The sequence below is a fragment of the Quercus robur genome, chromosome 6, assembly GCF_932294415.1.
Source record: "Quercus robur chromosome 6, dhQueRobu3.1, whole genome shotgun sequence".
Classification (NCBI taxonomy): Eukaryota; Viridiplantae; Streptophyta; class Magnoliopsida; order Fagales; family Fagaceae; genus Quercus; species Quercus robur.
The window spans coordinates 31,707,586-31,779,674 of NC_065539.1; the positions used below are offsets into that span (position 1 = coordinate 31,707,586).

Here is a 72,089-nt window from a genome sequence, read left to right on the forward strand (position 1 = left end):
TACTTTTCTTTTGACAAATAAAGGTATTCAGATCTTTTCGAATTTCTAACTATTTTTTCGGGTATATGCAGTCCCTTCGTCCCACACATACCAGGTTATTAGAGCACTAGCATTGGAGGCTGTTTACACCCCCCTCCCCCTCCCAAGTTGCTTTTTTACCACCTAGACTCTTAAAATCATGCAACATCTAGGTACATAAATCCAATTTTTTTTTCCATCCTCGCTACAATAAGTATGGGTATTTAGAACTTACTATAGCAAGTATGTATAATTAAAATAATATTATTTTCTTTCGCTCTCCTCTATTTCTTCTCACTCTTTGACTCTCTCTTCTCTCTTCTTCTTTTTTTCTTCTCTCACTCTCACTCTCCGTCTCTGACTCTTCTCTCTCTTTCTCCAACTCTTCTCTCTCTCTCTCTCTCTCTCTCTCTCTCTCTCGATTTTGTGGCAATGGATTGGTGGGGCTATGGGTCTCGCGATTTGGGTGGTAGTGGGTTGAGATTTTGGGTCGGTGGGTTGTGATTTAGGTTTCAGTGGTGTTGGCTGGTTGATTTCTTGTGGTAGTTGGGTTGGTGGTTTCATTTTGGTTCTAAGTGAGTTGTCTATTGCTTTATGTTGGATTTTTTTTTTTTTTTAAATTGATTTATAATTTGTAGGTAAATATTACCTTGGTGATGCTGGTTATGGAAATAGACCAGGAATCTTGTCTCCTTATCGAAGTGTTCGATACCATTTGAAAGAATTTTAGTGATCATCCACCTGAAAATGCAAAAGAATTATTCAACTTTCGTCATTCTTCCTTACGAACTACCACTGAGCAAGAGTTTGGAGTTATAACAAAACGTTTTCATGTCTTTGATGCAGAACCATTTTAGTCTTTTATTACACAAGTTGATGTAGTTTTAGCATGTGGTGTTATTCACAATCACGTCATGGGGGTTGATCCTATGACCCAATTATATGAGATGAAACATGTGAGACAGAGTCTAGTGCTCGAGTCCAACCAAGCCGACATGAAGCTATAGTGGAAAGTAGAGAATGGAATCATAAGAGGGATGAGATATGTCAAGCAATGTGGGCAAACTACATAAATAGGAGACGTGTAGATTTGTTCATTTATGTTGTTGGCTTTATTTGAATCCTGATGCATTGGCTATTTTAACAACTACAACCTTATTGGCTTTGTATATGGTACCTAACAAAGCATAAGTAGATATCCTTTACAGTTTTTAAAATGCAACAATTGATTATTTTTGTGGGCAAACAGTTAAAATTGTAATTTGGTTCCTCAAATTCTTTTGCCTGTATCATTTGAAGACTAGTTAACATGGCTTTGCATTGTTTTTGGATGATAAATTTTATGTTCCATAGCTTTTGTACTATTTTTGTAATAATGTTTTAGATTGTTAATATCATAATGGTTGTGATTCATTAGATTGTCTTTTTGGCTATGATTATAGCAATGTCCAAGAACAAGGGGAAAGAAGTGCTAATAAACAAGGTGAAAGAACCAATCAAGGAGAAAGAACCAGGAACTCAACTTAGATGGACACAACCAATGTGTGACATGCTATTTAAAATCTTGGTTGTTGAGGCTGCGAAAGGCAATAAGCCCTCAAACAAATTTAAGCCTAAATTAATATAGAGTGTCATTCATCACATGTGCATTACCGTCTTCGCACGGTTAGAAAAGAGTGGAAAATCATTCAAGATATTCGAGAAAAAAACAAAAAAGTGGATTTGGTTGGGATGATAATTTGAAGATGATCACATGTGACTAGCAAACTTATGATGATGAAGTGTTGGTATGAAATATATATTAATGAGTTTTTTTTTTGGGGGGGGGGGGGAACAATAATGATTTATAAATGTATTATATTAAATCATCCAATTTATTGATGTTGTCATATTCCTTTGAATAGGCTTATCCTAATCATGCGCAATATTTAAATAAAAAATTTGACTAGTATGATAAGATGGCTATTGTTGTTGGTAAGGACATGACAATTGGTGGCTTTTCAAAAGTAATGGAGTAAACGTTCTTAATCGGATGAAAATGAGACCCCACAGAATGACATCCAAAATTCTAACGTTAAAGGTGACTTTGATACATTGTCAAAAAATGCCCTTGTAAGTGCTTCCAATTGAACTTCATCTAAGGGAAGGAGCCATAGAAAGAGAACTTATGCAACTATGGATGAAGATAGTCCTTTTAGTGAGATATCTAAACAACTCAAACAAATTGCAGTAGTTGTTACAGCTATTAGTCATGGCCCAGTTAATACAAATGAGTTTCATAAAGTAGTGATGAATGTTGAAGTCTTTGAAGAAGACATGCTTGATGAAGCTTTTGATCATTTGGTTAATGATGAAAATGCAAGAAGGGTGTGGCTAAAAATGACAGGATGAGAAAGCATTGGTTGGAGAAATTTTTAAACAAAACCTTCTAACTTGAAGTTGCTAGATATGTTTTGTGAACCATGTTAGTGGTATTATGGAATTCTTTAGGTTATTAATAATTATGGAACAATTCCATATTTTGGAAGGTTATGTGTTAATGTTAGCTTTATTGTCGTAGTCTTTGGGTTTTGTTATTGTAAGTGTGCTTATGGATGGTTATGCAACCTTGATTGACATGGTTTGGAATGGTTATGGAATAATGTTATATTTTGGATGGAGGTAATATTATGATAATCTTAGTTATGAAAGTAATATATCTATGTTATGGTTGATTTGTTATATATGTTTACAGGTGCATTGAATATATATTCATCTAAGGATTATATCTATGTTATGAATGACGCTTTATCAGCCCTCTTGACATTCCTGGTTTTCTCGGGTTGCTGTATGATTGGATTCTGGAGGTAATTTTGTCACCATTTGATGATTATTTGTCTAATTTAATTATGTATCTATAGTGAATAATTGTCATATGTAGAATTTGTACGTTTGGTTTTTTTTTTCCCCCTCTTATGTCTGGTTAGGCTTTCATAATTCAGAATCATATGTAGAATTCAAGAGAGGCACAATTGAGTTTTTGTTGAAATTTTACATATACATATATGCAGTTATTGGGATAGTGAGTGATTGGGGGGTTTATGTTTCAATTTGCTTAAGATTTTGGGAATTTCTGATATATTTGTTTTGATTTTATTATATTTTATTTTATTTTCCTAGTGTAGAATTTGATTTTCAAGAATCAAGATAGTCCTATTTGTACTCCTTATAGTCCAAAAGTGTTTTGTCCTCAATCACATCGGTTTCAAGGTCATATTCTAACTTATTGGATCTTGCTTCTAGAGATTCTCCTTCTCTAACTTTTGGTTGTGAGAGGAGGAGGTTTTCTCGAATGGCAATTGTTGCTGGTGTACTGTCCGAGCTAGATGATGAGATCACTAGCTCTAATGCTCCCTCATCCGTCTCTATGTATTTTTTGGAAGTTAAAAAAAATGTTTTAATTCTTTTAATAGTTTTTTTTTTCTATTTTATATTGTGTCAAATACTAGAAAATATTTTGCATAGCATTTTTATGTATACGGCCAAATACTATAAAATGAAAATATTTTCTTGCAAATATTTTACATGTAAAATATTTTATCTCTACAAATATTTTACATCAAAATAAACAAAGCGTTAATCTATTATGAAACTGTAAAAGTGGAATTTTATTTTTCGGTCCTTTTTTTTTAAGTAAAAAGAGAAATTTATTGTATGGTCCATGATTTTCGGAAGGAATTGCAAATTTTAAATTTGAAAGGGTACAGAATTTATTTTTTGAATATGGAGAGAATGGCTGGTAGTAATGATGACGTAAAGGCCGACGGTTATTAAGGTTGACGAGTGAACGGCGTGGACCAAATCAGGGATTGGGGTACAGTGTGCCACCTCCAGGTGGAGGCTCCACTCCATGCACTCTATTGTTTGGTTGTTTTTTTGTTTTTGTTTTTTTCTTTTTGGGAAACCGTTTTGTTTTTCTAATCTTTCTTCAATTGCTATTTTTCTTTTATCCGACGTAATATCTTTGTCATAAGTTCAAAATTATTTATCATAGAAATTATAAAGTAGATTTTCTAGCATTTCTTATTACACTACACGGTTATGGATTTTCTTATTAGAAATAACAATATTAAATTATTAATCCCATCTTGTTATATTTGATAAGAATTGATTACTTTTTTTTTTTAGAATCCAGACTAATAATTTCATTAAAAGAAAAGTCAACCATAATCGGCTATGAGTACATTATTCAAATGTGAAGGAATCTCCTTCATCCATACTGTCAAACCACTAACATGTCTTGCATGTCTAGCTAGGTTGTAGGCTAAGGAATTTCCTTTCCTACATACATGGGTTACACTGCAACTAGGGAAGAGACCCGCTAGAGATTTAGTCTCGTCAATGAGTTGGCCATAGCAAGCAAAAGATGGACCCTCTTGTTGTAAAGCTCGGTAATAAGTTCAGAATCACCCTCTAGAATACTGGATTGAAGATTCAACTCTTTTGCTAATTTGACTGCTCGTCTAGCTGCTAGAGCCTCCACCTCTGTCACTGTCTGAGGCATTGAGACTTTTTCTACCAGAGAGGCAATGACTTGAGCAGCGTTATCTCATATGACCACTCTGATTCCTACTTCCTTGGTCTCCTTGAACATGGCACCATCATAGTTGATTTTCAGGAAAGGTGGTGAGGGGGGTGTCCAAGTAGCTGGTGAACCATTAGGAGGTGATTGGGAAACCACTTTTGTTGGTTGGGCTCGATGAAAATCCTGAAGCATCTGATGTGCTTGAGTTAGGACTTGGTTGAGGGGTAGGGCCGTTGCACTAGTTTTGGTTTGATTCTGGCGATACCATAATAGCCAAACAACCATCGAAAATAGCTCCAAATCCAGGCCAGCTTCAATGATGAACCAGACTAGCTTCTGAAAATCCGGGAATGATCTATCATATCGAAAACTCCATACCTAATATGTACTCCAAATCCCAGAAATGCAGTCGCATGCCCATAAAGCATGTATAACGCTCTCCTGTTGCTGCTTACAATGGTCACAAATGGCATCCGGTATCACTCTCCATTTAACCAAATTCTCCTTCACTGGTATAGCATTCTTAACAGCCCTCCACATGAAGTTTCGGACTTTGTTTGGAACTAAAAGACTCCAAATAAATTTCCAGAATTTCTGTGACATCTCTGGATTCCCATCTTCCACACTTCCTCCATTCCTCTCCATTGATAAGAAATAGTAGCTTGACTTCATCGAATAAATACTAGACTAAGTATGAGGCCAAATGATCTTATCCTTTGCCAACTTGTGACCAAGTGGGATGCTTTTGATCAGAGTCACCTGCTCAGGACTGAATAGACCTCTTAGTAACTCATCATTCCAGCTTTGGGTTGAAGGCTTGATCAGTGAGCTTACCCGTATTTCTAGGAAATTAATTCCCATCGGGTTGACTAACCTTGGTTCTTCTTTGGAAGGTAACCATGCATCGCCCCAAATGCTTATATCTTCCCCATTTCCTACACGCCATCGTGCCCCTTTCTTTAGAACCTCTTTTCCATGCAAGATGCTTCTCCAAGCATATGACCCCTTGGTAGAATCAGGAGCTTCAAGGATAGTGCAATCCAGGAAAAATCTTGCCTTGAAAACCCGGTAGAACAGGGAGCTTTTATCATTTAATAACCTCCAAGCTTGCTTAGCTAATAAAGCATCATTAAACATAGCTAATTCTTTGAATCCCATCCCTCCTTCACTTTTTGGTTTGCACATTATTTCCCATTTTACCTAATGAATCTTTCACCGTTCACCCCTTTGTCCCCACCAAAACTTTCGAACAAGAGCTTCTAGTTCCTCACACAAACCAATAGGTAGTTTAAAGCATCTCATCGAAAAAGTTGGTATGGCTTGGACCACAGCTTTGATCAAGATTTCCCTTCTCGCTTGTGAAAGTAATTTCTCCTCCCAACCCTGTAATTTTCTCCACACCCTCTCCTTTATATATTCAAAAGTTGCCTTCTTTCTTTTGCCAATCAAAGATGGTAGACCCAAGTACTTCTCATAATTCCGGATTTCAGGGACTCCGAAAGCTTCTTTAATAAATTGCCTCCTTGCCTTCGGTGTGGATTTGCTAAAAAAGATGGAGGTTTTACTTCTGTTTATGTGTTGCCCTGAGCAAAGGCTATAAGTCTCCAAAATGTCCAACACCTTCCTACATTTCTGAGGAGTAGACCTGCAAAATAACAAACTGTCGTCTGCAAAGAGAAGATGGGTTAGTTTGGGGCCCCTTCTACAAAGAGAGAAGCCATGTAGTTCTCCTTCAGTTGCTGCTTGGGAGATGAGACCGTGTAAGCCTTCTGTGCAAAGTAGAAAAAGGAAAAGAGATAGTGGGTCTCCTTGCCTAATCCCACGGATTGGCCTGATCAATCCCTGGGGTTCTCCATTCACTAAAAAGAATAGGTCACAGTTTTCACACAAAGCATCATTAAATTAATCCACTTCTCTATAAACCCCATTCTTCTCATTACTGCCTCCAAGTAGGGCCATTCTACTCTGTCATAGGTTTTACTCATATCTAGTTTCACAGCCATAAAGCCCTCTCTACCCAATTTGTGACTCTGCATGCTATGAAGGGTTTCAAAAGCAAGTAGAATGTTATCAGAAATAAGGCGACTCTTAGTGAAAGCACTTTGATGCTCAAATATGATATGGGGTAAAACTCGTTTCAACCTATTGGCTAAGACCTTTGAAATTTTTTTATAAAAAACATTACAAAGGCTTATAGGTCGAAAATCCGAAACTAATTCAGGGTTTTTAATTTTCAGGATCAAGGAGATGTATGTGTGATTTAATTGAGATGGGAAAGATGCTGTATTCAAAAAATGGAGAATTAATTGGGTTACCTCAGTGCCAATTAGTGGCCAGTAGTTTTGGAAAAAAATTGGAGGCATCCCATCCGGACCTGGCGCCTTAAGGGGGGCCATCTGTTTAATTGCCATTTGAACTTCCCAAGCTTTGAAATCCACTGAGAGCTTATCATTCAAATCTGCCGTGATCAAGCTACGTACTGCCCTCACTGCTGTATCGAGTTGGCTAGGTCCGGTTGAAGTAAATAGCCCCTGGTAGTACCGAACCACAAATTCCTTAACTTCTTCTTTGTTCGAGCTCCAAACCCCATCACTGTTTCTGATCTTCTCAATGAAGTTTTTACGGTACCTTTTAGTGGCTTTGCTGTGAAAGAAGCGTGAGTTTTTATCTCCTTGTGCCGCCCAAAGAACTTTGGATCTTTGTAACCACATCCTATTCTCTCTGTCAAGCAGTACGTCAATTTCCTTCTTTATGTCCCTAATCCGATAATTCAGGCCTGAGGTCATAGCTTCTTTTTCGGCTTCAGCTAGGAGTTTTCTATTTCGTTCCAGCTCCTTCCTTACACTCCCAAACTTCTCACGACTCCATCTGGTAAGTTCATACCCACATTTTTCTATTTTTTTTATCACACGGTCCTCAGATTGCTCAAACCCATTTGAAAGCCAAACTGCCTCAACTGTGTCTGTACACCCTTTGTCGAAGAGCCACATCTCTTCAAACCTAAAGGGTTTATTCTTCCTGTCAACAAACAGATCCAAAGGAACTATCTATAAAGGGCAGTGATCAGAGGAGTTTGAGTGAAGGTGATGAACTTTTGCCCCCACAAATCTACGAAGCCATTCATAGTTGGCAAGGCCTCGATCAAGCCTCTCCCAAACCAAATGTCCTACTGCATAGTGTTTGCTCCATGTAAATTGGGGACCTACAAAACCAAGATCAAGGAAACCACATTCATTAATGACTTCACAGAACATTTGCATTTGAGGCTGTGAACAATTGCTTCCTCCACACTTCTCTTCGCTTCGCACTATCTCATTAAAGTCTCTTGCACATAACCAAGGAAGATTAAATCTAGAATTTAATTGGCGGAGCTTTTTCCATGATTCATGTCTTAAATGGGTGGCGGGTTCCCTATAGAAACCTGTAAACCTCCAAGCGTCTTCCCTTCCTTTGTTGATGATAGAGTCAATGTGGTACTTTGATGAAGTTTCCACGTTTACATCAATTGAATTTCTCCAAAATAAAGCAAGTCCCCCTCCTCTATTAATCCGAGGAATAACAAACAAATGATCAAAATCCAGTTTTCTTTTTATGTCTTTTAGCCTTGCTTCATCTGCTCATGTTTCGGTTATAAACATGACAGAGGGATCTTTTGCCCAGACTAAAACACCAAGCTCTTTTTCTGTACGTAGGTTTCCAAGCCCACGACAGTTCCAAACTAAGCAACTCATTGGTCCTGGCAGGGCTGCCTTGCAGCCTCTACCATTAAGTATGAAGAGTTTAAGGCTTCCTAAGAAACCTGGATTTTCTTGCATGGAGCCCCAGTTTGTTGTACACCACATTCATCACCTGTTCTCTTCCTAGAACTAGAACTTTGCATGGATGAGTCATCAGTCTGAGCCAATCTAGCCAGTTGCTTCCACTTCCTCGTTGTAGGGTTTCCCGTATGCATGGTGGTTGAAGCTGATGTGGCAAGAGTCTCATTGGGATTTCCTGAAAAGTTGGGATTGGCTTCTTCCGTATTTTTTAGTGCCCCGTCCTTCAAGGGATCTGAGATCAGTTGGAGGGAGACTTTCGTGCCATCTATATCCATTCTGGAATCTGCCAACATATCATACTTATTTAATGCCAAATCAATTTCCTCAATTTGAATTTCGAAAGACTTCTATTCAGTATGGAAAGTTTGAGGTAATTGATATGGTTGACTCGCACTTTTCTAGGTGTGATTCAAGGAGATATTAATGTTTGAATCTTGAACCACTAAGCTAGGACTTTCTAAATTGGTTCCTCCACCCTCCGTGCTTCCTCCGTCGTTTGTCGTGTAGGAAGACGACGGCGGCGATGTTGATACTCCGTTTGGACCCTCGGGAGTTACCTCCTTGCGAGAGTGGTGCTGCTCGAAAACTTCCTCACCCGGTACAGAGCAAAAAGTTTTCCGTCCTGCATTGAATTCCTGAGAGTTGAGAGGTAGAGACCCTTTACTAGACAACCACCTATCACAATCCTTATCATCGTGATAGACCATCCCGCACCAATAACAAAAGTTAGGCAGTTTTCATACTTAAAGGAAACCCAAACCTCTTCCTCATCCTCAAGTAACACCATACGGCCACGGCAAAGGGGTTTGGAGACGTTCACCTCTACCCTAACCCTCATGAAATCACCACCAAACATGTCTGACTCCTTTTCTTGATCTGAGACTGCACCTATGGTCTTCCCAATCTGAATGGCTGTGGGAACGTCCAATCTGTCTACTGGGAGACCATGTAGTTGCACCCAAAATTTCGTGGATGTAAAGTTTAGGTTCCGAACGTTTCGCACGCCATTGAGATGATGAAACAAGACCAGATGTTTATCGAAGCTCCATGGTTCGTTATGCAACACCCTTTCAGCATCATTTGCTGTCTCAAACAAAAAGAGGAATAGATGATCTCCCACCTCTTGGATATCAAAACTTTTGCGAGTTTTCCATAGCGATCTGAATGTGCGACCAATGGCATCAACATTGAGGGCCCTTCTGTTAAGGAACTTAGCCGCCAAGATGACTTTATTGGTGATAGAAGGCTGTGTACGTTTTTCCAACCTGACCCGATCTCCCTCTTTCTCAGATAAAGAAAATCTGTTCCAAGCCTCAAGAATGCTATCCATGACAGTAAAGAGAAAAGATAGTAGAAAAGAAGAGAAAAAGAGTATCTGTTTCCCGACCCCTAAAAGAGACCCCACTAGCCCTACCAGTAATAGTGTTACAGGAGGGGACCAAATATCATTCCAGAGGAAGATAAGAGCATTCTACTACCGAGGGCAGAGAAAAGATCATTAAGAATTGATTACTTGATGATAAGAGTAGAAGACAAATATTTTTATTGTTGAGCTTTCATTGTCATGGACCATATCATGTGATCGTGAATTTTTTTTTTTTCTTTTGCTTTTTTTAAACTATATTAGCCCAACTCAAAAGGTCAATTCTTTATTAATACAAAGGAACAAAAAAAGAAAAAAGAAGAAGAAAGATATCAACCCTAAAAGTCTTGATTACAATGCTGTAATTATTGAATTATCAATTAAATAAAAATAAATAAAGGGATTTATATATTGTTAAGATTAATATAGTTATGAATATGGACATATTTCTTAACTGACTTGACAAATATTTAATTATTTTCATTAATTTAAGTACACAAATTTTTAAAATTAATGATTTCATATGTTTTTCAATTTTTTTTATTCTTTTGATTTAATTTATTTTAGAGAGTTTCAATTTTCAACTTATGGCGTTTGCTCCTGACGATAACTATTTTATTATTAGACCAAGGCACCAGTCAGTTTTTGGTATCGACGATGATTAAATTCCAAATCTCTTATTTAACCATAAGAGGTTTTACCAATTGAACTAACTGGAACCCACTAATTTTGATTTCTAATCAATTGTTTCTCAAATAAATTTTAGAAAAAGTATAAAATTCATTTTAAATACTCCACTAAGAAGTAGAAATGTTGCAACCAATTACAAGATGCTATGTGCTACTTAGTAGGTCCCATTGTCATTATTTAGAGACCAATGGAAATATTTCAGGTATTTCTAAATAAAAATTATAAAATACTTAAGGACTAATCACATGTTGAAATATGTTGATATTTAATTTTAAATGTCGTAAGTAGTTTATTTAAAAGCTTTTATGTGTTATTTTAAATTAAAATACTTTAACTAATCAAATAATGTCATTTGTCCATTGGAGAATAAGACAAGGCTGGGGGAGATTCAGAAACATTTAGAAATCTCGAACCTCCGAAATCAAGCTCCAAAGTCTCACAAATACAACAAAATAAACTAGACCGTCTTGGTATACCGTTAGATCAATTTTACACTTTTTAACTTTTAGTTGAATGAAAATTTTATGAAGGGCTGAAAACAAAAGGGGAAGGGTTGACAAGTTGCATACGACAAGAAAACAAAGGAACCACTTGCAACCTGCAAGGACATAAAAATTGACACGTATCTTGGAATATTTCAATTTAAGAGATGAGAGAGATTTGACACGTATGTCGCACTTGATCACCAAATCGAAATTGTAATCGAGAATTCATTGGTGTATACAAGAAATTTCAAACATGCAAGTACAACGAGATTAGCATCACTATTGCGATTTTGATCAAATGATTGATGATATATTCATCCTTATTGATACTAACATGAAAAACATGGTGATTGTTGACTGTAAGCTCGGCTGTGATCTGCTTCTCACAAAAAAATAAAAATAAAATAAATGCTCGGCCGGTGACCTGGGTCACATGCTCACAGTGATCTAGTTAAAGAGAAAGATTTTTATTGATTTTTATCTAAATCTATTATTAACATTATTTTTTTAATTACTACTACAATTTGTCCCATTTTTAAATTTTTTTGTCAAATTTAGTTAAACCAATCTAGATTCTAAAAATAAAAAATAAAAATTTGTGAATAATAATAATTATTACTAGCCTCATTACACACATTTTGCGCATGTAAAGAGGTTTTTTTATTTTTTTTATTTTTTTTTAGTGTCATAATTATTCATTTATTCTAATTTGAGATTTACACATTTTCTTATTAAAATTATGCATTTACTTGTGTTTTTACTTTATATATATAATTTTTATTTTGAGAATCTAATTTATAAGTAGATAAAGTAATTTGGAAATCAACAGGAGAGTGATCCCTATTTTTTAGGCAATATTTTAGTAAGAGTTAGAGTTTTTTTTTTTTAGGAAAAGTTAGAATTGTATTTTTACCAGATTGTATTTTAGTTTTATTTCTAGTTTAACATAGAGATGTAAATATATTTTTGAAAAAAAAAATGAAGATTCTAAACGGAGAAGTCTCATAAATAGTAAAATAGTAGTATAGATAATAATAAATAATAATAAAAAGTTAAACCAATCTGTGAAGTCCACCGGAGTGGGAAATGTACTTAACTTGTTTTCCGTCTTTGTTCATGAATTTATTTATGTCACCTCCCAAAAGGACCTAAGAGTAAAATACGAAACCCTCCAACTCTACGATTTAGGTAACCGACCTCTGAGGTTTTTAAAATAACATTGTAGTCTCATATTTACCTTCCAAGTTCTAACGTTTTCATCTTCTTCTTTTTTATTTTTTCCCTCTCTATCACAAACACCGGAATTTATGGCTCACCAGAATTGTCACACCAAAATTTGCACACCATTTCACATAATTTTTTTTTTTTTTTTAATTCAGGAAAATTGAGTGAAATTTTTGGTGGTTTTTTCGGTGTTTCTAACCTTGCTCGTTTTTCATATTCTACGAGGTCAACAACTTGTAAATTAACAAGATACGATGGTTTTCCTCTTTTAACTATTTTTTTTCTTCTAAATATGAAAATTTATTGTTATGGTAATTACCAACGATTATATTTGAATATGATATGAAAACATTCTAATGTTAAATTTAAATATGAAATACAATTTAATGTCAATTACAAAATATATATTAGAACCTTCTCAAAAAAAAAATATATATTAGAACAAAAAATATAAAATTGTGAGGCTTAAAAAGTTGACGTGGCATTAAAAGGTCAATCAAAAGTTAATATGTTTCGGTTTTTATAAAGATTGAAGATTAAAGATTTTAGATGAGACAAAGGTGGCAAGAACTGAGGTGGTAATTATAGCTTAAAAAGGCTTGGTCATAGCAGACATATATACCAGCATTAAGGACAAGAGAAAGTCTGTTACAAACTTTAGAGGAAATGATTCTCCAAAAAAAAAAAAAAAAACTTTAGAGGAAATGACTACAACTATAGTTTGTGACTTTGTGTGTTGTCGTTTGCCAAAGATATGGATGTAGTTAGGGGTGGTAATTCGTGTTCACATGTCGAATTTGTGTTGTGTCGATTTATGAGTATTCGACTATATAAGTCAACCCTAACCTGACATGTCTATTAGATGAGTTAGGATTCCTTAACCCTAATACAACCCATTTATTAAGCGGGTCAGTCGTGTTGACCTGTTTATCAAATTTTCTCAAAAAAAAAAAAAAAAAAAAACTAATTTTAGTATAGCCAAATTGATATGAACTATGAAAAACCAAACAAATAAATATTTTAATATAAAATTCAAAACTAACAAGTAATTGCATCACAAATTATCATTCAAAACTAAAGCATATCTCAATAATACAAATAATCAATTATAATATGTCAAAGAAAATAAATCACAATAACTAATAAGTTTATATACCTAGGGTTTGAAGGGTATATTGGTAAAATGTCATATAATCAAGTTAAACGAGTTTCATGTGATGGACACTAACCCAACCCGTTTATTAAACAGGTCAGTCGTGTTAACCCAAATATGATACAAACCCATTAAGCCTCAACCCATAACCTACTAATTTCATGTCGTGTCATATCGAGTTTGTGGGTCGTGTCCAATTTTGCCACCCCTAGATGTAGTCACATAGACGCTCTATTTTACAACCTCTGTTAAACCTCACAACAATGGCAAAACAATCATTTTTTGACATAAAGGCAAAATTATAATTTTGACCATTCAATCTTCAAATGCAAAATAAATATAAGAGATCTAAAGATTAAAATGATATATCATATGCTCAAATCAAATTATCGGATCAAAAGTTATAGCTACATATAGTTTTCATGGTTAGCATGCATCTGTACAATTAAGGTGATTCACATGTGATTACCACTAATTAATTACAATTGGTCTATAAAAGATTAAAAATAAGGCGAAAATACACTTTTAGTCCCTACATTTTTTGCCTATTTTCATTTTGGTCTTGTGGACACTCGATTTTGCACCCATAATTTAATCAAGGAAGATGACTAAAATGACCAATCATATACCCAAAATTCATGATTGTATTACATCAGAGGCGGAGCCAGGGGGGGTCGAGGGGGGGCCACTGCCCCCCCTAGCCCACCCAAAATTTTTTTTTTTTTTTTTTTGATACTATCATTTTTATTTTCAGTTTTGAAGGTGAGAACAGTTGTTGGTTTTTTTTTTTTTTTTTTTTTTTTTTTAATTGACTCGTTTTGGTTGCTGATGAAGTTGTGAAAAATGAAATATATGTATATATATTTTATACTTGTTTTCCTAATCATTAATGGAACAAAATCACCTTAGCTACTTAACATATTTGTTGTTTCTATTTTTTTTCTTTTTAAATACATAAGATATATGTGCATAAAATGCATATATCTTATACAAGTTTTGCCCCCCTCAACTTAAATTCTAGCTCCGCCACTGTATTACATGCATTAATTCATTCATTGCATATCATAAAAATGATCTTGAGATTCTAACAGTCGCAATAGTATGCCTGATTTCCAAATCAGACTGTCAGATTGAAAGATATCGCATGGTCAAGTTTGCACGGCCTACATGCATTTTTGTTTGGGTGGAATTAACCACACATGATTAATTTAAATTCATTTTGATTGGCTAGACAATTTAAATTAATTAAATAATTTTGTGATTGGTTGTTAGTGAGTGTTAAAAATAGGCTTGTTTGCATAGGAATAAAAGAGGATAATCAGATAACTACAAAATGGTGGATAATCAAGACTTTTTGGAGTATTTATCTACAGGATAATCATTGCTGAAAATACCTGAATTATCAGAAAAATAGTTTAATATTTAGAATATGGATTAAAAATGTGTCTATGTGCAAGTCTCAGCTTAAAAAATCTCAAAAAAGGAGTCTAAAACGGACCAAAACTCAAATGAGGGACTGGCACCCAAAAGGGACATTTGGCACTTTTGGAGTGCTGATTGGCACTTTTCAAGTGTTGATTGGCACAAATTCGGGCCTCGGCCTGAAGGCACTTAGATCGAGATAAAACACATCTTTTTCAATTTTTTAGAGATAAGGACGCATCTCAGTTTGTGTTATGATCATTTAGCTATTTTTTCAAACCTTCCAGCCTTTATAAATCGAGGAGGTCTCTTAAAATTCAGGGGACTTTTCACACTCTCTGATTTCCCCTCTTTCTGACTCCCCTTTTCTATTATTTTATCTCTTACGTTAAAGACGTTCTGGAGGCTCTAGCCTTAAGAATTTCTTTTTTGTAAGCAAGGTATTTTAGGTTTCAAAGATAATTGAATAAATTTCTTTGAACCCTAAAATATTCCCTCAATAAGAAGAGTACGTCCATGCAAGAGGTGGTTTTTCTTTACCCTTTTTTCTTTTTTCTTTTATTTTGATGATGCATGATGTAGATATTCTTTTAGTTTCAATTTCTAATGTTCATGTCATAGGTTATTAGTATTTTTGTTGAAATATGTTCTTAATACTTTTGTTGTCATGATTTACCTTTTGAGTTTCAAAAATCTACACAATATCACATTTTTTTAATGCAAAAATTGATTTATATATTCCTTAGATGCAGATCCGAATTTTTTCTAATACAAAAATAGATCTGTATCTTCCTTAGATGCAGATCTAAATTTTTTATACAAAAACAGATCTATATCTTCCTTAGATGCAGATCTGAATTTTTTTCTAATACAAAAACAGATATATATCTTCCTTAGATGCAGATTTGAATTTTTTCTAATACAAAAACAAATCTGTATCTTCCTTAGATGCAAATTTGAATTTTTTTTCTAATACAAAAATAGATCTGTATCTTCCTTAGATGCAGATCTGAATTTTTTAAACACAAAAACTGATCTGTATCCTCCTTAGATGCAGATCTAAATTTTTTTAAACATAGCAGATTTTGAAATAAAAAAGGAAGTCATAAGTAGTGATGTTTTGTTTGTTTTGTTTGATGCAAGTAGCATAGGTTTATTTCATGAGTGTAGTCCTCTTCTAAAAAATCTTTTTCTTATTTTGCATAAAAAATAGATATGATTTTTCTAGTTCTCTACAAATCTAGATTTTCTTATTTATAAAACAGATTTGATTTGATTTTTTTTTTTTTTTTTTTTTTTTTACATACAAACCAAAAACCAATTTTTTTACTTTGTCCCAAAATAGATCTAATATTTTTTTAAAAGCAAAAAGCCTTGTTTTATCTGATAAAACATATCTGATTTTTCTTCACCAAAACTAATTTTTTACCTATACCAAAACAGATCTGTTTTTTCTTTTTTCTTTTTTTTTAATGAATCAAATCATTTTTTTTAATTATTTACAAAAACATATCTAAATTTTTTTTTGAAAGAAAATGACACATTCATAAATAGATTTATATGACTTAGTTTAGAGTTAAGTCTATCATGTATGCAACATATTATACATATCATGCATTATTGGTTATTAGAGTCTAGAAGACCAGACTCTGTTTGGGCAGAATGGGTGCCTAACACCTTCTCATTCCGTAACTCAACCTCCGAATCTAGTTTCTTTTGGATAGGTAGACCTAGGCTTTATCTTTCTTGTTATTTTTTGGGTTGTAACTAGGACAAAAAGCTATGTAATTTTTTGGGTAGTTTGTAACTAGAACCCAAAGCCTTGTAATACTCAATTTATCAGGTTTGTACTTCTTTTATTCAATTAATGATAATGGAACATTTTATTCATGTAAAGTTGTATTTAATTTTTTCTTACTTTTTTGTATTAAAAAAAATAAGTAGTGATTCCACACCACTTACCCAAAAAGAGAGGTGTCTTGAAAAAGCGCCCAAATCTCTTTTTTGAGAGCACCTGAATTTCCCTGGTCTCTCACAGGTCCCAAATGTGATTTCGCACCTATCTCAATCCCTCAAAACAAAAAAAAAAGCATGTCCATTTTGGTCCCTGCCGTCAACCCACTAACAAAAAATTCATGCGTGGCAGACAGAATGCACTATTTGCACAGTAAATACTGACGTGGCTAATAAAAAAAGCCAAGTCAGAAAATTCAAAAAAAAAAAAAAACATTAATCTTATTCGATTATAATTTGTTTAAATTAATCTAATTAAATTCTAAATTTTTAAACAGAATTATTTTTATTTTATTTTTGTTTAAAACATAAATCTGAAGCGAAAAAGAAAATAAAAGAAAGAGAAAAAGAAATTGTCTTTAAAACTTTTCTTATGAAACAAAAAAACCCTTCAAAAACAATGTTAAAAACTCAACATTGTATACATATATACATAGATATGGCCAAAATGGGAAATTAACCCAGATTTTCAAACATTATAATTAGTAGGCCACGTTTTCAAACTATATTTTTTACTAGCATCTCGAGTTTAAGAGACTCGATTTTGGCCTATAAATTGAGTCTCAAAGACTCGATTTCCATGGTCTAATCACGTCTGATGTGACATTTTTTTTCCACGTGATGACCACCTGAAACTCGAGTCTCTAAATCTCGATTTATAAACCAAAAAAATTTAAAAATTTTTTAAGTCTCATGTACAAGCCGAAATACCCAAAAACAAATTTAATAAATCCCAAACACAACAATCCCAATCCTAGAGACTCAGATCAAAGGGAGAGAAAGAGCTCACCTCACCAATGCGGCCTGGGGCTCGCACTGCCTGGGTCGCGCATGGCTTGAGGCTCGCGTGGCTTGAGTCGCGCGCGGCCTAGGTCTCGTGCGGCCTGGGTCGCGCACGGTGGTCTGAAGTTGATTTGAAGCCACCCACTCCAATCTCGATCTTTTATCTCTTTCTGTTTCTGGTTTATTTTTTTATTTTTTTTTCTCTCTGGGTTCTTCTCTGATGTTCTGGTGGTTCTTCTCTGATGTGTTTTTAGTTTATAAGGGTTATAAATTGAATCTTAGAGACTCGATTTCCATGTGGTCATCACGTGGAAAAAATGGCCACATCAGACGTGATGAGACCATGAAAACTGAGTCTTAAAGACTCGATTTATAGGCCATAAATCAAGTCTTTAAGACTCGAGATGCTAGTAAAAAATATAGTTTGAAAACATGGCCTACTAATTATAATGTTTGAAAATCAGGGTTAATTTCCCTGAAATGCCCATAGATATAGAGAAGCCCAATCTAAAAATGTTGTCCTCAACCATTGAGAAATTCGTCGGAGGCACCAATACCACGTCCCTCTCTTCCTCTTCTACTATCAATCCCATATCATTGTCATCTTATTCAACCGATATGACCAAGTCCAAAGATCCAAACTTTCCAAGCCTAAATATTGATTGTTGTGGTGGTAGTTTTTGACTGATTTTCCAAACCCTTTAACAAAATCTTGGTTCCCACATCCAAAGATTCAAATAGTTTGACCCAGATCATTGTGGTGGTTGTTGTGAAACATAGATCGATAGTGGTGGTGAGAGGCTAAGATAAAAAAACCATGGCCGAAATCGATGGTGGTGGTGGTGGGTTTGATCGGTGGTGGTATGTTCTTTTTCTCTTAATCTCTGACTTTCTCTCTCTCTAAACCCATCTCTCTCTTGATTGTTTAATCGATGGTGGTGGTGGGTTTGATTGTTTGATTGGTGGTGGTGGTGGGTTTGATTATTTGATTTGTGGTGGTGGTGGCTGTGTTTGAGATTTTTTGTTTGGGTTGGCGTGTTGTATTTTTGGATTGATTTGGTACTTTATGGCTTTGGGATGATGATTTTGTTGGGGTTTGAGAAAATGGGGCTTTGAGATTTATGATTTTGTTTTTGAGTTTTGTGTGTTTGTTTCTCAAGAAAATTTCAGGTTTGCTAGTTTGTTTTCTAGGGAAGAACATGTAGTTCATGTGTTTGGGTGTTCTTATGAAAAAAAGTGAAAAGTTAAAAAAAAAATTAATTAGATTAATGTTTATTTTTATTTGAATTTTTTGACCTGGCTTTTTTTTTTTATTAATTTAAATGCTGACGTGGCATTTAAAAAAATGCTAAATAAAATTTATTATTATTATTTTGTTAGTCACGTTAGCATTTATTATGCAAACAGTGCATTCCGTCTGCTACATATGAATTTTTTGTTAGTGTTTGTTTCCCAAGAAAATTTCAAGTTTGCTAGTTAGTTTGCTAGGGAAGAACATGAAGTTCATGTGTCTGGGTGTTCTTATGAAAAAAAGTGAAAAGTAAAAAAAAAAATAATAATAATAATTAGATTAATGTTTATTTTTATTTTTATTTGAATTTTTTGACCTGGCTTTTTTTTTTATTAATTTAAATGCTGACGTGGAATTTAAAAAATGCTAAATAAAATTTATTATTATTTTATTAGTCACGTTAGCATTTATTATGTAAACACTGCATTCCGTCTGCCACATATGAATTTTCTGTTAGTGGATTGATGATAGGGACCAAAATGGACATGATTTTTCGTTTTAAGGGACTGAGGTAGGCGCGAAATCAAATTATGAACCAAAACGAAAATAGGCCCAAAATGTAGGGACCAAAAGTATATTTTCGTCTAAAAATAATTGATTAGATGGCATAATTTTATTGGATTTTCATGATAATAATGGTAAGAATGCATACATATCATTGACAATCAAATTACAAACAAAAATAGATGGCATAATTAATATGAAAACAAAATCAGACATGAAGAACCAAAATAAAAGCAATCACAAAATTTAAGGACCAAAAGTGTACTTTATTCATTTATTTTTTAAACTTTAATGGAAGATTCAACATAATAACAAATCTTTCATAGGAATGCATTCAAGTAGTAGAGTTACACTATCTTAGTTATTAGGTTCAATGAAGTTATTCTTATCCCACTTTTTCTAGATCAAAAAATTTACAATATGACTACACTTTCATAATAGTTCATTGACGTCAATTTTGCATTTTATAGAGAGCATTCACATCTACTCATGCAAAATTTTTTTTTTTTTTTTGGTCTAAGTTAACATAAGAATTTTTTACTTTTTCTATTTTATATAATTACTTTTTAAAACATCCAATATCAAATTATCTATTTTACACTACATCTCATTAAAATATCAAATTTTAATTTTTTTTTTAACGTTTCTCTTTTTATATACACAACCACAATCATTCATTCTCTTTCTTCATCCTCGAGATAAATAAAGAAAAAAAGAAAGAAAAAATAATACCAATATTGTGACCATAGCAAACTTGTAAATTTACACAATTATACACTTATTGATATGGATAATTTTTAGAAAAAAATGCATAAATTGACACAACTCAGTGATGTGAGTGCTCTCAACCAAAGAAAATTATTGAAAAATTATTTTTTGTGGGCAACTAAAAAATACCCAACAAAACAAAAAATATTTATAGCTTTTTAAGAGTGAAAAACATTGTTCAAAATTCCACATATTTAACAAATCACCGCAGAATCTCTTATCAAGATTCAAGAGTGATTGGCTCTCTCGTCTCTGTAGGAGCTTTCCCTCTTGTTTCCTAACGAACTTTCCTTCCCCTGGGGCAGCCTTAAGGGTATTGATTTTTTTTTTTTCTAGCTATTTTTATCTAGCTATTTCTTTCTTGTTCCTTTTCTGTACTCATGGTGGACGGTGTAATCAACGATTTGGAGAAAATGAAGTTAACGGCGGATGAAAAGGAAGTAATTGAGATATCAGAAGAAGGTAGAATGGCCAAAATAGAGAGTTGCAATCTGAGCCTCATTGGCAAATTCCTAACATGTAAAGTTTTCAACGAAATGATAGCAAAGAATACCATTTGTAGAGCATGGGGTTTGGATAAAAAGCTGCAAATTCTGGATGTCAGCTCAAATCTACTTCAGTTTAAATTTACCTTTGAATTTGACATAACTTGTATCCCGAGAGGGGGCCATGTACTTTTGATAACCAACTCCTCATGATTAAAAGGTGGCATAAAGGGATGACTGTGGAGAACATAAAGTGGGAACATGCGTCACTTTGGGTTCAAATTTGGGGTGGCCATTTTGACATGGTATCCCTTATCGTAGCGTCAGAGGTTGGAAGTAGACTAGGGGTTATGGAGGAGGTTGAGAAAAGACGACGATAGGAAGAACATAACTTGTTTATGCGGGTTCGTGTTGCCCTTCCCATCACAAAACCACTTTGTCGTGGAGGTTACATTGTAGGAACAGATGGTGAACGCACATGGGTTAAGTTCAAATACGAGAGATTGCCTATGTTTTGCCATTGTTGCGGTCTTCTGGGGCATGATTTGCGTCACTGTGCAAGTCACTTTGCAGAGGAAAAAAAGGGTGGAGATGTCGAATATCAGTATGAAGATTGGCTAAAGGCATTGGGTAGTCACCCAAGAGCACTACAGAAGCATGACAAGGATCGAACTTATGGCTCTCATGGTGATACAGTGGATGAGCAACAACCAGAGATGGTTGACTCAGCGGCAATAATTGTGCTTACTGCTGAAAACCAAAGGGAGAGCATTACAGATGAAATTGGAAACGATGAGATTCATGGGAGCATCCTGATGGTTCAGGAGATTGCTTTCGAGAATCTAAAAAAAAAAATGGCACAGTCATGGGAAGTGTTACTCCTATTTCTGAGGACAATGTGGATAACATTAATTCAAAAATAAGTGCAGATGTGTGCCCTAACCTAACGGATGCTACAGTTGTACAGGAACTTGGGCTTGATGGGCTGGTCACTACTAAGCCCAAATCCATGTGGGTGAGACTCACTAGAATGGACTGTGGGCTAGGTGGGACTGCTAGGGCTCCTAGTTTGCCAACCCTACGAAAAAGAGAGTCCATGCATAGCCTGTATGAAGAGAATGATGAGTAGAATGTGAAAAGAGGAAGGGTGGTGTTAGGACATATGTGGAAAGTGTTAGAAACATATGTGATGTAAATTGGCTAATCCTTTGACAAAACGCACTTTACTTGTGATTGGGTAGATATAGGATGAGTTTAGTACTTCAAGAAACAAGTGTTCAAGTTTGGTATTGAAGTCATGTAAGTTTGACCAAAAAACAAGGGAAGAAGTGTTGTTTATTAAAACTCGACAAATGTCTCGACAGAATCATATCTATCAAGGTTTAATGATGTAGCTCGATAACAGCTCGACAGAAGCTGTATCTGTCAAGAATTACGAAATTAGCATTTCCATATTTGATTTCATGCATATCCATGTTTATTTGTGTAGGATTTCTTTTCTCACAACCCTAGACATATATAATGATTATTTTAAGTGTCATCATAAGGGATGCAACTTGATGCAAAGTGATTATACATGTATATTGTGACCAGAGACAATTTGCCCTAGTTCATCATATTCTCTTTAGAAGCTACTGCGTCTTTGCGCCAAGGGTTTTGTAATCAAGGAGCTTCTTGATCTTCATTGTTGGATGAACTGAAGAACTTTGCAGCCAACATCTTCCTTAAGTTGGTGTGTTAATCATGTACTGGGACTCGTGCATCATTGGTTAGTCACGTATTGAGAGCCGTGCATTAAAAGGAAAGATTGTCACTACATTACAAGTCTAATTGGATATTGGGATAATGGTTCAACTGTAGGTTGGTAATAAGTACTGAAATTTCTTTTACTTGTAACTGCCTGTTTTGATAATAGTAGATTCTTGGAAGTGGTGACTTTAAATTCACCCGATGGGGTTTTGCCTCGGTAGTTTTCCACATTTGTAAACAAATCACTTATGTCAAATTTATTTTCCATTGCATTTAACTTAGTTGGTGATTTATTTGTGCTACCACGCTTATTGCATGAAATTGAATCTAATTAACTTCACTTGGCTAATTAATTGATTAATTTACCAAAATGGTCAATACATTTTTGGCCTATCAGGTGGAAGTCATAGGAGCAAACTCTAATGAGATATTGGCGGGGGTGGAGAGCCACCCTTGCCGGAAGCAATGAGGCTCCTAAGTTGGAATTACCAAGGGCTTGGGAACCTTTGAATAGGTAGAATCCTTTGCAAAATTGTGAGGGAACAAGATCCCATGGTGTGTTTTTTAATGGAGACTAGATTGGATAGAGAAGGTTTTGAAAAGCTATATGAGGATTTACATTTCCAGAATTGAATTATTGTGAAACAACCAGATTCGGGGGGAGGCTTGGCTTTATTGTGGAAATCAAATGTAAGTATAGAGTTAGTAAATTTTTCTGCAAATCATATTCTTGTTACAATGAAGGAGGGAGGCGGGTTTGTGTGGCATTTGACAGGCTTCTATGGCTATCCAGAAGCAACTCAATGTTCTAAGTCTTGGGCCTTGCTTAACCATCTTAGGACAATGGTGGATGGACCTTGGCTATGTATTGACGATTTCAATGCTATCCTTTATGCTTTTGAGAAACTAAGTAAGCGACCATGCCAAATGAGTCGGGTTGATTCTTTTCAGGAGCACTTGATACTTATCAGCTTGATGACTTGGGCTATCAAGGCTACGCGTATACCTAGAACAACAAAAGGCTGGGTGATGCGAACACGAAGGAGCGCCTCAACCGAACTATGGCCATAAAAGATTGGACAAATAAGTTTCAAATGAGTAAGTTAATCCATCTCTCCTCACATGCATTAGATTACCTTCCCATTCTCCTTCAAACACAAAGTTATAGGAAGCAAAGAACATTTGGGAGTAAAGGTTTTAAATTTGAGGAGGCTTGGTTGCTGTGGGAAGACTGTGAGATAGTGGTTGAGGGTGCATGGAATATGAATGAGAATGAGGTGCTCGGGTTGTCCCAAATAAAACATAAAATTGAGGCATGTGGAGCGGAGTTGAGGGCTTGGGGTGGTGCAAAATTAAACCCAGATACTGAGGCAATTAAACGGCTTCAAAAACGGATAGATAATATGATTTTAGAGGAGGTTACAGAGGATTCTAGAGTAGAGTACTTGGCTATCTCAAAAAATTGGATAATTTACTCCTCAAGTAGGAAGTTTTTTAGGCTCAAAGATCTAGAATTTCATGGCTTAAGCATGGAGACAAGAACACAAAATTTTGCCACGCCAAAGCTTCACAACAGAGAAGAAGGAATCATATTCAGAGAATAAAAAACTTTGAAGATAGCAGGGTTGAAGATGTAGAGGACATAGCAAAGATGGCGCATGATTATTTTGATAGTTTGTTCAATGCAGGTACATGTGACCAGATTGATGAGTGCCTAAGCACGGTGGCTAACAAAGTCACTCCTAACATGCAAAAGATCTTGTACAGTGATTTTAATGTTGATGAAATTAAGGCGGAGTTGTTCTAGATGGGACCAATAAAGGCTCTTGGACTTGATGGTATAAATGCTCTTTTCTACCAAAAATTTTGACATGTTATGGGTGATAATGTTGTTACTGCGGTTCTGGACTTCCTAAATTCTGGTTGCATGACCCCTGACATTAATCATACTAATATTATGTTAATTCCAAAAGTGAAGAATCCTGAGAAAATGCCTGATTTTAGATCAATCAGCTTATGCAATGTTATCTACAAAATTATTTCCAAGGTATTGGCTAACCGGTTGAAGTAGATTCTCCTTCATGTTATTTCCCCCACCTAGAGTGCATTTGTACAAGGGAGGCTTGATAATGCCTTAAAATTTATACTTGTTATATATTTATGTGGGCGTTATCTTCTTATTACTATGCTTAATTTGTATAATTAATTCATGATTTGCATTAGTCCCTATTATTTATCTTTACATAATTTCTTGAATAAGATGTCTTTCATTACATGTAATTTTCTACTTTCAGGAAATCATGTGAAAAAGATGAGTTTACAGGAGTTTGTGAGAGAATGGAGGCCAAACTAGAATTAAAGAGGAGCTAAAGGACCATACTTAAATGTCTAAGGAGGTGAAGCTAGAGTGCTTGGGTTGTCTACCATGTTTGGAAGCTTCAAATAAAGAAAGAAATCAAAGAGATAGAATCTGAAAAGAAAAAATCAGATTTGAGCACTGATCAATATCTTGGGCGTATCTCTCTCCTCAAAAATCCAATGGACATAAGACTAGATGGGTTGGAACCGTGACTTAAATATCTACAACTTTCCAGATTTGAGTTTTTCAAAATTCACAATTTTTGAAGGCCGAAAATAACTCACAAGTTACTGTTGTAAATTTGGACGAAAATTAAAATAGAAAAAGTTTTATTTTCTTTGGACACTTTGATGTTAGGGTTTTGAATGGAGGCTGAGCAGAATGAATTTTGGAGAAAAAACCTTGTATTTTCCTCTCTCTAATGGCAGCCTAAACTCTTTGCTAGGGCTAGGGGTTATATTTCTTCTATACGGTATGAATATTCAATGTGATTCTTTCTAGGATTTTATTAACGACATATTTGATTGTTCAATTAGATTTCTTTTGATGTATTAGTTCTTCCATGCTTTCAATAAGTTCAATCATGTTTTTTTTATTGTTTAGATGAATTTCTAATAGTTTTAAAGTGAATGAGTTTTTCTGAAAACTTTTCTAACCGCATTATTAATCTAGGTTATCATGCGTTCTTGAATTGTCTTAGTTCAACCGAATCATAAATTGTAAGAACCGGATTTGGGTCCCTAGCCCAAAAAGTATATGGACTTAGGCCCAAAAAGCCCGATACAATGAATTTGTAGAGAGTGGGTTGGAAAACTAGGTTTTAACGAGTTGGACAACAAATATAACAGGTTCAGGAGATAAGAAAAGGAAGATAAACTTATTCAAGTTAAAGAAAATTGTTCTCGGCACAGTCCGAAAAGATTTGTTCTTATATATTTCTTTCAAGTGTGATTACAAAGTTAGTTCTTAATGGCTATAGTGTTTCTCCCTTTCTTTCTCGACCCCCCATTTCTCAGGGGTCTTTTACATTATATATATCCCTTCGAATGATCTTGGCCCCCCTCTTGTTGATCTCCTAAGCCATCACTTGAGTGCTTGTCCCATCGGACACCCCTATAGGCTCTCTGTGAGTTGGGGTGACCAAGACGGCACTGTTCAGGGGTCTTCTCCACATAAATGCAGCTAGAGAGTTAGCTGCAGAGCATTCAATGCGGTGGTAGCAGCTTTCTCTTAGATATTTCTAGGCTCCCACCTCTCCTGTACGTTCGTATTGCACGTGCCTGTCAGTGGCATTTCCTAATCGGTGTTTTGTTTATTCGAGGAGATACTCCTTCTCTGACAACTTCTTCAACTTTTCCATTTGTAGCCTACCCACGAGACTCTGAACTTAACACCGTTACTAATTTTTATTTGTCCTCGGACCAACCAACCTCCTCGGCCAAGGTCCAAGGCCCAATATATAATTTTGGGCCCTTATCCCTACAATAGCCCCTCAGAACTCCGGTTTTTTTCCCTCCTATCCGAGGAGGAAAAGTGGAGTTTTGATTTTTAAGAGTTAAGACCATTTATTAATTTGATTTGCACACGTGAGAACAACGTCTCGCGTGCCTTATAGCTATTCCTATTGCTTTGGAGCCCACGACGCGTCATTAATTGCTCTAGGCGGCGTTTTGTTCCTTGCATCCTACAGTGAGATGTAGATCTAACGGTAGGCGTTCTTTCTTGAATTTTGAGTGGGATAACTCCCACTCAATTCCACCTTCTATATAACGTGCTTGGAGGGTTTGCTTTCTCCTTACTTTACAAATCTTCGAGCTCTCAAGAAATTCATAACTCCCAAACTTTCAAAGCTTCCCAAATTTCCAAAGTATCCAAGTCTTTTTCTCTGAAAAATTCAATCCTTTAAGAAGTACCAGAAGCAACTAACGTACTCATTCTTGTAAGTTTCCTCTCTTTTGGGTCATTTTCTTCTCAGCCGGTCTCCTCGGCCTTCTATTCTTTGTTTCTTTCCTTTGAAAATTTCTTTCACATCCCTTTAGTTTGCCTAGATGGGTAGGTTCAAGAACCTTGTAGATTCTCCAGTCGGTGTGGAGGGCTTCAAGGCTCCATTTTGTAGGGATTAGCCCTGCGTTATTGTCCCCTAGATCGGATAGACTTTGATAGGAGAGAAGGGGAGGTTGTCATTCTTATGATCGCTTTTATAGAAGGAGGAATGACACTTCCCATGGGTAGGGTGACCCGAGACTTCCTAATCAACCACAAATTGTGTCCCCACCAGTGTACTCCCAAACTGTTTAGAATTTTAGGTTGTGTTGATGCTCTTAATGAGCATATGAGTTTGGGACTCACCTGGCACAATGTTGTCCACATGTACGAGTGCCACTCGCTGGCTGACTCGAGAATTACCTAAAGTCCAGATCGCCCGTCGTTAGGCTCATCTCGTGCCTCCCTAAATCCAATAAAGGCATGAAGGACGACTTCCTGATAGCCTCAGGGGCATGGAATGATGGTCTTCACTGCCCAGTCCGAGAGGAAGAGCCAAGTGGGATATCCTAGAGTTAGGTCCTTTAGTGTGAAATTTAGATCTTTTAGTTTTACAAATTTTTTTATATATTTTGTTCTCCTTCGATGATGGGTTTTAGTAGTCTGACCATTACCTGCTCCTCGGCTGTTTTTGCAGATAAAAGGCACGTAGCGCCCTGCCTCAGCTTGGTCAACGTCAACGACCTCAATAGAGTCCTCAGATCCGAGGTGTTCGTAAGTAAGGATAGGCAGTTGAGGGCAGTGCACCTTATCCTGGACTTTCAGCCTATCTTGGACATTTTCCAGGACGTGGGTTAAGCGATCAGAGCAGGTGACCCTAGACTCCGAAGAATAGACGTTTCTATTCCTGGATTTCTTGCCTGTGAAGATATCGTGTCGGCTGGGATTCCTCTTGTCCCCATTCTCCCTGCAGAAGCGGCTTTGAGAGAAGAAACTGCCTCCTCGCGGCTATCCCTTGAGGAGGAGATAGACAAGTTTCATCTTGAGAAAGAGGAGGAATAGGGAGAACAAATAATTCCCATATTGAACGCCGAGGATGAACCTGACAGGTTCTCAGGTGTTCACGCCCCAATCCGAGTCGTAGCCCATTCAGACAGCTCATCTGAGGAAGAGGAGGACGAAATGGTTTAAAACTAGAGGAAGGGTCTGAGGGACCTTATGGCTGGGAGAAACAAGGGGTCCACATCAAAGGAAGTTCCTAAGTCCCAGATTCCTTCTAGTCTCCCCTTCCTCCCACCACTGACCTCAGCTTGCTCCCCATTCCTAATTTCAAGAAGAAGAGAAAGGAATAGGAGCTAGAGGAAGGAGAGGTGGTGCTTCAGAAGAGGGCTAAATAGCAGAAAACTGCTAAGGACCCCAAGGACAGAAGGGCCATCTTTGCAGATAGTAGGGAGGAGCTCAGTGGGGCCGAGGTGCGCATTCCGCAGTGCACATGGTCTCCTCGGCTGGAGGTGGACGGCACTACCATTCCCTGGAACTCCTCTATCAGGGAGTTCCAGAGAGGGCACTCTGCCCACATTGCTAAGGCGTTGGAGTAGCCTCTTCTCCTACCCAAGGACATGGATGCTTTGAGGCGTGTGAGGTAGCTGGACCTCTTCTTGTCCCTAAAAAGGGACCTTGCTATGGTAAGTTTATAATCGCATCTTTTATTTAAGTATTAATATGCCTTCTCTCTTTATTTTTTATTTTTTTGACATGGTTTTTTTTATCATCTTTGTGCAGATTACCCAGGAGGTCTTTGTGACTGAGGAATGGGTCAAGGAGGCCCGAAATGATGCCAGGAACGAGGCCCACCTCCGCCCCGAGGCTAAAAAGTCCTTGTGGGCCGTGAAGTAAGAGAGCAAGGAGCTGGCCTCTGAATTGATTGCTGAGGAGTGCTGAGGCCGGGCTAAAGAATGCCTAGGACCAAGCTGAAGACCAACGCAAGTTGCTCTATTAGACTGAGGTAGAGTTGGCCACCCAAAAGCAGCTGGTCCTGGAGCTGAAGACAGACTTGCAAAAGGCCAAGGAAGTAGCTCAAGCAGAGAAGGAAGCTGCAGAGGCATCAAAGCAGGCGTCCTACCTCCTCGGCGTGGAGGAAACTTAGGTCAGGCTAGCCGAGAAGTTGGCCGAGGTATGCAAGGATCACTGCAAGTAACATGGGAGAAAGCCCTCAACCTTGCAGGAGTCCTTGCAGACTCGAAGTGGAGGAAGCCTGGGAGCGTATTTTACCACCCAGATATTCGTGAAGTCCCAGTTGCCATCCCATCTCCCTCTGCCCTTGCTTTAGAGTCTTCAGGGTAGCCTTTGACTGCTCAGGCTACTCTCCCCCTCCCTAAGGCTTTGAAAGGATCCAGCCAAGTTGGTGATCAAGGCCAAGGGGCTAAGGTGGCCAAAGACAAAGGCAAGGGTAAGGAGACCAAGCCCCCCTCGGAGGCTAAGGATGCTGCTAAGGCCAAGGAAGCTGCAAATAAGGCAAAGGAGACCGAGGCCAAGACCAAAGAGATTGATTCTAAGGCAAAGACACCTTTGCCTCTTAGCCGAGCCAGAAAGAAGACCCTCCTCCTCCGAAGACCAAGACTTAGTAATTAGGATTTTCTTTTGTAGTTTTCTCTGTATATTTTCTTTTTTGTAGTGGCATTCTGCCATTGAACACAATGTACTTCCTCTTTTATTTAATGAAAAGACTTTTTCTTTTTACTCTATGTGCCTTGACTTTATGTGTCTTTACTTTAAGTGCCTTTGACTTTAACTCTTTTGCTATCCTTTTAATAAAAGCTAACAGTAACACATTATTGATAATTTAGATAAATTAGACAAAGTACCAACAATAAAGAGAATTATCACATACTTGTACTGAGAATTGAACCTTCTGCAGGGAAGGCAGAATCTTATAGAGATGAATAGTATACATTGTAAGAAATAAACAAGGTAGGTAACTCTTATACTACTTAACACTTACATAAAAATCCAAGAACCTTGACTTACTTAAAGCCAGTGATCCGAGGAGTTGGGTATAACCTGGGATTTGGTTGACACTTAGGAAAATAAGTGGATGTCACAGAGTGTTAATTTACTCAAAGCATGTGGTCCGAGGAGCCAGGCATGACTAAGGTTCTGTTTAACACTTACAAAGATGTCATAGAGTGTTAATTTACCCAAAGCATATGGTCCGAGAAGCTAGCCATGACTAAGGTTCTATTTAATACATAGAAATGTGTTATTAAGTATTAATTTACCCAAAGCATGTGGTCTAAGGAGCTAGGCATGAGTAAGGTTCTATTTAATACTTAGAAAAATGTCATAGAGTGTTAATTTACCCGGACCATGTAGTCCGAGAAGCCAGACATAACTAAGGTTCTGTTTAACACTTAGAAATGTGTCATTAAGTATTAATTTACCCAAAACATGTGATCTGGGGAGTTAGGCATGACCAAGGTTCTGTTTAATACTTAGAAATGTGTCATAGAGTTTTAATTTACTCAAAGCATGTGGTCCGAGAAGCCAGACATGACTAAGGTTCTGTTTAACACTTAGAAAGGTGTTATTAAGTATTAATTTACCCAAAACATGTGGTCTGGGGAGTCAGGCATGACTAAGATTCTGTTTAATACTTAGAAAGGTACCATAGAGTGTTAATTTACCCAAAGCATGTGGTCCGAGGAGCCAGACATGATTAAGGTTCTGTTTAACACTTAGAAATGTGTCATTAAGTATTAATTTACTCAAAGCATGTGGTTTGGGGAGCCAGCATGACTAAAGTTCTGTTTAATACTTAAAAAAGGTGTCATAGAGTGTTAATTTACCCAGAGCATGTGGTCCGAGGAGCCAGGCATGACTAAGGTTCTATTTAACACTTAGAAATGTGTCATTAAATATTAATTTACCCAAAGTATGTGGTCTGGGAAGCCAGGCATGAGTAAGGTTCTGTTTAATACTTAGAAAGGTGCCATAGAGCGTTAATTTACCCAAAGCATGTGGTCCGAGGAGCCAGACATGACTAAAGTTCTGTTTAACACTTAAATAAATGTCGTTAAAATATCAATTTACTCAAGGCATGTGGTCTAAGAAGCCAGACATGACCAAGGTTCTGTTTGATACTTGGAAAAATAATAATATGAAGTTCTACAAATAATGTAATGAACGAGAATATGACAAGGAAGACTTTCATTAATAGTAATACATTTTCAGGTTATTTACATTCCAGGGGCATGGCACAACATTCTCATCTAGGTCTTCAAGATGATATGCACCTATTCTAGCCACTAAGGTGATGCGGTATGACCCTTCCCAATTGAGCCTTAACTTTCCCCATGCTGGGTTCTTTGCCGTACCCAGAACCTTTCTTAACACCAAGTCTCTGGGTGCCAGTGGCCTTAGCTTCACATTGGCATTGTACCCTTGTTTGAGCTTGTGCTGATAATAGGCTAACTAGACCATGGCATTTTCTCTACGCTCTTCGATTAGGTCTAGGCTCTTTCCTAACAGCTCATCATTGTTGCTCAAAGTGAAATAACTAGTGCTTAGTGTTGGGAATCTAGTCTCTAGAGGAATAATAGCCTCGGTTTCATAAGTCATTGAGAAGGGGGTCTCTCCAGTGGACCTACGAGGTGTAGTCTGGTATGTCCAAAGGATGTGTGGCAATTCTTCTACCCATTTTCCCTTTGCGTCGTTTAGCCTCTTCTTAAGCCCACTCACTATGACCTTATTGATAGCTTTAGCCTATCCATTCCCCTGGGGGTATGCCGGGGTGGAATACCTATTCATTATGCCTAGGTCACAGCAATATCTCCTGAAAGCTTTGCTGTTAAACTGAAGTTTGTTGTTCGAGATAAGGGTGCAAGGGATTCCAAACCGAGTGACTATATTTTTCCAAACGAATTTCTTGGCATTCACGTCCCTGATATTCGCCAATGGTTCAGTTTCAACCCATTTGGTGAAGTAGTCTGTGCTGACCAACAAATATCTCTTATTCCCTATTGCCCTAGGGAAAGGACCTACGATGTCGAAACCCTATAGGGCAAATGGTCAAGGGCTGGATAAAGGATTAAGGACACCTCCTGGTTGGTGGATGTTTGGTGCAAATCTTTGGCATTGGTCGTACTTCTTCACATACTCTTGTGCTTCCCTCTGCATACTTGGCCACCAATAGCCTTGAATGTGGGCCCTGTGAGACAAAGATCTGCCCTTGTGTGGCTTCCACAAATCCCTTCATGTAATTCTTCCAAGAGTAACTCAATTGCTTCAGGGTGTATGCATAGCAAATATGGGTTTGAAAAATATCTCCTATACAATTTCTAGTCCTCAGACAGCCAAAACCGAAGAGCCTTTCTTCGCACCTTGTTAGCCTCTGACTTCTCCTCGAGTAGGACATCCTCCTTAAGGAACGATAATATGGAGTCCATCCAGTTAGGTCCCACCATAATCTGATGAATGTGAGTCACATTTCTCCATACTTCAGTAGGCTTACACAAGTCCTCCACAAGAATCACCTGAGGTAAATTTTGTGCCGAAGAGGTTTCCAATGTGGCAAGAGAGTTAACATGTGTATTTCTAGTTCTAGGAATTTGTGAAAAATTAAAAGACTCAAATGCAGGCTACAAGTGTCTAACCTGGTTCAAATACTCCTGCATTCTGAGATCTCTAGCCTCCAGCTCTCCCCGGACTTGGCCCACAACCAGTCTTGAATCAGAGAAGATTTCCACTGCCTTTCCACCTATTTTTTGAACCATGGTCATCCCTACCAGCAGAGCTTCATATTCAGCTTCATTGTTGGTGGCCGAAAAGTCCAATCTCAAGGATTTCTCAATTACGATCTTCTCAGGAGATATCAGTACTAGCCTCACTCCAGATTCTCTGTGGTTTGCAACGCTATCAACGTATACCTTCTAGGACAAAGGTTCCTGTAAAGAGATTGCGCCAACTGATTTTTCATCTATGTTTTGTTTTTCTACTCCCTCTTCTAGTGGGATTTCGACAAACTCGATTACTAGATTAGCGAGGACTTGGCCCTTGATGGAGGTGCAAGGCATGTACTTGATATCAAAAGCCCCTAAGATCGTACCCTACTTGGCAATTATTTCTGTGTAATCAGTGCTCAGGAGTAGAGATCTAAGTGGAAGCTAGGTCAGGACAATGACCGTGTGTGATTGGAAGTAATGGGGGAGCTTATGCGTGGCATGCATAATTGCTAAAATGGCCTTCTCCAGGGGTAGGTAACTGACCTCGGCTTCGTGTAGCAACTTACTCACATAGTAAACTGGTCTCTGCACACCGCTATCAACCCGTACCAACACTAGGCTTACTGCATGGGAAGCCACTGTGATGTAGGTGAACAAAACCTCGTCCACCTCGGGCTTGGACATAATGGGGGGACGAGATAGATATTTCTTCAACTGTTAGAAGGCTAAGACACACTCCTCAGTCCATTCAAATCCCTTCCACTTGTTCAGCAGCTGGAAGAAAGGTCTACACTTGTTTGCTGACCAAGAAATAAATCAGTTTAGAGTAGTAGTCATCCCTGTTAACTTCTGGACTTCTTTGGGGTTCCGAGGTGGTTGTAAATTGTTGATTGCTTTAATTTGGTCAGGTTGACTTCAATTCCACGATGTGTAACCATGTAGCCTAGGAACTTGCCTGATCCCACGCCAAAAGAGTACTTGGAAGCATTAAGGCGCAGCTTGTATTTCCTTAGTATCCCAAAAATATCCCCGAGGTCTCCCACATGCTCGGAAACCATCCTACTCTTCACCACCATGTCGTCTATATAGACTTCAATATCCTTGCCCAATTGTGGCTCAAACATCTTAGTCATCATCCTTTGGTAGGTTGACCCTGGATTTTTCAAGCCAAAAGGCATCACCTTGTAATGGTAGTTTCCAATAGGAGTGACAAAAGTTGTTTTTTCCTGGTCATCTAAGGCTAATTGTATTTGATGGTACCCTTGAAAGGCATCTAAAAAGTTCATCCGAGGGTGGCCTACAGTCGCATCCACTAGTTGGTCTATTCAAGGCATAGGGAAAGGGTCTTTTGGACAAGCCTTATTTTAAATCCGTAAAATCTACACACACTTGCCACTTCCCACTTTTTTTCTTCACCACCACGGTATTGGCCAATCACTTAGGGTAAAAAACCTCCTTAATAGCCATGGCCTGCTTGAGCTTTATCACCTCGTCTTTGACAGCATTAGAATGATCCTTGGATGAGCACTGAGGAGGTTGCTTTTTGGGGGTAGCAAATGGATTGACATTCAAATAATGGCAGATGAAGCTCGGATCCACATCTGGAGCTTCGTAAGCACTCCACACGAACACATCGATGTTCCTCATGAGAAATTCTATCAGCTCTTCCTTCTCTTGAGGAGGTAGTTGAGCTCCAACCTGAAAAAACTTCTCTGGATTATCCCCCACAACAATTTTTTCTAAATCCTCACACTTCGCCTCCTCGGCTGACCCATTGACAGATAACACCGGGGTCTTTGATTGCTATGAGCCCCCATCTGCAGAGGTTGAGGACTCAGCCTCAAGTTGATGCAAAATCGCGGCCACCAAGCACTGCCTAGCCAGAGATTGACTCCCAACAAGCTCTTCGATCTGGTCCCTAGAAGGATACTTCACCTTTAAATGCAAAGTGAAGGAAACGACCCCTAGGACATGAAACTAGGGTTTCCCCACGATGGCCGTGTAGGGACAATAGGCATCCACCACAATAAAGTTCACTTCCACCACCTCTGAACCTACTTGTATGAGTAGTCTAATCTGACCCTTTGGAATGACAACCTTCCCATCAAAACTTACCAAAGGTGAATCGTATACTGTCAAGTCCTTAGACTTCAGGTTCAGCCCCTTGTATAAATCAGGGTACATAATTTTTGCACCACTGCCTTTGTCTACCATCACTCTCTTCACGTCATACCCTCCAATCCTAAGTGTGATCACTAAAGCATCATCATGTGGTTGTATGGTTCTAACATTGTCCTCGTCCGAAAAGCTCAACGCCGGTCGAACCTCCACTCTAACCCTCTTCGGCACAGGATTAACGTCCTCGGCGATTGATCAATCCACAGACATCACCCTAGAGGGTTACGGACCGGTTTTCTTAGGGGCAGCAAAGATGACGTTAATGGTGCCCAAAGGGGGCTTCGAAGAAACGTTCCCTTAAGCCCCTGATGTTGATTGGTCTCCCTGCCCATTGGGCCAATACAAAAATTGTTGTAACCTTCCATCTTGGACCAATTGCTTTAGATGGTTCCACAAAGTTCTACAGTCTTCGGTGGTATGTCATCGTTCTTGGTGGTACTGGTAATGAAGGCTTTGATTGCGCTTCTGGGGTCTTTTCTCATCTTGTTTGGCCATTTGAAGTATGGCTCATTCTTGATCTTTTCCAAGATTTGATGCACTGGCTCTTGGAACACTGTATTAACCACCTGAGGAGCCGTAGGCCCTGATTGCCCAGCAAAATCCCTCCTGGGTCTATTATTATTGTAGTGGTCCGACCTAAAATCCCTCCTCTCTTGAGGGATAACTTTACTCTTCCCCTTGCCTTGTTGTTAGTCCTCTTTGACCCGTTTACACTTATCTATCCTATCCATGAGTTGGCATACACTGGTAGCAGGTTTCCCAATTAAAGACTTCCTCAAGCCATACTCGGCAGGTAGGCCGACCTTGAAAGTCCTGATGGCTACGTCATCAAAGTTGCCATTTATTTCATTGAACATCTCTCAGTATCTGTCCGAATATATTTTCAGAGTTTCCCCCTCTCTCGTGGACAGAGACAAAAAGGAATCTAAGGGCTAAGGAACCTTGCTGCACGTAATAAAGCGAGACCCAAACGCCTGAGTGAGCTCCTTAAAGGACTCAATGGAGCCTGCTCCCAAGCCATCGAACCACCTCATGGCCACAGGCCTAAACTAGAGGGGAACACCTTGCACATTAAGGCCTCATTCTTGGAGTGCACAGCCATTCTCTGGTTAAAATGGCTTACATGCTCCACAGGGTCCATTTGACCATTGTACATGGTGAACGTTGATTAAGTGAACCGTCGAGGAAGTCTCCCTCTCTCAATTCTACATGTGAAGGGTGATTTGGAGATTTGGTTGAGTGCTCTACTCATTGCATCATTTCCCAGGCCTTTAGAAGATGAACTTCTGTTTCTACGCTCGTGATGGACGTCTTCATCATACGAGAAAGACTCACTAGGAGGAGTCCTTGACCTGTGTCTGTAATTGTGATCCTCTTCACCATCAATAGAAGAGTCAGAAATGGATGGAGTTCTTTTTCGCTGTTGGCGGCGTAGCTTTCTCTTCAGATGGTTAATTTCTAGTTGCATGGCTCTAGTATCCTCCTCGTGGGAAAGGTGGCTCTCATTTCGAGACTGGCTCCTGCTAGTGTGGGTGGTATGCATACTAACATCACGGTCCCTTCTTCGTTCAAGATTGACAAAGTGATTTCATGTTGGGAGCTTATAGATTCTGCCTGGTATGGACTTGACCTTACCATAGTTGCATGTCAGACTCACTGCAACACTAGAATTCCCCACAGATGGCGCCAATTGTAAGGACTGGATTTGAGTCCCTAGCCCAAAAGGTATATGGACTTAGGCCTAAAAAATCCGATACAATGAATTTGTAGAGAGTGGGTTGGAAAATTGAGCTTTAACGAGTTGGACAACAAATATAAAAGGTTCAAGAGACAAGAAAAGGAAGATAAATTGATTCAAGTTAAAGAAAATTGTCCTCAGCACAGTCCGAGGAGATTTGTTCTTATATATTTCTTTCAAGTGTGATTATAAAGTTAGTTCTTGATGGCTACAGTGTTTCTCCCTTTCTTTCTCGACCCCCCATTTCTCAGGGGTCTTTTACATTATATATATCCCATTGAATGATCTTGGCCCTCCACTTGTTGATCTCCCAAGCCATCACTTGAGTGCTTGTCCCATCGGACACCCTTACAGGCCCTATGTGAGTTGGGGTGACCAAGACGGCACTGTTCAGGGGTCTTCTCCACATAAATGCAGCCAGAGAGTTAGTTAGAGGGCATTCAATACGGTGGTAGCAGCTTTCTCTTAGATATTTCTGAGCTCCCACCTCTCCTGTATGTTCGTACTACATGTCTCTATCAGTGGCATTTCCTGAAAGGTCACCTTGAACGATATGATATACATTTGATCGGTGTTTTGTTTATCCGAGGAGATACTCCTTATTGGACAACTTCTTCAACCTTTCCATTTGCAGCCTACCCATGGGACTTTGAGCTTAACACCCTCACTAATGTTTATTCGTCCTCGGACCAACCAACCTTCTCGGCCAAGGCCCAACGCCCAATATATAATTTTGGGCCCTTATCCCTACATAAGTAATTAATTGTATAAGAACAATCAATTATGAAATATATAATTTCTTAGATTACAAAGAATTTTATATCGATATAGGGAAACACCCCGATGCCCTAGTATTTACATTATTGACTTAAATCAGTTATCATTGTTATTCTTGTTTACACTTACCAGGCAAAAATTATTCTTCATCTTCACCAAAAGTTTTTTTTTTATTTTTTATAATTACATTGTCTTTGAATTTACCCAGCTCCTTGTGGTTCGACCTCGGTATTCCGAAAATTATATTGTTACGATCTCCTGCAATTAGGAGTGAGCAAGCAAGGCTCATCACTGATAATGTGTTGTTGGCTTGTGAAATTCTTCATGCTATACATACTGAGAAAAAAGCAAAGAAGAGCTCATTGGTTTTGAAGCTAGATATCAACAAAGCGTATGATAGGGTGGATTGTCCTTTTCTTCACGGCATTATGGTGAAGCTGGGTTTTTAGAAAGTTGGATTAGTTGGGTGATGGGATGTGTGACTACACTATCCTATTCCATCCTCATTAATGGGAAACCGTATGGTAACTTACAACCTTTAAGAAGGCTCCACCAAGGCGACCCTCTTTCACCATATTTGTTTCTTTTGTGTGCAGAGGGCTTTACTTCTCTTTTGGAGGAAGTAGAAATGGAGAGACGAATCAGTGGGGTTTCTATATGCAAAAGTGCACCAAAAATCACCAACTTATTATTTGCAGATGATTCTTTGCTATTTTGCCAATCCATTCAGTTTGAAGTTACAGTGATCATTGAGATTCTCCAAGTTTATGTAGGTGCATCAGGCCAATCAATTAATTTGGAGAAATCCTTGGTGTATTTTAGCAGTAATACCCCTAGTGGATAAAAAGAAGCAATTGTCTCGGCCTTGGGAGTGAAGGAGGTGGCGAGATGTGATTCTTAGTTGGGTTTGCCTACCTTGATTGGATGTGTAAACTACCAAACTTTCTCCTTTATCAAGGATAGATTTTGGAAAAAATTGCTAGGTTGGAAGGGAATGATGTTTTCTAGGGCAGGAAAGGAAGTACTTATCAAGGTGGTAGCTCAATCCATACCCATTTACACTATGGGAGTATTTCAATTGCCATTGAAGTTATGCGATGAGCTCAATGCTTTGTGTGCAAAATTTTGGTGGGGATAAGTTGGAAACGAGAGGAAGATTCCTTGGAAGAGTTGGAGTTTTTTATCTATGCCTAAAAAGGATGGTGGTATGGGATTTCGAGATTTGACAAGCTTTAATCTTGCTATGCTCGCTAAGTAGGGTTGGAGATTATTACAAGATCAAGACTCAATTTTGTTCCAATGCCTCAAGGCTAGATATTTCCCTCGATGCCATTTTCTTGATGCTGTTGAGTCACCAAATTGCTCATACACATGGAAAAGTATCATGGCAACAAAGTTTGTCCTAAAAAGTGGATGTTGCTGGAGAGTTGGTGATGGCTTATCCTTTAGAGTTGCTGAGGACAAATGGATACCAAACCATCCAACCAACAGAATCCTAAATCCAACAGAGGTGGAGGATGTGGAATGGTGGGTTGCTAACCTTGTTAATCAAGACCTTAACTGGTGGAACCGTGAGTTCATCATGTCAAGATTCCATAACGAAGATGCAGAAGCTATTTGCAGAATCCCCTTGAGTCGTAGGCAAGTGTCGGACTCAATTATTTGGCTCCATAGTAAGGAAGGTGTGTACTCTTGCAAGTCCGAGTATCAAGTGGCAAAACAGCTTACAAGAGAGGCTAGCTAGGCTGAATGCTCCGCGGGTCCAGTTGGACAGCATGTTTGGTTGATGTTAGGGAAGCTAAGAGTGCCTAATAAAATTAAGGTTTCGATTGGTGAGCATGTTAGGAAATTCTACCTACTTATGTGAACCTAGCTAAAAGAAAAGTTATACCAGATAATTTCTGCCAGTGCTGTGGGAGTGTGGTGCTGCCCAAGATGTGTGGGCAGGGTGCCCTACTCGGCTCTAGAAATTTCCAAATAGCCATATTGATACCTTGTAGCTATTCGTGATTCTCTTGAACAGGCTTACCAAATCAGAATTTGAGCTCTTCCTCGTTCAAGCTTGGTTTATATGGAACCAACGAAACACAGTATTACATGGGGGAAGTTTCGAAGATCCGGGTTGGCTAAACAAAAGAGCTTTTGATTTTCTAAAGGAGTTTCAACAAACGCAGATGCAGCTATCCATTCCTGCTACAATGCCTATTAGGAATGTTTAGCAACCCCTACCACAATCAGTGTACAAACTAAACTTTGATGCCACCATTTTTACTGATTTGAATTGCTCTGGCTTTGGTGCAATTATCCAGAATGACAGAGGAGAGGTGATCGTCGCTATGTCAGTTAAAGGGCCACCCATCACCAACAGTGAGGAGGTTGAAGCTTTAGCTTGCAGAAAGGCACTAGAATTCTCCATTGATGCTGACTTCTTGGAGTTGATCATTAAAGGTGACAATGCCAATGTTATGAGGGCTATTTCTTCATTGCTTCCAAACCATTCTTTGTTGGGCCATATTATCGAAGATGTAAAGTGTCTTATGTGCGGTCTGCAATATGTATCTGTCAACAGTACTAGGAGGGAGGGAAATAAGATAGCACATGTCCTGGCTAGACATGTTTTTTTTTTTTTTTTGAAAGTGGACTAATCTATTATTCATTTAAATGTAAGGAATCATAATACAATGCCTTAATAGCTGGTGGGGGTGTATCCTCCAACCAGACTATATCCTCAGTTACATCTTTCGCATATCTAACTAAAGCATGTGCCACGGAATTTGCACCTCACTTAACTTGACTAAAACATAACCATCTAATCCCATTAGCCAGCCATTGGATATCCTGTATTATGTGCCCAAGCCATGACTAATCAGCCCCAGATGATGAAAGTGAAGACATGACAACTACATTATCCCCTTCAACGACCAAGTCTGTAAAACCTGCGTCAATGGCAAACTCCAACGCTCTTCGACATGCTAAGATTTTTGCCTCTTCACTGCCTCCAACCGGTGGACCTTTTGCAGTCATTGCTGCCATTACCTCCCCCTTACAATTCCGAATTATTACTCCCACCCCAAACATGTTCAAGTCCGAGAATATGGCAGCGTCAAAGTTTAACTTGAAAATAGGGTCTGGCGGCGGTTTCCATGTGCATACACCTGCATCCGTTTGAGTTGGAATGTCTAACTGATCCTGGGACTGTTGGAATTCATTCAAGTAGTCGCATGCCCTCTTGTTCAGCCACCTCGAGTCCACAACCTTTTTCCCGTGAGCAACTGCATTTCTTTGGTTCCATATTAACCAAGCTTGCATGATGAAAAGTTCAAACTCCGGTATGGTCAGACGGTTGATCATTTCAAGAAATAATTGGAGCACATCTTGTTGACCGATATGGCTTTTTTGTAGCCTCGCCCAACTCCCTGCCCAAACATCTTTTGCCACGGCACAATCCCACAAGGCATGCACCCTTGTTTCGGACTCCCAAGAGCAGAGCAAGCAAACGTCCTCTTCAATTATTTTTCTTCTCACCAGGTTAGCTCGAGTTGGGAGGGTGTTTAGGCATGCCCTCCATCCAAAAACCTTAATCTTGTTGGGCACTCTGAGCTTCCATAGTTTTGACCAAAGCTGAACTCCAAAAGGACCCGTGGATGTCTCAACCCCCTCTTCACTCTTCTTCAAAGTTCTCGCAGCATTGTAACCCGATCTAACTGAGTATGCTCATTTTTTTTGTGTGTAGCCATGTTATTGCATCTGAGGCTTGTTTGTGGCTCAGTGGTATCCTCAAAATAGCATCGGCATCTTCTTTGTGGAATTTCGTAGCAATTAAGTCACTCTTCCACTCTTTCAGGTCTTAATTAATTAGATCAGACACGTACCATTCCTGCACCTCTTCCTCCGATGGATGAATCACCCCATTTGTTGGATGATTCGGAATCCACTTATCTGTACCTTCACTTCTGATCCATCCCTAATCCTCCAACAACAGCCAGATTTCAGAATTGGTATTGCTGCCATTATGCTCTTCCATACATATGAATAGTTTGGTACTTCCTTTGCTTCCAAAACATGACACCGAGGGAAATATTTAGGTTTGAAGCACTGGTACAGTAAGGAATCTTATTTCTGTATTAGCCTCCACCCCTGTTTTGCCAGCATGGATAAATTGAAGGTTCTTAAATCCCTAAACCCCAAACCTCCCTTCTTCTTGGCCTCGGTTAGTTTACTCCAGCTTGTCCAATGAATCTTCCTCTCCTCTCCTTCCTGCCCCCACCAAAACCTTGCACACATTGCGACGAGTTCGTCACAAAGCTTTTTGGGCAATTGAAATACCCCCATGGTGTATATGGGAATAGATTGAGCAACTGCCTTAATTAACAACTCTTTCCCAGCTTTCAATAACAGCTTACCCTTCCATCCTTGGAGCTTCTTCCACACCCTATCTTTGAGATAGGCGAATGAGTGGTATTTTGCTCGACCTACCAATGTGGGTAGCCCTAAATAAGTCTCAAACTGATCCACCTCCTTCACTCCCAAAGAGTTTATGATCCGGTTTTTCTGCTCTACAGTTGTATTCCTACTGAAGTACACTGAAGATTTCTCCAAATTTATGCATTGTCCTGAGGCTCCCGCATACACTTGCAAGATTTCAGTAATCACCTGCACCTCACGCTGCCTTGCTTGACAAAAGATCAAAGAATCATCTGCAAACAAAAGGTTGGTGATTCTTGGGGCCCTCCAACAAATAGAGACACCATGTATAAGCCCCTCAGCCTCTGAATTCTGCAACAAATCATCAAGAGTATTCTTAACATGTCTAGTTATATGGTGTTATGGCTAGACATGTTAAGAATACTCTTGATGATATGTATTGGCTGGAAAACTCTCCACCTCCAGCTGTGGATGCTTTGGACCAGGACTTTATTAATACTTATAAATAAAAGTGTGTTGGTTTGGCCTTCAAAGAAAAAAAAAATCACCGCAAAAAGTTTTTCCGATAGTATCTTCTCCCTGTTGGCATCTTTTTCTCCACAAACCAAATGTTGACTGGCGTGAGCCTTTTCCAAATGACATATTCTACTCATAAACTGTTCATGAGAATTATAACTTTCATACTGTAAAATGCCTGTACATATCTCATATCTCATAATAACTGAACATAAACTGTGAAATTCATGAATTATTTCACCAAAAAAAAAAAAAATTCATGAATTATTAGAAATCATATTGTAAAACTATTTGGAAAGCTTTTTGGAACTTAGTCAAACATATTCTACTCAAACCATTTGCTTGTTCACGTAGGTTTTCTTTTTACATAGAATTAGGATTTGGGTTATGATTTTTCATTTGACTACCAAATCCCGGAGATCCATGCATTTAGCCCAACTCACAATCCGTCACTTTCACCACTAGGGATGTAACCCTTGATTTTAAGGTGTGCTTGGGAGCCCAAGTCAGTGTCTGATGCTCTCGTCTTGTGCAATTTAATATGATATTTTGTAAAAGAAGTGATTAAAGGAGAAAAGCAAAAGGATGAAAAGGGACATCGGAATCAATCTTCTTCTTCTCCATGGACTTGGGAGTTGGGCTTTTATTTATTTATTTTATGTTTGTTTTTTCTTTAATTTTCATTATTTATTATATTATTAGAGCAACCGGACGGGCTCATGCAAAATCTTGTAAAATATAAAAAGTAGTCCATTTTACACATTTTGAGCAAAAAAAAACTCACATCAGTGGGTGTAAAATTATGCATAAATACACAAGTGTTACAATAATCATGCATATATTCACAGTTACTGTAACTCGTGCATTTAATATTTTAATATTTTTTAGTAGTGTTGGGTCTATGAGAGAGAGGAGTAGTTAGTGAGAAAAATAATTAAAAATTGTAAAAGAATGAATATTTTATTGAATAAATGTATAGAATAGATAAACTGATATGAGTGTTTTGTAAAAATGAGTATGTAAAATAAAATAAAAATAGCTTTTTTTGTACGTAAAATAGATGAAAAGTTTGCTTGGGCTAATGCAGTTGCTATTATCCTTCCACTTTGAGGGTGAGTTTGGTTCGGCTTTTTGAAGTTGGGCTTTTTGAAAAAGTTGAGTTTTTAAAAAGTGCATAATGAAAAAGTATTTTTTCAAAAAACTGAGTGTTTGGTAAAATCTATTAAAAAGTGCTTTTTGAAAAAGCTGAGTGTTTGGCTAACATTTATAAAAGTTGCAGTTTGAGAGATAAATTACCAAAAAGGACAATGTATATATAAGGGAATTTATTTCATACTTAAATCAACTACTCCATATACTTACTAAATAATAATAATAATATATTATTGGTATTATTTTAATAATGTTTGGGCAATTTTTCTTTTTTAGTGTCATAATTATTTGTTATTACCATTAATGACTTATTTTTCAATATTAATTAAATCTTAATAATTTTCATCATCATGAAGCACAAAATGAAAATGTAAAAAGATGATAAAATATGCACCAATAATCCAAGTTTAAATTGTACTACATATAAATGTAAAAAAGATAATAAAATACATACCGATAACCCAAGTTTAAATTGTACTACATGATATTAAAAAAAAAAAAAAAAAAACAACTACTAATTATTATCCCTCCAAATGGAATTAGTAATGGAATCACGAAGAACCACCATTGCTAATACTACTTTAATATAAATCAACAAAATAATCAGAACATCAAGACAATTCAGAATATATCAAGACAATTCAGAATATACCAACCCTGTAATGAAAATTCCAAATGTGTTTACATTACACATATATTAGTCCAAAACTAATACTAAATATCACATAACTTAGTTTAAAGTTAATACAACATAGCTAATACTAAATATCACATAACTTAGTTTAAAGTTAATACAGAATAGCCAAACGGGTACTGATTACTTTTGGCATGACTTAAAAAATAATGAAATAAGAAAAAGAAAAAGTGGAGGACTAGCTCTAGCCGTAACCTGAAAATGAAATAAAGACAGGTAACGTCCACAATGATTTGGGGGTGTGACTTGTGAGGACCACTTTGAAAAGTAGTACATATAAATAATTAAGAGGTCCTCAAGGCCCAAAGCAAAACTAATGGTCTTGACTCGTGAGCCTTAAAACTCGGATAAGCTTTTGGGTCCGGAAATTTTTTCGTTTCATGATCCTTTTCAGAACTTAAATTGGGCTTAATGGCCCGAGACTTGTCCTTATTTTGTCTTTCAATGCGGAGGGCTGGTTGGAGTTGTATATTCACTCATTTGTCTTATCCAAAACTAAATAGCTTACCCAAACATATTTAGAATTATCTTGTTTAAACCCATAATAAGGCGATTGAAGTTTAGTTACATGAATTTTTTAATGAGTAACATGGCTTGTTTAAATAATGTATATGGATAGTTTTATAAATAGTACTGTAATAATTTTGGGAAAGATATCTTCAAACATGTTTAGAACTAAACTTTGTTCAATCCAAAATTGTGAATATCATATTAGATTCTATTTTTCATTTGGGCAAGAGAACATCATATTATGCTACCGCTATTTCTACAACACATATATTTAAGGACTCAAAAGTGAAAATAATTTCATCTAACTCATCCTACTAACACATATATATGTATGTATGTATATAAAAGACTAGTACCATACAAATTAATCAATATTCTTAGTATCAACATAAGATAAAACGCGATTCTCTTCAAAAAAAAAAAAAGATAAAACGCGATTCTCAAAAAAAAAAAAAAAAACATAAGATAAAACGCATAAGCATAAAACTTTAGTTTTTCATGGGCTATTTCAACCAAAGTCAAATTTGATCTTAATGATTGTTCCGGTTTGCTTATTGGAACATAATATTTTGATATCGATAATTATGGTGTACTAGTTTGGATATATTTCATATTTTATCTTTCTAAAAAGAAAAGCATCAAACTCATCAACTTTTTCAATCCAAATTCTCAAATCCATGACAATCCAAAAATGCGACAAAGTTATCCTTTTTTAAAAAAAAAAATAAAAAAAATAATAATTATTATTTTTATTTCTCTAATCAATCTAACCAGTCCCAATCCTTATTTTCATCTTTCTTCTCTCTCTTAACTTTTCTTCTTTTTCTTATTTATTTCCTAACAGTGCCATGGTTTTAAAAACCAAACTGTTGAAAGAACTAAAAAGAAGAGGGGGCTTGAAGGCCAGGCCAGAGTTTAATTGGTGATCAAATTTTGATTAAAGATTAGATCATATATTTCATAATTTATTATTGTAGGCACCCAATTGTGCAACTTACATTTAACCTCACTTCATCACAATGGTCATATCACATCCCAAGGGTAAAATTGCAATTTTAACTGTTTGATTTCCGATTGCATTCCATGAAATAATTTTTGAAGTCTTAATGATCAAAATGACAAGTCATGAGCCTTAATTAGAACATCGTATTAAAATATATCATAAAATCAAAATTTGATAATTACAATGCATCCACATAATTTGAATCTAAAAATATGGGATTATGAACAATTGATTTTGATTGGTTCAATGAGAATTCAATTTAAAACCAATAATGTGTTATGATCCTATTGGTCAAAACTAAAAGCAATGGTAGGATTGCATGGACTCAATTAATCTGGCTGTCAAAGCATTAATGATTCACTTTATTTTTGGAAAAATTACTATTTTAAATGGACAATTAATGATAATCGAGGCATGAAAATTCTTTATTTATTTATACAAGATATAAATTTTACTTTAGCTTATTTTAAGTGTATATGTGTGTGAAACTCCTTTTTAGAGACTTGAATCATGACCCTTGCCTCTGCCTCCTGTACTCTAAATGAACTTTGTACTTGAGAAGTGACCATCACACCAAGGGTGCATGGTGGTTTGATGCATGAAATTCTGAAATTGAGTTAATCAGGTTTTGTTGATAATAAAAGAGAGTTAAGTTGGGGGCTACTAATGATAATTGTGATGAAACTCTTTTTCAAGAAATGACCTATGCTCACTATTTCGTGAATATCTCTTAGACCACTTCAAATTTTTTAGTGAGGTTAATTTTTCTTAAAACTATACATTCGGGGCTTTAATTTGAGCATAAGAATATACCCATTTTGTTAAGAAACGATTGAGATGATTTTTTGAAGTTGACCTTACAGCCTACAGGCTGTTACAGGAAGCTATGGAAATAACCAAAATTTCAACTCTTTTGCTTGCTTTCCACTCCCACCAACCTTGAAATTAATACAACACACATGTTAACTCCCTCAGTTAATGCTCCCAATTCAGAATTTTCACAATCTCACATTAAAAACTCTCATTCTAAATCCCTCAGCATCCATTATAAATACTGCCCTCAAGCATCAGTTCAAAACCACCCCAAATCCCTAGAACTCTAGAGGTAGTAGTGAGCAAGGTTCTTTTGATATTTTGATCTTCTTCATCTCAACACACTAAAAGGGTTAGCTTTGTCCTCTTGGTTTTGAGTTATCAACTTCTTCTTATGAATCTCTCTCTAAGAGAATTCTCCATTCCCTTTTGCTTGGAGTGTTAGTGCATGTAGGTATGGTTTCTGACCATTCTTTTTAATTAGTTATACTTTAAAAAAAAATTTAAAATTAAAAATGCTTTCTTTTATGTTCTTCATATATTTTTATTTATTAGCTTAGGAACCCTTAATAACCCTCAGCTAATTAGGTAACAAATAGAAACCAATGGTTTGTGGTGACTCCTAAAAGATGAAAAAATAACAAATGGACTCACTAATGCACACACAATCACTCAAGTGTCTACACTAATCACACATTCCACGTGTGTCTCACCAAGGATCCTTCCTAAAGCCACATGGCATGGGAAGGGTTAGCCACCAAATCTGGCGTTGAAACTGATGAAGCTCTGAAAATTAGTAGGTTGAATGTTTCGGACTACGCCAATGATCTGATGACCTGAAGAGAAAGAAAAAGGACTGTCAGGGGTGATAAGGGTGAACCGGCCAAGGACCCTCCAACGGTTAAGTCAGATTTCTCTCTAGAACACAAGGATAATGAATATGTGAACAGTAAAACGTACCTTGGGCTAATGAAGTCAGATCCTTAGAGAGTTTTTAGTGGGTCTACTTGCTTGGATCCACTACCATCATGGGAGATGTGTGTAGTTAGAATGGAGGAAATGGTGCGATTTCTGGGAATCCTCCCCACGTTCTAGAATGAAAGAGCGTAGTTTGATTGCTTGGTGTTCATAGAAAAATCATTCTAAGTGTTATTTTGCCATCCATGCCCCTGTGTGACATGGACGACTAGGTTGCTTTAGACGATCATAATCATTTATGGACGGATCCTATTTATATCTGTAATACTTTTGTTGGGCTTCCTTCCTTGTGGATTGTTTTAGACGTGGTTTGGTTATGGACAACTAGCATGGACGAATTAGACTTAATTTTGCCCACCATTAGTTGTCCCCTTGTCCTTGTGTCGTCCATACAATTGTTGATATTATGGTTACTATTATTATTATTATTATTATTTTACACGCGGCGATTTTTCAATGGTTGATGAGTTTTCCACGTGGCAGTTTTGTGGTGGCTTGGGATCTAACGTCCTAGATGTCGACATGTGGCTTAATCTTAGAGGTCTACACGTCGCATCATTTCATTCTTCAAAAAAGTTGCCACATGCTGCTTCTTGGTTGGTTCATGTTGCTTCAGTACCCCACCCTGTTACCTATAAATAGCTTAATCCTTCTCTTACCCTCTTACTCTTCTCATATTTTCTTTTCTAACATTCTCTTCTTTGCTCATCCTTCACGCCTTGTCTAACAGTCCTCCTCCATCCTTAGTCCTCTTCTTCTAGCATCAAGCGCCCTCTTCCTCTTTGTCTGTAGGTTTTCTTTTAAGAATTCATTAGAAATGGTTGAAATAGTAGTGTCTTCGTCTAGCGATAGGGACGATAGGGAGATAGACGAGTATCATGATGAAAGTAATAGTAGTGAAGGTAGTAGTAGTAGCAAGAGCAGTTCTGAGAGTAGCTCTTTAGATGAGGTTTATTTGTCTGGCACACCTGGGATTCCTTTAGAGGCTTTCTAGGAAGAGATGAGGAAGAGGGTAGCATCAAGGTTGTCTGTTGGCCCGTCTACTGCTCCTCTAGCACCCATTCCTTCTGTTCAGCCAACATACGATGTTTTGGCTTGTTATGCTTTAAACATACCATCCTCCATAGATGCGGAAAAACTCCATAAACTTAGGGGTAAATATCAAATACCATACGACATCCATACTCATCTTCCAGCTACTGGGGGGTGGTGTTGCACTCCCAACTCCCCTGGGATAGGTATATATGACGCTTATATGTTAGGTGGTCTTAGTCTTCCTTTAAATGCCTTTGCTAGAGAAATTTTGACTAGGTTAGGCATTTCCCCCAACCAACTTAACCCTAATGATTGGCAAATTATTGTGGCAATGCAAGTATTGTGGAGAGAAGTTTTTGAAGGGAATCATCCTTTCACTGTGGACGAGTTCCTATATTGTTATAAACCTTCTGGGATCAGCCAGTCCCTTGGTTTTTATCAGTTCTCTGCCCAAGGTTCAAACTGTAGAATGATAAGATCTCTTCCCACTTCTGATAGAGAGTGGAAGAAAGAGTTCTTTTTCGTCTCTAGTCCTTGTGTTGGAGACCCTTTTGAGGTTGGTAGGGATACTTTCCCTCCATTAGTCAGTGATTGGGGTCATCTTCGCCCTAAGGGTACGTGATTCCTTTTCACTCGTCTACATGCATATGTATGTTTTAACTTTGCTTTTCTTTTTGCAGCTGTAACTCGTCCAAGATTGAACAACACGCTCCTAAATAGAGTTCGTCGAGCCTGTTACTTCCCAGATAGGAGCTTTCACTCTTTGACGACCCTACATTGTCTTGCTTGCTGGGGTCTAGGTCCTGAATCGTTTGAAGAAGCTTTGTTTTATGAGAGTACTACTTGTTGAAGTAAGATTCATTTTCCTTGCATTATTTTATTTTATTTTTTATCAATCCATTTTAAGCGTTAATGACCCTTTTCTTTTTTTTAAAAGGAACGGCTACGATGAAGGAAAATAAGGAGAAGGAACTTGCTAGTGGCAATGAAACATATGTATGTTTTAACTTTGCTTTTCTTTTTGCAGCTGTAACTTGTCCAAGATTGAACAACACGCTCCTAAATAGAGTTCGTCGAGCCTGTTACTTCCCAGATAGGAGCTTTCACTCTTTGACGACCCTACATTGTCTTGCTTGCTGGGGTCTAGGTCCTGAATCGTTTGAAGAAGCTTTGTTTTATGAGAGTACTACTCGTTGAAGTAAGGTTTATTTTCCTTGCATTATTTTATTTTATTTTTTATCAATCGATTTTAAGCGTTAATGACCCTTTTCTTTTTTTTAAAAGGAACGGCTACGATGAAGGAAAATAAGGAGAAGGAACTTGCTAGTGGCAATGAAATCGTCCAGATAAAGGATGCTACCCCTTTCCAGACTCGTCCAAACGTTCCTAAGACGTTAAAGCTTGTGCCCCCTAGCTCTTCTGAGAAACTCTTTTGAGAAGAGGAAGGTTGTGTCTAGGATGGTTGATGTGGGGAATCTTCCCAGCCATCGGGGTTTAAAAAGGGCTAAGGTTGATTCATCCAGTTGTGGCAAGGCTCCTCTCTTCGAGTCCAATCCTCCCCCAGCTGAGAACCCTGTTAAGGTCCCTCCCTTTCTTCTGAAGCTCCCCCTTGTCCTAATCCAGAGTCGTCCAAAGCCCTTCTTGTGTTTGCCTTTTACACTCTTATAAGGAGTGAGACCCTGGCCTAGAATAGGTTCAAGACAGTGTTAAAAGAAGACAATGTCATGGCTTGCTATGATATGTCTGTTAAGGAATTTGAGCATTCCACCGTCTATGATCTTTTCAAGGTACTTCTCTTCATCCATAGTGAGCTATAAAATTTCCTTTCATGAATCAGACTTTAACCTTTTGTCCCATGCAAGTCATGTCCAAGTTCATGGTGGCGTCTAAGAAGGCCACGGAGTTGGACAAGGAGAAAATTAGGTTGGACACCAAAGTTCGCGCAATGAAGAAGGAGCTTAGCAAGTGAGCTGGGGAAAAGATGGAGTTGGAAGGCAAGGTGAAGCGTCTAAAGTTTGAGGTGAAAGAGTTGAAAATTTTGGCTGAGGAGCTCAGGACGGACATCGTCAAGAAGGAAACTCGTCTTGACCACTTGCAAAAAAAGAGTGATGATCTTTCATCTTCCATGAGCAAGGCCAAGGACGAGGTAGTCAAACAGTTCAAATCCTCTAGTGCTTATACCAAGCTTCTGGACAAAACCTATGCTGCTGGTTTTGAGGATTTTCGTCTAGATGCTTGTGAAGCTTTTCCTGGAGTGGACTTTGACTCCATAAAGCTTCCTATGGCGGTTGGGAGCTCATTACTTCCAAGCACCTTTGAGGACGTTGATATAGATGACGATGCAACCACCTCTGATAAGCCAAAAGATGATGCTCAGCCTATGGAGGTTGCTCAAGCCAAGGATGATGCCCCCACCGATTTATCCCAGTAGTTTCTTTCTTTTATTATGAGCAATTTTTTTTTTGGGTCCATAGTTTTGGACCATTTTTAATTTGCTCAAGTACATTCACTTCGTCCATGGTTTTGGATGTAAGTTATATACATTTGCTCTTAACTTTCAAGGGTTTTTGGACGATGGTCGTCTACCCTTTTTATGAACAAGTTAATATATGTTTGCTCGTCCATGATTTGAACTTTATTTATTTATGGATTTTGAAATGCCTAAGTGTTTGCTCGTCCATGTTTTGGGCATTACTTAGGGACTTTGGACATTCGCCATCTTTAGATATTATTTATTCGTTGCATGCATGCTTTTCTTCGTCTATTATTTATCGATGAGTGTACGGGGAGGTGTTTGTTCCTTCCCTTTTATACTTTTGATTTTACCTTAAGGTTTTATTTCACCATGTGACAATTTTCCTTTTCCTCGTCTAAGGATGGCTTGAGACAATACGTCTCTACATCCAAAGGTTTTACATGTCTATAGCTTTTAAGCTTTTCATGGACTTTAGTTTTATAGAGAATTATCAACAGTTAAGTTAGAAAATTCAAACTGCTTTATATACAACGAAGAACTTTATATATAACATCGTCCATAGACATTGCTCTTGCTAGTAACTAGTTCTTTTTAGGGAATTCAAACTACTTTATACACACACGAACTTTGTTCATGACATCGTCCATAACATGCCAGTAGCCAGTGCTTTTTAGGGAATTCAAATGCTAGAAAACATAAAATACTGCTAGAAAACATAAGTGCTGAAAGATAATATAGATAGATTGCTGGTCGAAACCAATAGTTTGTAGGCTTACGGTCATCCATGCTGACCTTCTTAACGAGTCTTCACTGATAGTACTTTCTCAAGTGCTCCACATTCCATGGATGCTCCAGCCTTCATCCATCTAAGGCTTCTAGATAGTACGATCCTCGTCTTTTGCAGTTGATGACTTTGTATGGTCTTTCCCAATTAGGTCCTAACTTTCCATGAGTAAGGTCCTTAGTAGCTAGGGACGCCCATTTTAGGACGAGGTCTCCAATACTAAACTGCCTGGGTTTAACCAACGTATTGTGGTTCTTGGTCATCAGGTTCTTGTAGTGTGCCACTCTTTGTTTCACATCCATCCTTACCTTGTTAATGAGATTAAGGCTTAGACGGAGTTGTTTCTCGTTTTCCTCATCCTTATAGTGGACCACTTTGTAGCTAGTCAGGCCAACCTCTGCGGTTATCACTGCATCAATTCCATATGTTAGCTTAAAAGGAGCCTCTCCAATAGGAGTCCTCACTGTTGTCCTGTATGCCCAAAGGATGCTAGGTAGTTCATCTGGCCATATCCTCTTTGCCCCCTCAAGCCAAGTCTTGATGATCTTCAATAAGGATTGGTTTGGAACTTCTGCTTGTCCATTGGCCTATGGAAGGGAGGGTGAGGAGTAGTGATTATGGTTCCCAGCTATTCACAGAACTTTCTGAATGGTGTGTTATCGAACTGGCATCCATTGTTTGAGACAAGCACCCTAGGAATTCCAAAACGGCAAATGATATTCTTCCAGATGAAGTTTCTAATGTTTTGCTCAGTAATCTTCGCTAATGGTTCTGCTTCCACCCATTTAGTGAAATAATCAATTCTCACCACCAAGAACTTCATTTGCCTTGTCCCCATGGGAAAGGGACCAAGGATGTCAAGTCCCCACCAGACAAATGGCCATGGGGCCACCATCGGGGTAAGGTACTCTGATGGTCATCTAGGCACATTGCTGAAGCGCTGACACTTGTCACATGCTATAACATGTGCTTCGTCATCTGCTTACATGAACGGCCAGTACTATCTCGCACGAACAATCTTATGGACAAGGGTCCTTGCTCTTGAATGATTTCCACATGCTCTTTCATGGACATCTCTCATGACGCATTTGACTCGTCTAGGGTCAAACACTTTATCCATAAGGACGAATTTAGCTACTCTAACCCTAGGTTTCCGTGCTTCTTCCTTCTCCTCAAGGAGTATGTCGTCCTTAAGGTAAGATATAATCGGTGTAGTCCAGTTGGCTTCTCCATCTATCTGCTGTACTTTAGGGACATCAATGCTTGGGATATACTGGACCTTAACCTGTTCATTTATGATGCCATCTGCAGAGGCGGTTTTGGCCAGACTATTCGCTTCCATGTTCTCCTCTCTTGGGATCTGTTGAAATTTAGCCGATGTGAAACTTTTGGCGCAATGCCTAACTTTACTTAAATACCTCTTCATTCGTTCTTCCTTGGTTTCGCATGTTCCATTCATTTGGCCTATAATCAGCTGTGAGTCTCCCTGGACAACACTGACTTTACTCCTAGTGATTATGCTAACTCCAATCCCTGTAGGAGGGCTTCATATTCAACTTCGTTGTTGGTCGTCTGAAACTGTAGACATATCGCATGCTCTAGACGATCTCCTTTGGGTGACTGTAAAATTACACTGACTCCTCTTATATACTGAGTAGACAAACCATCCACATGGACGATCCATTGTTTTGCTCCCTCTCTTCCATTCTGCTGGTCATGGGTTGGAGTGAATTTTGCAATAAAGTTCGCAAGTGCTTGGGCCTTTATTACTTCTCTGGGATGATACCTTACGTCAAACTCACTGAGCTCCACTGCCCATTGAATCAATCATCCATCCTTCAGCTCCCCTTAATGCCTTGCTGGTGTAGTAGACGGATTTCTGCACCTTCCCTTCTTTCCTAATTAAGGTTGAGCTTACTACATGAGGAGATACTACTAGGTAGAGATACAACTCTTCGCCCAATTTGGACGTGCTTAATAAAGGAGTTGTAGTGAGATAAGTCTTGAAATCTTCAAATGCTCGCAAACACTCATCTGTCCACTCAAATGCTTTCCTAAGCACCTTGAAAAATGGTAAACACTTGTCAATAGCTTTTGAGACAAACCTGTTAAGGGCAACTACTCGTCCAGTTAGACTCTGGACTTCTTTGACATTCTTTGATGGCTCCATGCTAAGTATTGCTTTGATTTTTTCAGGATTTGCTTCGATTCCCCTCTGTGACACCATGAATCCAAGAAATTTTCCCAATGAAACTCTGAAGGCACATTTGCTCGGGTTCAGCTTCATGTTGTACCATTTAAGCGTGTCAAAAGTCTCCTGCAGATCATCCAAGTGCAATGCCTGCTTTGTTTTTTTGACTAACATATCGTCCACATACACTTCAACATTTCGTCCAATTTGAGGACGAAACATATGGTTGACTAGCTTCTGATAAGTGGCTCTTGCATTCTTCAAACCTAAAGGCATTACTTTGTAGCAAAACAAACCTTAGCTTGTGATGAAGGATGTTTTCTCCTGGTCTACCTCGTCCATCTTGATCTAATTGTACCCTGAGAATGCTTCCATGAAGCTTAGTAATTGGTGCCCAGTTGTTGAATCTACCAGCTGGTCAATGCGTGGAAAGGTATAGCTATCATTGAGGCATGCCTTGTTCAAATCTATGAAGTCCACACACATCCTCCATTTGCCATTAGCTTTTTTGACCATCACTACATTAGCTAGCCAATCAGGGTAGTAGACTTCGCGGACGAACTCTGTTGTTACCAACTTCTGGATTTGTTCTTTGATGGCATTGTCTCGTTTTAGGGCAAACACTCTTCTTTTTTGACAGATAGGTTTATAGGATGGGGACACATTTAGACGATGAGTAATCACATTTGGGTTAATCCCAGCCATGTCTTCGTGACTCCAAGCAAAAACATCCATGCTCTTTTTGAGGAATTGGATGAGATCTTGCTTCATCTTCTTCTTCATGCTTGTTCCGATCCTGGTAAACTTCTCTGGGTTGGACTTGTCTAAGGGGACGTCCTCTAGTACTTCCATTGGCTCCACAACTTTCCTTCTTCCCTTGATATTCATCGTTTACATTTGCTTGTCCATTGCTAACATGGCCAAATAGCACTCTTTGGCCTCCAGCTGGTCACCCTATACTTCTCTTAGTCCATATTCCATCAAGAACTTAACGGATAGATGATAAGTAGATGTTGTAGCTTTCTAGTTGTTTAGGGTTGGTCGTCTTATGATGGCATTGTATGACGACGAGCATTCAACGACAAGGAAATTCACTTCCTTTTTTTTTAGTCATGGGTAAGAGCTAACCATAACCGGTAGGGAGATGGTGCCTATTGGTTGAACTTTCATTCCTCCAAATCCGATTATAGGCATATTCATTGGACGAGGCAATTCCTTACTTACCCTCATCTGCTGGAAGGCCAGATAATAGAGGATATCTGCAGAACTCCTATTATCAACTAAACCCTTCTTGTTGTGTAATTCGCGATCGTCAAAATGATAACAATTGCATCGTCATGAGGATGATGCAATCTCCTTGCATTCTAGTCAATGAAAGAAAAGGTTGGTTCATTTGCCCCTAGCACCCTTGGTGGACAACCAGTAAGTTGGACGTTTTGTATTACTCTTAGGTAGGTCTTCTTGGCTTTTGACGAACTTCCAGTTGATGTTCCTCCCACAATAACTCTTATCTTTTTGAGTGGTGAACATAGTGGTTCTTCTACTTTGCCTTTCATTGGTAACCTTTTGTCCTTATGATCTTGTCCAAGGAAATTCTTTAATTTTCCTTGCTTAATGAGTACCTCAATTTGCTGTTTCAAGTCGTAACATTAGTCTGTATCATGCCCATGGCCTCAGTGAAACTGACAATATTTGCTCTTGTTTCGTTTGCTAGGGTCTCCTTTCATCTTCTCTGGCTATTTCAAGGACGGGTCGTCCTTGATTTGCATTAACACTTGGTTAAGTGGGGCATTCAAGAGTGTATAACTTGAATTTCTTCCTGAAGACAACCCCACCTTCTTGTTGTCTCTGTCTCTCTTTTCTCCTGTCCTGGCCTTCTTTGGATAGGGGCCTTGTTCTAGATAATGCGAATACTCAGCATTTGCTCATTCAGCCTTTTTCTTCCATTTAGCAATGATCGCGTCTTCTTCATTCATGAAGCTTTGGGCTGAGTGGATCAACTCGGCCATCGTCTATGGCTCTCGATCATAGAGCTTGTGAATGAATAGATCAGAAGTAACTCCTGTTGAGGTCTAAAAGGTTCACAGTGAGAGAAGCCCAAAAGAGTGAGCCAAGCCCAAAAGAAAATAAGCCAATTCCAAAGAAGCAGGTGCAAGGGGACCACGAAAGAAAAAGCAGGCCCAGGAGGCTTGAAGCCCAAAAGAAGAAACATCAAGAAGGAAAAGAAACCCACAGTAAGAGATTAAATAGCCAGGATCCTCAGCAACCATCAAGAGGCGTGGATCCTTCCAGGCGCACAGTCAAAAGAAGATTAAGATAGCTTGAAAGAAAAGGACAAGAAAAGAAAGAAAAAAACAAAGTAGAAGCCACAAGCGCCAAAAGACCCAGCAAAAAAAGAAGAAATAACCAGCGACCTCTCATGGCACAAGTGGGAAGCATCTCGGGGAACCAGAACAGAGAAATACGAAAAGGGGAATGGCAACAGGCAACTTTTCAAGTCGGCAGAATGGGATTCCGCCTAGATGGGAAAAAGAGCAAAAGGGGAACTGTCAAACGGTGAGATCGAGAAGGGCATACCTCAGCACATCCCGAAGTAGGTAACCATCCATGGACTTTCAAAGGAATCAAAGCTGAAAGAGGGAAAGAATGAGAAAAATAGGAAATAGAACCTGCCGAGTGATGGACACGGAACAGGCTTTGTTAACCATAAGACGAAACAGGGGAACCAATGGTTCCCCTAGGATGCCAAAATTTCACTATAAAAGGAGGGGTAGGTTGTGAAGAAAAAGACAGAGATTTTTGGAGAGAAAAAACTATCAGTGGAGTTTTGTAAAAGAAGGGAAAACTGAGGGAAAGTTAATAATATTGCTTCCTAGTATCCTGTAAAAAGCCATTATTGCACATACTCGGATTCAAAGAGAATCAAACTTTGCAAGTTTTGAAGACTGAAATAGCCACTCAAGACTGTAATTTTTGAGCTTGATTGAACCTTGTATCACGTCTTAGTAAGCATTCTGTAACCATAACAAAGAACATATTAATGAAATATGTCTCAGTGATTCAAAGATCCTTATAACATTATTTTGTGCTCCTTTGTTGATCATGTTCTCTGAATTTACCTTGTTGTTTTGATATGTCTTTCAATACGAATATCCTTACTTGTCATTTTACGTGTATTGTAGGAAGCATCCCCTGTGCATCACTTGATTCTTAAACAGCCTGTTAGCTGTGGTGAGTCAAGGCCCGGTCAACCAAACCACTTATTAGGCCCGAGATCCTTGGGCCTGAGTGTCACAAAAAAGCCACTCTCACAACTCCATTATGAAAAGCTGCCAACAAGATTTTATCATTCATCTCATCTATTAAAAGAGCTTCTCTGTTGAAACGATTGATAAAGGACCACAAACTTTCATTCTCCCCTTACTTAATGTTCAACAGACTGGACGAAGAGTGCTTGTGTCTTTGACCTCCGACGAAATTGTTGATGAACAACTTACTTAACTTCTGAAAGGAGGTGATGGTATTTGGTGGTATCTTACCAAACCACACCCTAGCTGGACCTTTCAACGTGGTAGGGAAGACTTTACACATTATCTTGTCTGGAACCCCTTGGAGGTGCATAGTAGTCTTAAATGTGGCAATGTGGTCACATGGATCTCGCATTCCATCATATGAGTTTAGGGTAGGCATTTTGAACTTGGATGGGAAGGGGTGACTGGTGATGGACATTGTAAAAGGAGAATCCGTTCTGTGGATGAGATCATCCACGTGGTTGGTCCTTCTCATGGATTCTCTCATCTCTTCCATGGCATTTTTCTTCTGATCCACCTCATTTTCCAAATGTGGCACCCAACGCATGATGGTGCCTCTTGACTGCTCTCTACCCTCAGCATTGTTCTCTGCTTCTCCAGCCTATGAGTTCTGCCCAGGACCTTCTGTTTGCCATTGGCGACATTGCTTGTGCCTGTTAACTTCTTGAGTTAACTCTTGATTTTGGTGCGACAGGTTTACCATGGCAGCTGCCATAGACTGTAGCAGTTGTTGGATGGACACTGGGAGCAAAGCCGTCATTAGTGGTGTGCACGGTTAGGTTGACTAGAAGCATTTCCACTTTCTTGGTATTTTGGACTTATGGCCATTGACCTAGTCCAAACCATGCAGCCTTTTGTCATGGAAAGTAAGGTGGTTAACACTTCACAACTTTGCTTGAATTCCCCACAAACGATGCCAACTAATGAAACTCTGAAAATTAGTAGGCTAAATGCTCCGGGCTACGTCGACGATCTGATAACCTAAAAAGAAAGAAAAAGAACTGTCAAGGGTGACCGGGGTGAATCGGCCAAGGACCCTCCGATAGTTAAGTCGGTTTTCTCTCTAGAACACAAGGATGGTGACTATGTGAACGGTAAAACGTACCTTGGGCTAATGGAGTCAAATCCTTTTTATAGAGAGTTGTTAGTGGGTCTACTTGCTTGAATCCACTACCATAATGGGAGATGTGTGTAGTCAGAATGGAGGAAATGGAGCGGATTTCGGGGTTTCTCCCCACATTCTAGAATGAAAGATCATTGTCCAATTGCTTGGCGTTCATAGAAAAATCATTCTAAGTGTTATTTTGTCGTCCATGCCCCTGTGTGACATGGACGACTAGGTTGCTTTGGACGATCATAATTATTTATGGACGGATCCTATTTATATCCGTAATACTTTTGTTGGGCTTCCTTCCTTGTGGATTGTTTTGGACGCGGTTTGGTTATGGATGACTAGCATGGATGAATTGGATTTAAATTTGCCCACCATCATAAACTATAGTCACATTGTATACTTGTGACTAGGCTGAGAATCACATACCCTTGATATGCCCCAAAAGAAACTAGTTTTTGTGCCAGTGTACAACCTCCATTGGTTGGGTTCAAGCATAAAAATTGTACAAATAAATTTTATAAGTTTATCTAGATTCATTTTAGTCCATATATCAAAATCATATATCGTAAAATCACAGTTTAAACAAATATTTCATTCAAATCCTTGGCTCATTTTTCAAAATTTACGGATGCTTTATTCGAGTTTTAAAAAAACAAAAACTTTCTTATTAACCAATTAAAACAAATACGGTTATAATTTTCCAATAAGGAAGAAATTCTTGTTATTTTTCTTAAATAAATTTGGTTAAAATAAAAATTTTAATTTAAATTAAATATAACTAGTTAAGAAAATTGTTACATACTTTCATCGGTGCATACTAAAAAAAGATCTTACAACTCCTCAAGAATAGTGGATTCTAGCTAGCTCAACTGGTAAAATTTCTGATGGTTGTATAAGAGATTTGGGGTTCAATCCCCGCCTACACTAAAAACTGATTGGTGTCTTGGTTTGATGATAAAAGGCTATCATCAGGAGCGGACGCCATAAGTTGAAACTCTCTCAAAAAAAGAAAAAAAATACTACTCAAGAATAGTCCAATATAAACTCAATAATCTTAAAAATATTCAAACCTCTTCTCCCTATAATCCCTAGGTAGTTTTCTCTTTGAAGTATTTTGAATATATAAGAGGAGACTAATGGGTCTAATCGAACATAGAGTACATATATTAATTAACTATCCTTAAAAAAAATTTTCTTTTTTTTTGAACCAGGTATTACAATTTTTTTTAGAATACTAAATATTTTTAACACACACACGGGCAGGAATGGAGCCAAAACTTTGAGTTAGGGGGGGCAGTTTTACTGTTGGCTATGTGCAGTGATTTCAACCTCTGATTCTACTTAGTTGCTGAGTGTTTTTTTTTTTTTTTTTTTTTTTTTTTTTGTAAGAACAAAACTATTTTTGTTTAGAATTTTTTTAAAGGGAAGGGTTATTTATTTTGGATAAAATTAGTTAATTGAGCTTAATTTTGTTTTTAGTTTTATTGGTAATTTTTATTGTTGAGCTATTTTTTTTTTTTTTTTTTGGGCTTGTATATTTTGTTTTAGATTTTAGATCTATAAATTTTTTTATGGTCACTAAAATGAGAAAAATGCTAGAGTTGCAAGTTTTTTTTTTATAAATTACTTATGTAATAAGTGGTTACTGATAAGTAAAAAAATGATGTAAGTGGTGTGCTCATATGCGAACCAATAAGGATTTGCTATCAAAAAGGTTTGTAAAAATGTTATAAAAAAGTTTGTGAGTATAGCATTACTCTTAAAAGAAGCAATGATATTGTTAAAGGGAAATAAAATGTAATTTTATTGAATAAAATTACTAAAATTAATACCCATATATAATAATATTTAAAAAAAATAAAATTAAGGGGGGCCATTGCCCCCCTTGGTCCAAGGGTAGTTCCGTCCCTACACACGAGGAGGGGGGAGAAGGTCTTAAAGAAAATGTATCACAATTCACAATGCATTAATGGTTTACCCTATTATATTTTAACATCACCCTCCAAACTCAATCTAAAAACTTAAAGACACCTAAAGCTTGGAAAGTAAGACAGTTAATAAAATATGAACAACCTAAATCAAATTAGATGCGTAGAAAACTAGGCTTTTGATATGGATTAGAGCATAGTTTTCATAACCGGACTGGATCAGCTATTTTGATCGAGTTAACCAGAAATCAGAGGTCAAACTCAATTTTTTGCAACCGTTTTAGATATGTTTTTGGAAAAAATGTGATAAAACAAACGCATGGGGACTCGAAGCCAGCCTCCATAATTTTCATAACTGGACTAGACTGGCTGGTTTGACCGAATTAACCGGAAATCAAAGGTTAAGCTCTTTTTTTGCAACTGGTCTGGATGTGTTTTTTTAGAAGGTCTAGAAGTGTTTTTGACACAAAAAAAAAAAAAAGTGATAAAACAAATGCTTGGGGACTCGAACCAATGTATAATATAAGAAAAACATTTGACTAATAGGATAACATTAAAACCAAGGTAACACCACTAGCATCAGATATAGCATTTAGCACACGAAATACTAAAAACCATGTTGCATGAGATGTTCTAAATGCCATATTTTCTTTTAGGTTATTTAGTATTACAAAAAATAATGGTTTTTTTTTTTTATTGATAGAAGTATGATGTTATACAAAAATCATGGTCTACATATTTATGATCTAACTTATTGTATTTTGACACTTCCAATACCCCACATGACCTAACCTGCACTCTTTTAATTAAGAGCTTTGGTCATTGGATCGTTATTATAATTATAAATAAGTATTAAGTATTCTTCTAAAAAAAAAGTATTTAAGTATTCTGAAACTAAACACATATATAAATGGCTTACGGGCACACTATTTTACTAGAAGTGTGAACGATAAAATAAATTTTTTAGGCTCTGAAAATTTGTCCTTTTACTTTTTTTTTTTTAATTATAAGAAAATTTGTCCTTTTACTGATTTGACAGATCAGCGTTTGAGGATAAGAAAAAGGGAAATATTTTTTAATAAAAAAATTGGAAAGCTCATAGCAAGCATTTATATGAAATTCACCTTCTTATCAGATTTTGATTTAGTCAACAATCTTAAATTAGTTTAAACAAGTAAACAAAAAATAAAGAAGTAAACAAACTTTGGCGAATCAAAAGGCCAACTTAGCCGCGGCGTATTTAACTAATTTTATGCAAACTAATTCTTTGTCTTTCTCATCGTAGATTAAAGTTCTATTTGTCTTTTCAAACTTGTGGATTTAGGAGTTACTTAGTTCGAATTGTGCGCTTCGCAAAAATGCTATGCCACAATATAAATAGTCCTAACATACTCAAGGATGCCCCACGTCATGAGTTTTGCAGGTTTAAGTGAGTCGGGTCAATGATCACACGCATAAGGCCTTTTTTATTTTTTGAAAAGAAATTGTCATTCATTCATCAACAAGGAAAGGAATTACAACAGAAGAGAGTAAAAGAAGCTCGAAAAAAACAAGCTTGTGGGGGGTCTGGGGAAAGCAGGGAGTGGGATAGTGGGGGCATGGTTCCTTTCAAGACCTAAGCAACACCTACAGATTTAGCAAGCTAGGCAAGCTCATGGGCTGCTCTGTTGTGATACCGTTTCAGATGATGGAGGCTCCAGTTGCTGAAATAGAGAAGAGAGTTATGGATTCTGCTAAAGATGTGGCCGAGAGTTCCACCTGTTTTCTTCGCATTAACAGATTGCATAGTGGAGAGGGAGTCCAATTCAATAATGACGTGGGGGATGTTCATCTCATGAGCAAGAATGATGCCATTTTCCAAGGCAATAGATTCAACTGTATCAGGAGGGTAATGGGTTGGCAAGGGTTTGCTCAGAGCCGTAGTGATATGTCCGCTTGAGTCACGAATAATTACTCCAATATTGGAAATTGTACCATCAGGACTGGTTGCTCCATCCACATTTAGTTTATGGAAACTAGATGGGGGGAGAGACCAATGAAAGGCTCAGCTACCTTGCTGCTAAATTGTAGGTGACAGAGCACCTTTGTAGTCCTTAGCAAGCCTCAAGGCAGAGTCCTATATTTGACCAGGGAGGAGGGAGGTGGATTCATACACTACTTGATTTTGATCGAACCAAATATACCAAGCAGTGACAAAGAGTGTCTTAAGGTCCTGGGAAGTGCCAATACTGATGACTTGAAGTGCCACATCTCTTATGTCCTCTGGTTTGTCTTCTAATATGGCTGGCTTACCCGACCATTAACTCCACACCTACTTAGGAATGTTGCAAGCAAATAAGGCATGCGAAGTGTTTTCATTGCATTGATAGCACATATGACATCTGCCATCTGTGTTGACCCCCCTGGTCCTTAGATTCTACATTGTAGGCAGTGCGTTCATGCATGCCCGCCAAGCAAATATTCTAGTCTTTGCAAGAAGGTTGAGATGCCACACCTTCTTCCAAAGTGGAGTTTGAGGGTCACCAGTTGAGCTTTCACGCTCATGGTTTGTCTCTACAATTGGAAGGGCAACATAGTATGCACTCCTAACCGAGAACTCCCCTCTCTTGTTTCCCGTCCATATTAGCTTGTCATCCGGGAGAGAGTAGCTAAGGGGGATGCTTAGGATGGTATCAGCTTTGAAGGGGAGAAAGGTTCTTTTTACAAGGTCAGCTTTCCAGCGCTTAATGTCTTGGTCAATGAGGGTAGAGACCATAGGGAAGTCACCAATGATGCGAGGTGGGCTTATTGCTTTGAATGTTGTGGGTGTTAGGAGCCATTTGTCCTCCCAAATGTTGACCGTTTTTCCATTACCAACCTGCATCTCATGCCTTAACGAATCACTTTAAGGCTGCTGTGGATACTACACTAGGCATATGATGGATTGCAACCTAATTGGGCATTGAGGACATCTAAAAATGGAAAATATCTTGCCTTGTACATTCTTGAAAGTAGTGAGTCTAGTCTGGTAAGGAGTTTCCAAGCTTGTTTGGCTAGCATGGCCAAATTGAATGCTTGAAGGTTTCAGAACCCCATTCCCCCATTGAGCTTGGATTTGCACATTTTTTTCCAAGCAACCCAAGCTATTTTTTGCTCTTGATGTTGCTGCCCTCACCAGAAATTACGCATCATCCTTTCAAGATCATCACATAAGCCTTTCGAAAGAAGAAAACAGCTCTTGGTGTATGTGGGCACGACTTGAGCAACTACCTTTATAAGGATTTCATTACTTCCCATAGAGAGCATTTTTTCTTTCCATCCCGAGAGCTTCCTTCCCACTTTCTCTTTTATTTCCACAAAGACCTCATTCTTGGACTTACCAATAATGGAAGGGAGGCCAAGGTACTTTGAATGCCTGGAATCTTGCATTGGGTCGAGGATGTCCAGAATCACATTCTTTGTTTCTTGGGTTGTGTTAAGGCTGAAAAAGACGGATGATTTATTCGTGTTTATTTTTTGACCCGATGTGGCTTTGTATCTTGTGAAGATCTCGGTTAGCTTGTGGCATTCCTAACTACTTGCCTTGTAGAATAGCAAGCTGTCATCGGCAAAGAACAGATGGCTCACTTGGGGATATCCTCCACTAATGGATATGCCATTTAGCTCCCTGTTTCGAGAAGCGTGATTAATAAGGGAGGAGAGGCCCTCAGCACAGAGAATGAAGAGATAGGGGGAGAGCAGGTCTCCTTGCCTTAGGCCTCTTGTGGGAGTTATGCATCCATAGGCCATACCCATACCATTAATGCGGATAGAGTATGAAACCGTAGTAATGCAATGCGTGATTAGGCTAATCTACCGCTCATGAAACCCAAGCTTTTCCATTACAGCTTCAATGAAACCCCATTCAACACGGTCAAAAGCTTTGCTCATATCTAGTTTTACAGCCATAAAACTCTCCTTCCCTTCTCTCTTGTTGTTAAGGTAGTGCATGATTTCAATTGCTACTAGGATGTTGTTGGTGATGAGACGTTCAAAGAGGAAAACACTTTGGTTCTCTTTGATAATCTAAGGGAGAATAGCCTTGAGCCTGTTGTAAAGGACTTTTGCAATGATTTTATAAGCGACATTGCTTAGGCTGATCGGCTTGAACTCTGTCATTTTGGTGGGCGACTTTGTTTTCATAACAAGAGCAATATTGGTTTTATTGATCTCAACAATGGGCATATTAGAGTTAAGAACATTGAAAGCCATATTAGTAACACCATTGCCAACAATATCCCAGTATTTATGAAAGAAAATTGCTAACATGCCATCAAGTCCAAGGGCCTTGGTTTGGTGCATTTGCTTGAGGGCAGTGAGGATTTCATCCTTAGAGAACTCCTTGATCAACTTCATGTTCATCTCATTGGTTACTCAAGATGGAATTGCTCTTGTTACATCATCAAAGCTAGCAGGCTGGGATGAGGTATATATATTCTTAAAATATTGGATAGCAACTTCTGCAATGGTGTCATTTGTATCACACCAGTTCCCATTTTCATCCCGGATTCCTAAGATAGTGTTATTTCTTTTCCTTTTAAATGCCTGAAAGTGGAAGAGTTTCGTGTTGTGATCCCTCTCCTTAAGCCATTGGACTCTTAATCTTTGGTTCCAAAAAATCTTCTCACTGTCTAGTAGGTCGTTGAGGTCCTTCCTTAGGCTATTTATTTCAACTCCATGACTGCCATCAGTATCTTGAAGGAATAAGGAATAGAGGGCTTTCCTTTTAGCTTGAATCTGTTTTGGGATATGACCAAAGACTAAATGGCTCTAACTCGAGAGATCAGCTGCACAATGCCTGAGACTAAGAGCTAGACCCCCAGGAGTGTTTGTGTCAAGGCAGGCATTCCAAGAATTCTGTATAATGTCTTTGCACTCCTCCTTATGTGTCCACATTGCCTCAAAGTGAAAGCGACGCTTCTGGGGGGGGGGGGGGGGGCTGAGTAGTCAACTTATCTGAAATAAGAAGGGAAAAATGATCAGAGGTGAAGTCAATGAGGTGGTGAACTCTTGTATTTTGAAAATGGCACCTCTAGTCATCAGTGGCAAGAGCACGATCTAAGTGCATATAGATTCTGTCAGGCCCTTCCCTCATGTTACACCATGTGAAGTCAAAACCATTATAGCCTAGGTCTCTGAAATTGCAGGAGTTGATTGCATTCCTTAAGCTGTCCATTTGATGTTGGGACCTTTGTACCCCACCCTACTTCTCCCTCATTAAGATGATCTCATTAAAATCCCTAAGGCAGAGCCAAGGGAGCTGATACCGGTTGTTAAGTGAGGTTAGGAGCTTTCATGAGTCATTTCTTTGATAAGTATCTGGGTGCCCATAAAATCCTGTGACTCTTCATCTGAAGCCAGAGTCTAGTTCAGTGACAATGGTGTCAATGTGATGTGGGCTGTAAGCCATGATGTCAAGATTAGTATCCTTTGTCCAAATTATTGCAAGGCCACCACTCTAGCCTTTGCTAGGAACAAACAGGCAATTTAGTTGAGACATTGATCTTCTTCTCTTCTCCACTTCTTTTTTATTGGGCTTTGTCTACACAAGGAAGATGATTTTGGGAGTCCAATGCTGCATAAATTCATGTAGCACCCTAACTACCTGGGGGTTTCCAAGCCCCCGGCAATTCCAACCAAGGGCAATCATTGCTCCCGACGGTGCTGCATAGCAGCCACTGTCAATATACCATCAAGGGAGGGTTGGGGGGGGGGGGGGATGGGGGAGGAAGCATTGAAGGGCCATTTTTGGACTCTATTTCTTCAAACTCTAGGGATTCAAAAGTACCTGGTCGTTTACCCACTTCAACATTTGAGGCTAGCATCTTAGTGTCTTGGGCTTAGGCTTGATTTTGGGCTCCTTGCTTGGATATTTTCTTCAAATTAGCTTTCTTTTTTGGTTGGGTGCTATTGGATGGGTCGTGCACTAAAGAGATATCATCAATTTTGCACTTGCGCTCTAACTTTGGTCTTAGTGGGCTTGTTACTTCTTGGGCTTTAGAGTTAGATGACTGTGGTTGGTCCACTATAAAGCACGTAACCCCTTTGTCTTTTTTAGGGTCTTGGGAACTGCCAAAGATCATCTTTTCTTGCTGATCACGAGGATTTTCCTTAGCTTTTTGGTTACATTTCAACTTTCCTGCCCTATCCTATCTGTCATGATTTTCCACCTCCTGCAAAAGCAAAGCAGCCTGATTTGTCACTACGTTTACATGTAGGACATTCCCCAATGCTGGATTTTCATCAAAGATATTGTTTCCCCTAAGACCAATTGACTCGGGTATGCTTGAGTTATCAGTTGGTGCACAGGACCCCACGTCGTCGATGCCTATATCCATCGCAGCCTGGTCCTTGCTACTAGTGGTCTGGGTTTTGCTTGGTCCACCTTTTGAGTTCCAACCACGCCTTATCCATTCCCCATACTATTTATCTGCCTCTTGCCAGTTGGTGTTTTTCGAGCAGTGTTTGACATCGTGACCAATTCTTCCATATATAAAGCAGATTGTTGGAAGCCTCTCATACTTAAAGGTAACCCAGTGTTTTCCACCCTCTGGACTGGATACATAGCCTCCTCTTCGCAGAGGCCTGTTTATTTGGACATCAACTCTAATACGCATAAATTTGGCTTGGTCAGATTGCCAAGAGCGTTTGTCAACTTCTAAGCAATTACCTATTATGCCTCCAATGTTTTTGCCTACCTCTTTAGTCATGAACTCAAAAGGAAGACCCTAGACTTGGACCCAGAAAGGAGTGTGCATGAACATGATATTTGTAGAAGATAGACCTTTTTTCTAGCGACACGAGTAAGAGGTTGTTTTCAAAGTTCCACGGACCACTCTTTTCAACCCATTCCATTTGATATCTAGAACTGAACTTGAACTGCATAATATCAATAAGTAATATAATTATGGATGTATATAATATACAACCAGAGATACTCCTCTTCTTTCCTTTAAACCCTCTTCCATGATGTAGCTCTCATTTTATTGCTTTGCTACTAGCCAGAACTCTTCCTTAGATATATGTAAGCAATATTTACAACTTACAATGCAACAAACTGCTGTTGATCTCAACCGATTTGGTTTAAAACAAGGAGTCATTATATTTTGTAAGTTTTTATTATTTCCTATTTCGACATTACTACTACTAGCTTGTAACTCCATGCATATGCATGGATATACTTAAAAGATACACATTAAGATGCATAGTATAATCTTCTTACATATATAATTTAAATATTATTGATAGTCATTCTTATTATTTTTTTTAACTCTTTCAAAAGTCTTGTAAGAATGTTATTAGGTAGAAAATGTAAATTGTCCATTTTTAAAATATATTTATGTTCATTAATTCTAGACTTTTTGGTTTTTGTACACAATAACTCACTTGAATGAATATTTATGACATGGTCCCACATTTGATTCCAAAATTAAGAAATAAAACTCTCTAAAAATAAATAATTTAGGACACATGGCGCAAAATTGGACTTCAATTGTAGAATGTAATTGGATTTTCTCTAAATTTTACCTATTAATATATATATATATATATATATATATATATATATATATATATATATATATATATATATAAATATATATTTATATAATTTTTGTGCCAAATGAATTGTTTTTAGTTATAAAAAAGGCTCATAAATATAAAATCATTCAAACTCTCTCTTCCTCTAATTATATATATAGTGTTAGATATATGATTATGTTTTTTTATGATTTATTTATATTAGACTCCTTGTTTTCTACTCTAAATTAACTCATTTGGCACAAAAATTAAAAAAATTTGATTAGATGGAACAAGTTTTGTAAAATTAAACTCTAATTGGAATCCAAATTTTACACTGAACTAACTAACTTGGTTTAAAATTTTAAAATTTTGATTAGATGGGACACATGGCGCAAAATTAGACTCTAATTGAATTCTAATTTAAAATCTAATTGGATTTTCTCTTAGATTTACTTATAAATATATATATATATATATATATATATATATATATATATATAGATGACTTATAAACTTGAATTGTTTTTTGTTCTACAAAAAAAAAAAAATGCTCATAAATATAAAATCACTCAAAAATTATGTTTTTTTATGGTTTACTTATATTTGACTTCTCGTTTTTTACACTAAATTAACTCATTTGGTATAAAAAATAAAAAATTTAGATTAGATTGGACAAATGTTGCAAAATTAAACTCTAATTGAAATCCAATTTTTACATTGAATTAAATCACTTGGCACAAAAATTTTTAAATTTAGATTAGATGGGACACGTGGCGCAAAATTAGACTCTAATTGAATTCTAATTTGAAATCTAATTGGATTTTCTCTCAGTTTTACCTATTATTATTACTAGCATGTAAATCCATGCAAATGCTTGGATGTATTTAAAATTAAACAAAATTTTTATTATAAAAATATAAATAATTAGTCAAATTAAAATTTTTTGAAAGCATGTAACACATGCATTCATGCATACATATAGATATATTTATAATTAAACACAATTTTTATCATAAAATATAGATAATTAGTCAAATTATCTTTTTAAAGTAAACGTAATTAGTCGCATATTAAAATTCTTACAAGAATTAATACTACTTATGATAATTTTTTTTTTTCTAATTTTTAATAAAATAGAACGTGTGGTGATTTTTGTTATGTGGTAATTTTTATTTTATTTATTTTTTGAGAAACATGTGGTGATTTTTATTGAGTATATGTGATTGTTTATTTTTTATATTTTTTATTTTATAGTTCATTAATATTAGATTCTTAGTATTTTGCACTCATTAACTCATTGAACACAAAGATTAAAAAACTTTTCTCTCAAAAAAAAAAAAAAAAAGATTAAAAAACTTAAGTAAACACATGGCGCAAAATTGGATTATAATTTCAAATTCTAATTCAATTTTTTCTAAGTTTTACCTATTAATATATATATATATATATATATATATATAGATGACTTATAAATTTGAATTTTCTTTTAGTTATATGATTATGTTTTTTATGGTTTATGTAAGGGCAAGTTTTGGATCCTAAGCCCACAAGGTGACAGGATTAAAGCCTAAAGAGCCCAATACAAAGAATTTTTAGAGAGTGGGTTGAAAACTAGGTTTCAATGGGTTGGACAACGCTCATAATGGATTAAAGATTGAAATAAAACAAAGACAAACAGGTTTTATGCGGAGAAATCCTTCATCGGCAAAATCCAATGAGAGTAGTTCTTGAGTATATTCTTCTTAGACTTGATTATAATTTCAATTCTTTGTGTTATAGTATTTTTTTCTACATATTCCCAGATGAACCTCCCCCTTCTTCCCTGGAGGATCTCTTACATTATATAGTATCTTTTGACTGATCTTGGCCCTCCATTTGTTGATCATGTAAGCCACTACTCAAGTGCTTGTCTCATTAGATGCCCTCCCAAGTCTTCTATGAGTTGCGGCAACCAAGACAGCACTGTTCAGGGGTCTTCTCCACATAAATACGGTTAAGGGGTTTTATGGGGTGAATTAAATGTGTTGGCAACTACCATCCCTCCAATCACATCAAGGTTAACCCCCTTTTTGAAGCTCTTCTTCTATAGTGTGGCCCTCTCTGGTAATGTGCCACTGACGTGGCCATGGCTCGCCTCTCCGACCTTATCGTCCGAGTGTATGGTCTCCTTGGAACTGCATTGGCCTTCTCAGCCTCGGGTATGACATGTAGCATTATTTCCTTAATAAATTTCTGTACCCCACAATAGCCCCTTAAAACTCCAGTTTTTCCCTCTTATTCGTGGAGAAAAATAGGGTTTTGATCCTGGGTGATTGGCTCCACATGCTTCTTTGTTTTTCCCACGTGAGGATGTCACTTTGCATGCCCTATAACCATTCCTGGTGCTTCGGAGTCTGAAAGTTCAAAAACGTGTACAAAAACACTTTTGAACGTTTAGACCCCCAAAAACCAATTTAATCAATACACGCAATATGTTAAACAACTAGTGTGCGGAAACTTAACATATGCTATATCATGGAATTGATTAAACAACTATCTAAGCCACATCAAAATAAACCACAGCAGATTAAAGTAAAGGCAGAGATAGAGAGGAAGGAAGATGCAAACACAGCGATAACACCAGATATGTTATCGAAGAGGAAACCGAAGACCTCGGCGAAAAACCTCTCCGCCGCCCTCCAAGCAGTAATCAATCCACTAGAAAATACAGTTGGGATACAAGGACAGCAATAGACCCTCCAAGCCTAATCTACCCAGTGCACCTAAGCCCTCCAAGCTTCTTGCTCCAACGAGGTTGCGCCGAACCTTTTTCTTTTCTAGCTTCCCGGATTCCGCTACTACACCGTAGCATCAACCAATGAAGATTGGCTCCTTCCTAACTGCTTCCCAGAACTCCAAACGACTGTCTCATAGAGGTGATGATGGTGAGAACCAGGTTTGGTATAATGCCTCTTAAGGATTTAACAATGGAGAGGAAGAGAGTGAGGGAATTTGATGAGACTCTAAGGTAGGGATTGTGTGTGAAACAATCTTGTTTTTCTTTAGGGTTTCTCTCTCAAAATTCTCTCTGGAAGCTCTCTTTCAATCGTGGGTTAAAAGGGTATTTATACTGAAGTAGAGTGGAATGCGAAACGTCAGGTTTTTCCAAAACAGGGGTGGCTCGCGGCTTGACCTCGCGGCTTGACTAAGTCGCGAGTTCCAGTCGCGAGTTAACCGTATGGCCAGTTGTCCTGTTTTGTCCTGTAGTGCTCCAGCTAGCATGACTGTTCATCTTCCAGCATGCTTGGCACGTGTGCAGATTCTGGCGGGTTGAAGCCGCGAGTCCAACCGCGAGTCCCAGCCGCGACACTCTGTTTTCTTGCACACTCTTGAGCAATCTTCACACTATCTCACTCACTACCCTTACAACAATCCCACCTAAATACAGGGTTACTAAATGCTGAATTACAAGCAAATTTGGCACGGAATAAAGCCAATTAGATGGTTGAATAAATTCAACCTTACAGAGTCCATAACGTCTCATTAAATGCTCCATGCGGCGCTTTGTTCCCTATGTCCTATGGTGAGATGGAGATCTTACAACTGGTATTTTTCCTCGAAATTTGGGCGAGGTAACTCCCACCCAACTTTGCCTCCTATATAAGGTGCCTAGGGGATCCATTTCTCCCATTTTCCAAATCTTCAAACTTTCAAGAAGCTCTTGAGGTGACTCTTGTTATTATTCTCGTAAGTTCCTTTATTCTTAGGTCCTTTTCTCCTTGGCCAGTCTCCTCGGCCTTTTGTTTTCCGTTTCTTTCTTCATAAAAGTTTCTTTCCCTTCTCCTTAGTCTACTTAGATGGGTAGGTTTGCTCATTTAGTAGATACCCCCGCAAGTATGGAGGGGTTTAGGGCCCTGTATCATATTCCCTAGGGCATCTCTTTATGGTATTGCTCTCTAGGTGAGTGGCATGCCCTCAGAAAGGAGGCGAAGGTCGTCATTCCCTTGATTGCCTTTATAGAAGGGGGAATGAGGCTCCTCATAGGTAGAGTGACCAGTGACTACTTAATCACGCGTAGAATCTGCCCTCACCATTGCACGCTCAACTTGTTCAGAATCTTAGGTAGTGTAGACGCTCTTAACGAGCAAATGGAATTGGGCCTCACCTGGCACGATATTGTCTGGATGTACGAGTGCCATTTGCTTGCAGACTCTGGCTATTATCTTAAGTTTAGGTCTTCCGATGTTAGGCTTATCTCGTGTTTCCCTAAATCAAACAAGAGCATGAAAGATGATTTTCTGATCGTCTCGGGTGAATGGCATGACGGTCTTCATTGCCCAACCTAAGAGGGAGCACCAGGTGGGGTACCCTAGGTTTAGGTCCTTTAACACGGGGATTAGTTTTTTAGTTTGTTTCCTTCTGACTAATGACTCATTTTTCTAATTGTGGTTTTGCTTCTTGGCTTTTTTCGCAGATAAAAGATACGTGGCTCCCAATCTCAACTTTATTAACGTTCCAAATCTCAACAGAGTGCTGAGATCCAAGGTGTTCGTGAG

The 72,089-nt window shown here is 37.9% G+C and overlaps 2 protein-coding genes across 2 annotated transcripts; both read right to left on the reverse strand.

The window, feature by feature from the left end:
• Positions 1 to 31,433: 31,433 nt before the first annotated feature.
• Positions 31,434 to 33,076, reverse strand: LOC126690085 (uncharacterized). The gene is made up of 5 exons (XM_050385218.1): positions 32,936 to 33,076; positions 32,324 to 32,599; positions 32,051 to 32,203; positions 31,828 to 31,953; positions 31,434 to 31,724 (listed from the first exon to the last, which is right to left on the reverse strand). Exons 1-5 carry the CDS (start codon positions 33,074 to 33,076, stop codon positions 31,434 to 31,436), a joined length of 987 nt encoding a protein of 328 aa, XP_050241175.1.
• Positions 33,077 to 41,198: 8,122 nt separating this feature from the next.
• On the reverse strand, positions 41,199 to 48,301 carry LOC126690086 (uncharacterized). The gene is made up of 3 exons (XM_050385219.1): positions 48,292 to 48,301; positions 42,059 to 42,204; positions 41,199 to 41,861 (listed from the first exon to the last, which is right to left on the reverse strand). Exons 1-3 carry the CDS (start codon positions 48,299 to 48,301, stop codon positions 41,199 to 41,201), a joined length of 819 nt encoding a protein of 272 aa, XP_050241176.1.
• Positions 48,302 to 72,089: the final 23,788 nt, after the last annotated feature.

What these genes read in the sequence shown, in the direction of transcription:
- LOC126690085 (XM_050385218.1), bottom strand. Translation starts at nt 33,076, where the DNA reads ATGTCCAAGCCCGAGGTGGACGAGGTTTTGTTCACCTACATCACAGTG. An exon ending in AGTTGCTACACGAAGCCGAG is followed by an intron (nt 32,600 to 32,935) that starts GTCAGTTACCTA and finishes CCTTTGTCCTAG; the next exon opens with AAGGTATACGTTGATAGCGT. An exon ending in AGAAGTCAGAGGCTAACAAG is followed by an intron (nt 31,954 to 32,050) that starts GTGCGAAGAAAG and finishes TACACCCTGAAG; the next exon opens with CAATTGAGTTACTCTTGGAA.
- LOC126690086 (XM_050385219.1), bottom strand. An exon ending in TATCGGAAAAACTTTTTGCG is followed by an intron (nt 41,862 to 42,058) that starts GTGATTTTTTTT and finishes GATTTGTTGCAG; the next exon opens with AATTCAGAGGCTGAGGGGCT.